The sequence below is a fragment of the Tenrec ecaudatus genome, chromosome 2, assembly GCF_050624435.1.
Source record: "Tenrec ecaudatus isolate mTenEca1 chromosome 2, mTenEca1.hap1, whole genome shotgun sequence".
Classification (NCBI taxonomy): domain Eukaryota; kingdom Metazoa; phylum Chordata; class Mammalia; order Afrosoricida; family Tenrecidae; genus Tenrec; species Tenrec ecaudatus.
The window spans coordinates 132,210,627-132,282,715 of record NC_134531.1 but is presented as its reverse complement, the minus strand read 5'-3'; the positions used below and the strand labels follow the sequence as shown (position 1 = coordinate 132,282,715).

The 72,089-nt window shown below is 41.8% G+C and overlaps 1 pseudogene; it reads left to right on the top strand.

Annotated features, from left to right (window-relative positions):
* Positions 1-48,034: 48,034 nt before the first annotated feature.
* LOC142440968 (phosphoglycerate kinase 1-like) lies at positions 48,035-49,288 on the top strand (annotated as a pseudogene).
* The last annotated feature ends 22,801 nt before the right edge of the window (positions 49,289-72,089 follow it).

The window sequence follows — 72,089 nt, the reverse complement described above, 5'->3', positions numbered from 1 at the left end:
ACTTAACAGGGAGACTATCTGACAGCTAGATTTCAATTCACAGTCCAAAGGTATCCATGCCATTAATACTCATGCAAGAAAGCTGCAAACTTAGAGAAAAATCAGTTTCTTAAAGCCCTCCAATGATACAATGGGTTCGAGTACCTGGGTCTGGTTGAGAAAACACTTGATCCATTTCCTGATGAAATAGTTACAGGTAGTTTCCGGCCTCTTTAGTCCCCATTCTTCCCGATGCAGCTCCGGTAAAGCCGTCCACGGTGGTAGCACTGAGAAGCAGGATAGCACACCCCGATCCAAAGCTATTGTTTCAGGCTTAGAAAGTTCCCATTCAAGCCCCGAGTGAAACGAGCATCCTCTTCCGGAGAGAGGCATCATTAGCAGCCAGGACGGCTGGCTCTTTGAGGCGAGCCATGATTTCAGTTCTGCCTCAGCAACTCTTCAGAGAGTCGTGCTTCAGTGAGTAGAGGCGGTATCCGAGCAGTGTGGCTGAAATCATCTTCAAGACAGCATTAACATTCAAAAGGAGTCCGAGGTGGGGGGAAGCATCACAGGGCATTCCCAAAGCTTTTCAAAATCAAAGCCGTAAATCTAACACCCGCTCTGCTCCTCTCTATTGATTGTTGACACGACTCTGCTTTGGGATGTCCATTAGTGCCTCGCCGCAGCCACCCTCCATATTGATCATGGCTTCTGACCTTCCGGCCAACTCAGTTAATGGAAAGAGTCCTAGGGTAGGCTATCAATTGGACATTCTGGAGATGGTGCAAACACTCCCCCTTCCCTTTCCCTTTCTCTTTGAAGAAAATGAAATTGACCTTTCAGGAAAACAGCATTTATGGGAGGTGAAGAGGAAAGAACCTGTTTTTTAAAATCATGTTTTTACCACCTGTGTGTTCTCACTGCCCAAGGGGTGAATGTGCTAGGCTGTCCTTGCCAGGTCCAGAGCATCCTGTGGCCAGCCGGTGTAATTGTCACCTCGGCAACCCACCCACCCAACCCCCAACCTTCACAGACACACAGGCCACCTGATGAAGAAAGAAGGCAGACCTTGGTTGAGAGATGCTTGTTCTAATTTTCCAAGGTCTTGATACATGGCACAGCACTGAAATTCTTGTCCTTAGCTGCTGCCCCTCATGAAATCTAGCAAAATGCATTAGGATGAAATGTTTCTTTTAAAAGATACTTCACCAAAAGGAATGGCACATGCTCCTGACAGCGGCACTTCCTTGTGTCTTGGCAACTCACAGAGTTAGCAACACACCCACTCACCAAGTGATGGGGTGTGTTGCATTTAAAGCTCCTGCGACCGTGCCTGCCAGCATATGCTGGCTCCTCAGTCCTGCAAGAGACCAGCCATGACTGAGCAGCCCAAGAGGATGGGAATTCAGCCCATTTTCAATAAGAGAACCCTGATGTGCTGGCAACAGATAACGCCCCTCTCTGACCCCCAATCACCTCAGTCCCAAGAAGACTCTTTATATTTTACAATGGTAAATGGAAAGGCAACCTGGAGGCTTCTGCCCTCTCATGGATTTTCCTGATTTTTAATGGCATTTCTTCCCCCACTAGTTCCTGGTGGGCCAGCCAGTGGATTCTGACTCCCCAGAGGACAGTGTAGAACAGCCCCCTAGAGTTTCCAAGGCTGGGATCTTTGGAGAAGCACACTGCCTCGCCCTCTTCCTGTAGTGCTGGGGCTGGTGGCTTCAATCCACTGGCTTTCAGTTAGCAGCTGAGCGCTTCACCACTGCACACAAGGGTCCCTTCACACACACACACACACACACATACACACACACACACACACAATACAGGGACACATAAAACCCAGCAAAGTATTATTAGCAATACTAACTGTTATCATGTATGCCTTTCAGCCTGCCTTGTGTGGGAGAGGGAGTGCCCAATGTGCACAAGGTCAAGGGAGTGTGGTTTAAGGAAGCATCTGGCTCCACCCGCTCTCAGATGCTCTATCACTCCGTGTGGTGAGAAAGTTCTCTAGCAGTGAGACGGGATCACGGCAGGCCCACCCTGCCCCAGAGGCCCCATCTGCTCTGGTTTTCACCGACAAACGCAGAGCGGTGGAACGGAGCTTGAGAGGACTCTGCTTGTTCTCTCGATTTGCCACAGGCTGACACCATCCCAGAGAGATGAGTGCCTGGCCTATGTTTAAAACTCTCTGGAGAAGTAGATTCCATAACCACCTCTGACAGCCTCTGTTTAAACTAACTCTGTTTAAACTAACTCATTTATTTTCGTTCAGGTCTTGTTGGAAAGAAAAGAAAAGAAAAAGCCAGTCATTAACAGTGCACATTTTGTTAGAATTCTTTTTCACCAAGGAAGTTGAACTGGGTGAACCAAAGAATACTTGAGGTAGACAGCTGATAATGCATGGAGTCAAGTAAGTTTACAGATTTCTGCCGTAAGAACATTATAAGTGGAACTATTGGAACCAGCCCTTCCCTGAGTCTTACACGGAGTACCATGAATTCTGAAACAATTAATAAAAAGGATTTACTAACATTCCTGTTCTTAGAAAACGTCACCGTACATGTGTTCTAATTCTTAAACCTTTAAAAAGCATTACGTATCTTTTCTGACTTTTTACCAAAATTTCTGCTCTCTGGCTTATGTTTGAATAGAGACCCAAGGATGCTATGCAAAACTGTCTGAAGCTTTGACCCAGCTTGATTGCAGCAGGGTGAATGCACAGGTGATCGGGGCTATGATGCTATTTAATCATCTGATGCCAGCATTGTTCTTGAGTGCTAACCCAGTCTTTGTAAGTAACAACATCATTAGTTAGTAAAAATTAGAAAGTTATTTTATTCTGAGATCATTTCCTACCATCCTTATTTCAAGTCTACTTTTAAGGTTCTTTCTCACTCTTTCCTAAATATCATTTGCTGCACTTTTCTGTAAAGATATACAATGAACAGGAAAAGGAGTCCAAACCAATTCATAAACACACATATGCATAAAAGAAAGAACTTTATATACAAGAGGAGTTGAATATTGAGAAAACAACCCAGCCTGGTCCAGATCAAGTTCATAAGTCCAATATCAGCCCATATATGTGATACCAGTCTATGAAGCCTGTTTTCAGACTCGCAAAACACATGCAGTGACACCAAATGCAGGAAGATCACAGGCCAGTGGGTGGAAATTCTTGCAGATCCAGTGGTTGTAGAAGCATCTTAGTGCTGGCATGGGTCTCCACGTGGCTCCTCTAACTCCAGGCTCTGGCTGCATCAGCTTAGCTTCATGTGTCTTGCTTGTCAGTAGAGAGTCTCTCAGGGAGTGAGCATGTGTCCCACCTCCAGCAAGCTGTTTATCTCCTTAGCGCCTCCAAATGAGGTCATCAAGCTGAGACCTGATTGACAGGCTAAGCCCTGCCTCTTCACTTTTAAGTCTCATATCAACAACAGATTATGTAACCACCACATATTGCCACCAAGATTTAAGTCCGTATAAGGTCTTTTTATTGCTGTTATTGTGTTTCTTTCAGGCGCTATTTCTCAAAATAAACTTATTGAAACAAATTTCATTTATTTGGCACATTGTATCAAATTTGCTCTGCATTAGGTCATAGTAGTATTTGCTGCTATCAAGCTGGTCAACTTGGGGAGCCCAGGAACAATGGACCAAAGCATTGTCCAGCCCTGTGCCCTTCCCAAGACCAGTTGCTGATCAAACCATTGTGATCCACAGAGTTCACACTAACTTCTGCACCTAGAATAGTAGGCCTTTCTTTTCAGTCCATTGTAGTCTGGAAGCTTTGCTAAAACCTCTTTATAAATTCCATACAAGACTCCACCGAGAGACAGCTAGGGGCTGTGTAGGAGGTGCACTGGCTGGGCATTGAACCCAGGTCTCCAATATGGAAATCAAGAATACTAATGCTCCCATGTGTTAGGCATAACAAAGTGTTAAAGTTACTTAGGTACCAAGACCTTGTTTATACTGTCCCACGTTGTGAACTATAGAACTCTATTAGGTGTTTGGTAAGGTTCCTGAGAGCTTAACTTGTAATGGTTGTTAAGATTTTAAAAGACCAGCTCACCTCTGCCGTTTTCCATGTCCGTATCCCTCTGCACTGTTCCCCAGGAAACATCGAAATACTGCATCCAGCTCTTTACAAGCCCTGGTTTTGCAAGGTTATTCCTAGTTCCCAATTCCTTCAAGACAAACAACCTTTCCCCTTCCTCACTTTGGAAATATTGGGCACCGCTGGTCACTTTCTTTAGGACTAATTCAGATTTAAAAAATCAGAGTAAGATTGTGTGGAGGTAGGTCCCTCTTCCTCACTGCCTTCTCTCTTAATAGTCTTTTTTGTCTTCTGAGACGAAAATCAAGCTTAAGGAAGCAAACATCAACTTGCGGGTCAAAAAAGAGTCAGGCTCAGCTGCATGTTCATACTAAGAGCAGATCACCAAGAAGGACTCAGATGCCCACGTCAGAGGAAGTAGTCACTGAAACCCTTATGCACAGCTTCAAAACGTTGTCACATAGTGAAAGCCTACTGAATGGAAGCAGAACCTTGTTAGAGAGTGTGGGTCCCTTGGTTCAGAGAGCGCTCCACAGGTGACCGCAGAGAGGCTGCTCTCTCAGAGTGGAGACTCAAGGCAAGATGAAAGCTGCGAAATCTGCTTATGATCAAACTTGCAATATGGGAAGTATGAATCTAAGAAAATTGGAAGTCTTCAAAAATGAAAGGTAGCCAGCCCTTCCCACAAGACCCCTGGGGGGAAGAATGAAAAGTAATGCATAAACATTGATATCCAGGGTATCAGTGAGATAAAATAGATTGGCATTGACCATTTTGAAGCAGAAAATCATGTGATTTACTATGTCAGGAATAACACAAGCAAGGGGAATGGCAGGGCATTCCTTGTCAAAGGGGACATTATTGTTTTTATTTGAATAAATCATTTTCTTGGGGGCTCTTACAGCTCTTATAACAATCCATATGGATGTCAACCACATTTGTACATATGTTGCCACCATTCTTTACAAAACATTGTTTTTCTGCTTGAGTCCTTGGTATCAGCTCCTCATTTTTTTCCTCCCAGCCCAGCTCTCCCACCCTCATAATTATAAATTATTTTCATGTCTTACACCATCCACTATCTCCCTTCACCCATGTTTCTGCTGTTCATCATCCTGGATGGGGGAGAGGTTTATACGTCAACCACTGTAATTGGTTCCCCCTTTATCCTCCTACCTTCCCCCTACTCTCATGGTATCGATACTCCCACTGTTGTTCCTGAGGGAATTATATGTCCCGATTCCATGTGTTGAGTGCTCTTATCTGTACCAGTATATATGCTCTGGTCTAGCCAGGTTTGTAAGGTAAAACTGGGGTCATTATAGTGGGAGAGAGGAAGCACTAAAGAACTAGAGTAATGTTTGTTTCGTCAGTGCGGGACTGCACCTTGACTGGTTCATCTCCTCCTTGTGACCCTTCTGTGAAGTGTTGCCCCATGTTTTACAGATAGGCTTTGGGTCTCCACTACAGCCCCCCAGGTTTACATCAAAATGATTGTTTTCGGTCTTCTGATGCCATCAACACTTCGTGATCACACAGGCTGGTGTGCTTCTGCCATGTGGGCTTTGTTGCTTCCCAGCTAGATGGCCAGCTGGGCATCATCAGCTCTCTTCACCGCATTTGCTTATGCATCCACTTTGTCCTCAGTGATCATGTCAGGAAGGCGAGCATCACAGAATGCCAGGTTATCAGAACAAAATGTTCTGGCATTGAGGGAGTACTTGAGTAGAGGTCCAATGTCTATCTGCTACCTTAATGCTTAACATATAAATATATGTACATGGAGCTCTACACTATCGTTATATATAAATATATTTATATGTGTACATGCCTGCATTTATACCTCTAAAAATGTCCTTTGCCACCTAGTTCGTTCCTCTATTTTCAAAATGAACATGTTAAAATCAATCTGGAAGCACAATGCTCTCTGTGATAGGATTATATCTATCAAAATTTAAGGACATCCAATCAATACACCTATTATTTAAATTTATGCACCAACCACAAAAGCTAGTGATGAAGAGATTGAAGAGATGGAATGGCACATGACTGCTAAACTGGGCTCACACATGGGAACAATTGTGAGGATGGCTCACAGGTGTTTAGTCCTGTTGCACATAGAGTATTGCACTGACGCGGTGGCCCTTAACAACACAACAACATGGGTACATGTGATTGACACCACCACATTAATTTTTAAAAAGAATTTTAAAAACCACCAATATTAAATTTCAACAAAATTCCAGATTAATTCTACGAGGGGTACCCAAAACCCAGAATTATTTTTTTCCAAGTTATGTATTTAAATTTTTTTTTACAAAGCAACTTTATCACCTTCAATGTACTCTTCATTACACTTAATACATTTGTCAAATCTGCAATTCCAATCTGGGAAACATTTTTCAAACTCCTCATTTTGGATGCTGACAGCACCTCCTGTCTGCCACAAATCGGACCTCTTTTGTTGCACACTGTTACACAGTCTTTTCAGAACCTCTAACTCAACAGTTCTCAACCTGTGGGTCATGACCCCTTTGAGGGTCAAACGACTCTTTCACAGGGGTTGCCTTATTCACAGCAGTAGCAAAATTACAGTTATGCAGTAGCAATGAAAATAATTTTATGTTCAGGGGGGTCACTACAACATGAGGAACTGTATTAAAGGGTGTCGGTATTACGAACAGTTGACCACTGTTCTAAATAGAAAGAAGCTTGATTAACAGTCTGACCTGGTGGAATGGACTCCAAATGCACTATCCCCCTCCCGTAAAAAAACAATAATAAGAGCACGGTCTTGTCTTGATCATTGATTTCATTGGAGGAGCTGTTTGGGGGCAAGGTAACAATGGTGTCTTCCACAGGCTTAAGTGATGGTTGCTTTCTGAAGTCCTAAGAATAGCACCATGTCCCGTCACCAGTAATGACCTTGGTAAAAATTCTGAATCATTTGGAAGTTGCTCTTTCAAAGATTGGCATGCTTCCACTCTTTTTGCTGGTCCATCAGAATCCGAGGCACACGTTTCACAGTGACCCTTCCTTTATAATTCACTGAACCAAGCTCCAAGATAGTGAGATAACTCCCCCAACTCTTCACCAGTCTTCCAGCATAAGTGCACGAATTTTGTCTACATTTTCATCTGTTTGGGAAATTTACTGATGTCCACAACAAGGTTTGTCAGCAAGCAACATTTCACCTTTTTTGAAATGAGAAAACCACTCACGCACTTAAGCTTTCCCCATAGCGCTGTCCTTGTAAGCTGTGTTCAACATCACAAAGAGAGAAACAAAATCTCACAGCCACTCACTGTTCTCTTAAATCAGCCATCACAAAAATGAGATTTGAGTGAAAAATGCTTTCACGAAAAATATTCACTGTGACCGGAGAGAACTTTTCCAAGGGACACCACTAGGTGCACTAACTCAAAGTGAGTGGCTTGATGCTTGCCTAGCAGGAAAAAACGTGAACTATAAAAATTTCACCCAGTGAAGCTTTTATCTGCTTTTTATTTTTTTCAGGGCTGGGGGTGGAGAGAAATACCCCTTGTATTACTAACATCTCCATGATTTGCCAGCTCTGAATGTATGTTTATTTATTCTCTCAGCTCTCTATACAGGTCAGGAAGCTTTCAAATCACAAAGGAACAGTGGAGCAAAGGTTCAATTATGGTCACACCAAGTCCACAAGTTATGATCTATAATTATTATTGAAAACAAATAGGTTAAAATCAACTGCAAATTGACAACCTTCTGGTTTTTGCTTTTGTTGAATGCATTTCTGTACATATCTGAATACTTAATTAGTAGTTAATGAATCAGGAAGTATTTGAAAAGGATATGAGAAACAAACAAGGTTAAAACCCAGTGGAACTATATTGGAAAGGAAGAAAACACTGATATGTTTTAATATTTGTGAGGATGCAGATTGTCCTATAAAATTATCCTGCTCATTCATTCATAAGCCAATATAATAATGCATTAGCAAGAAAGCACATCATCCTCATAAAATACATCTAAACTCTAACCCTAAGAAGGAATAATTTTATAAGACATGCAATAGTTCCATTAGAGACAATCTTTGCAGTATTCCAGTTATTAATTCTAAATACAATATGTAACTATAAGGACATCACTATGAGATTTTGGCTGTTCAAAGGAAATTCACATAGATAAGTTAATACCCTGGGGGTAAATGTATTCTTTTTAACTGACTTGTACAATGATAATAATTTTCACAATGAGTTGAAATTCTGAATGCCCTTAAAATGTCATAGAAAGTGTCAATGAAGAGTTTTATACAAGGTAACCCTCCCTATTTTATGCTATGTCATTTTGTAACTTCTTTCTTTCTGTTCAATGCTGCATTGCATGGTCAGCTTGACTACTGAACTGCCTGAAACATTAAGATCACTTGGAAAATGAAAGAGAATGGACCTAGGAATTAACTGACCTATTTTCCAGATGTTAATACCTGACAAGATTCTGGAAATGAAAATCTTACCACTGAAAAAAGCAATTGGAAAACATTACAAAGAGAGAAATAGAAAAAGCACTTGAAAAAATACTTGTTTAAAAAAATCCATGAAAAACCAATCTCATTTCTTGATGTTTAAACTCACAGTACTGGTAGAAAAAAGGCTGAGAAAGTGGTAATAAACACAAGTTATAATGTATAGTCATAAAATGCAAATTTCAGCGATCTCAATACTGCATCATATCTTATAGATGATGCAACCAATGATTACTGCTTGCAGAGATCCTTCAAAAAATAAACATTTCGGTATTTCAAGGAGAACACTCCAGATTTTCAGTAATTGTCAGTAATTAAGTATGAAGATAAGTAATGCATTAAGTAGTAAGATAGATTTAAGAGAACATCTTTCTCTTCCAATTCTATGTCCCAGACTATGGGAGGAAGCTTCCCATCTATAATTTTGCCTGTAAATCATATGTTTATATTTTATATTTATGTATAGAAAGTATGCAAGCAGTATTAATCATCTTATTTCTTTACATCTACAATATTAAATTTTCTCAAAAGTTTGTTAAGTATCCACATGTGGGAGAGGGTATGCCCAAATACCTTAATCGACTAATACCAAGAATGTGTTTTGAATAAGAATCTGAGTCAGATGATTAATGTTGTATGGTACACAGAGTTTATACTTTGAAAAATGATGTACTTAGACAATTGGGTTGCTTTTTCTCTTCCTTGGATATTTGGTCATAGTAAACATATTAATTGTGAGGTGAAAGAATCCTAAGCTTAAAATTTTGAATATCACAATTCTCTTTGAAAGACCAAGGAAATTCATGCTCCTGTATCAAGTCATGAAAACGATCCACACTCTGCAGTGAGCACCTCTGCCTGGAATCTCATTCATAATGTGCACATCTTTTCTTCCCATGGGTTCACTCAAGTAGCCTGGAAAACATCACCAGAGTCAAAACCCATGACAGACAATTGATCCCCAAGTTTGGGGCCCATTTCAACTTGAAGTGTGTCTAAAGGCTACAGTCCCAAAATTTCACTAGTCTCACTAAAACTGTTAGGTGGTCTTTTTTGGTTTTGAATTTTGTTCTACATTTCCCCCCCTCCTTCTCTGCCTAGGATTTTCCACCGCTGATCAGAGTTGAACTGAGGAAGCCAAGCAATAGACAGGCCTATAAAATGAAGAATACCGCCAGGGATAAATGCATTCCTCAGGACCATCAACCACAGGAGAACAAAAGGGCAGCCCTTGCTCCCAGCTTAGATGGCACGAAGGGTGGGGGGGGGGGGGAAGGCGAGGAAGGACAAATGGAAACAGAGACATGAGGAAGAAGTATAAAGAGTGCTATTACATCGAGAGGATTGCAGCCAATGTCATGAAGCAAAATACGCAACAACTGTTGAATGGAAAACGAATTTGCCCTTTCAACTTTCATTTCAACTCTTTAAAAAATACATCCAGGACATTGAAATGAATGTGGTGGAATAAAAAGCTGAGAAAAGTTTGTTCTACTTCTAGGGGAGAGGGAGAGAGAGAGGGAGGGAGGGAGAAAGAGAGAGAGAGAGAGAGAGAGTCCTCAGTGATGAAGCAAAGCTCAGAAAACTTGCAGAGGGCTAAGCTGAAGCAGGTAGCCTAGCCTGTCCAGCAAGGATGACTCAGGCCGTAAGTGAGAAGGAAGGCTGAGACTCAGAGGGAGATGCCAACATATGACTAACACTACTGCCTCCTGGGATTGTAAGCAGAAATAGTAAGATGAGACTTGACTTAACATTATCACTTACAATAGAAGGAACACAACAGACAATGCCAGCATTCATAAAAGTGATGCCAATGTCCTAATAAGGAAAAAGCAAGAGAGTAAAAATCACCAACTGTTGGCATTTGTTCTCCCTGGGCTCAGGCCAGAGAGAGGAGGGGAGGGCACAGGCTCGCTACTTTTCATTTTAAGTCCTTCCACGAAATGTAATGATTAACCATGTGCATATTCTTTTTAACTATGTGCAGCGTCAAATTGCCAGTGTAATGTAGGCAAACCACTGATGTATGAATAAAAAGCTTGCCTTCCACACTGGCAATGATTTTCTCCTGGTGGCATCTTCATGTGCTGCTGTGTGCTGCCAATCCATTCCAACTCCTGGTGAACCTGCAGGACAGGGAGACCCTCCCCGACGGTCTCCCAGGCGGTAAGCTTGATGGGAGCAGCTCTCCAGGGCTTTGCTCCCACAGACGCTGCTGGGCTCGGATTGCTAACTTCTGCCAATCACTTAACTGCTGTGTCACCAGGCATCACGAGATCTTAGATACCAGCAGCAAACGTGGATGACAGTTTGTAGGACAGAGGCTTCTAGACCATCTTTAAAACATGGGTCTATTTTGCATGTAAAACCGCCAATCCATGGTCATTCATTGCTTTTCATCTCAGAGTTACCCGATAAAGGGTTTCAGTGATCATGAATCTGTATCAGAGCAGACAGCCTCATTGCTCCCCTTCAAAACAACTGGTGGGCTTGCCCACTGACCTTGAAGTTAGCAGCCCAGACCCTAGCCAGAGCAGATGCATGATGCTAAACCTTCTTTGAACTCTTCAAACTTCCTCTGTGCACTTAAAATGTGCTCTTTTATAATCATGAAAAATGTAATAAAAATGGGAACTATCAAACTGTTTCCCTATTCCCTGCAATATCATCTGTTGTCTACACATTATCTATTTATTCGTGTGCAAAGCTAACATCTATTCAATTATTTATTTTATGGGTATTTATTCCCCATTAAATTTCAGAAATGTTTGAAGAAAGTCAATTATACATCATTATCAGGGGCAGAATATCATATTTATTATGTATTCAGTGAATTTTTCCACTGCTAATCTAAAAATGGCTAGATATATTTATTTTCAAATTGTGATGAATATAATCCTTTTAGGATGTTTGCTTGTCTGAAGCATTGGCTATCATATTTAATTTAAAATCTATATCTTTTACAAACTCAATTTTGCATACTTTTTTCATAAACAAATGCAAAAGCATACAATTCAATATGTGTAGTATGTAGCACTAACATGAAGATGAAATGGTGGGATATTTCTGGCTGACAGTGCATTGTTCATTTATAGCTATATATCTATATATAATTCATATACTGTGATAAATACTCCAAGAACTTTGAGAGAGAAAAAAGAAAGCCTAGCTTAAAGCCGTTGCCAATGAGTCCATTCTGAACTTAGGGACCTCCTAGGACAGAGTAGTACTGCCTCATAGGATTTCCGAGTGTGTAAACTTTATGCATGTTGACTATTACGTCACTGTGGAGTCATTGGTGGGTTTGAACTGTCTAACTTTTGGTTAGCAGCTGAGAACTTATGGTTCCATCAGGGTTCCTTAGAGGGAGCATATTGATTCATTTATTTAATATGTAAGGTACTAACTAAATTATATGTATCTAAAGTTATACCAAAAATATAAAAATACTGGAAGATACAATATGAAGACTACTAAAAATTTTTAATTACTCTAGTCTTAGAGCTACCCTGCTCAACAAACCCTAAAACTGAAAAGTTGGCAGAGCAGAAGTCATTTTCACAAATAACATTATAAGATCAGGCAGTATTTGTCAATATCCTATGGCAAGCTCATTAACATTTAGTCACTAGCAACTGTCTAGAGCACTGCAGAAAAGTCATAGAGATAATGAGAAATCTCATATTCTGAAGTAAGTCGCTGCAAGCACACACACAAATCAAAACATGAAAAAGAGTCCAATTCTTGCCATCTATGTGCTCAAAGTCTGAAGAGCCCAAAAGTTACAAGATGGTTGGGTTTGGTTGCTATGATTGTGAATTTACTCTTTAAAAAGTTGATGGCTTTAGGTATCAGGAAGCTATAAGAAGAACTGCAAACATGTACTCTGTTTTTCTTCTTTGCATATTTAACCACCTCACCTAAGTAGCGGGTCATACTAACGTCAGGCCAATAGACAACTTGGGACTGGATGTGGTTTGGGAAAGATGGGATTATAGAATAAGGAGGGTTAAAAAAAAAAAAAAGAAAGATACAACCACCTGTTCTCAGGTAGATTCCAGTAAGCAAAGATAGACGTTCCATCTCTAGAGGACCACCCAGACAGAGCCCAGCACTCAGCCAGAGCACATCGCACCATGGAGAGCTCTCCTCCATGCCAGGCCAGGCAGGGAAGGGGTTAGCGTTGGATGAGGAAGGCCCACTCTGCTAGTCTGACTTGGCCCAGAAATATGGGCATGTGCAGGCAGCAATGGAAAGATTTTTCTTCATCTTTTTCCCATTTGCAAGCACTGCTTTTCTTGGCTTACACATGAGTAATCCATCGTCCACTGCATATTACTCGACCCAAGCCCTGAGCATATGAGTATTCATGATATGCAACACCAACAGCAGGGCCATCAGCAAAACTTAATGTTCATTTTCTCATTTGACCCAACATCCACTTGGAATTAAGAAAAATGTTGAGACCAGAGGCAAGGGCCCTCCCTGAAAGTGATGCTGAAGGGCATTCTTGCAGGAAATGAAGCTGATGAACATGAGACTTGGTTGGTGGCTGCCCTGTCTCAGGTGGCTGACAAAGTACTATTCTTGAGCAGTACAAATGAAGAGTTGCCGTTTTCACACGTACTTTGGAAATGGTTTCTTAATTACATTGTCCCAATTAATTTATTATTCACTTGACTGACTATGATGATATGAGAAAAGGTAAAAAAAAAACTTCTGCATAGACTTTTACTCTCTGTGACTAATCTTTAAAGTTCAATTTAGGTGACAAACATTCTGAAATAAACAGTCTGATATTTCCCTAGTTGTTTTCTCTTATAACATTATTTTATTTTGCCTGCCATATTAAAATAGGCCTTGCAAGGCATAACCATTCATTACTAGCACTCAGCACATAATATTCATTTGTACCAACAAAGATAGACAAAAACAAAACAAATAACAAGTTGATTGTTTGTTAGATACTCATCCATAGTCAGCTGAAGGCGCTGCTCTTATCTCCCCTAATGAGGGACAGATAGACTTTATGAGAGGGTAAGGCATATCCTGCCTCTTAAGACTTCTACCTAGAAGCTCAAATTGCATTGGGCAAGCAAATCATGTATCCACCTCTGAATTCAATAGTCTTGAAGCATAGGTCTTCCAGAGGAAGGAAGATGTAATGTTGGTAAACCGATACACAACCTGCCATCATCTTGAACTAGACGTTTACACTTTACAGAGACACTCCCATAGTCTGTGTCCCAAGATAACCTTCTACATTCACAGACTCCATCCCTCCCAGCCTTGATCTTCCTCCTGCAGGAATGCTGTCTCCAATCAAGTCTCACTTCTATTTCTGCTTGCTTGGGTTTGACCTCCTTCCCCAGCCTCCTTGTCTCCCCTTTGCTTATAGTTTGTCTTTTAAATCTGTTCATCTGGCTTCTTCAGCTTCTAGTTTACTGGATCCTCTTTGAATTGTGGCTTAGCCCAGTAAACTTGTCTATGTAGCCCTTGCTTCCCTGATGCAGGGCCAAATCTTTTCACAATGCATCATAGCGCAATCTGACATTTCCTGATCCACCTTCAGGTGGCTCCAGCCAGGGGCCAATTGGTTTATTCATTCAAGTTTTCCAGAGAACAGAATCAACAGGATATACAAAGGTAAGTCAGAAAATATTGCTATGAGGATTTCAGTCCAGACACACAGGTGTTTATTCCAAAGAGAGCACATTTAAGTATGTCTTCAGTCAATGAATGGCTGCGGACAAGTTCTCTCAGTAATGCACGTGTCTTAGTTTTCTTAGTGGCTCTTCAAAGAAGGTTCAGTCACATTAAGCTTCAGAAGGGATCTGCTGGGCCAGTTAAACCCAAGGCAGAGAGGTTGAGCTCAGACAGATAACTCTTTGGGCAGGCTCCGAAGGGACTCTTGGAAGAACTTTAGAAGACTTCCTCTAAGGACACATGATGGTTATGAAAGCTTATTATGAAGTTGAAGAAAATCGAAGCAGTATTGGTGAGGAAAAATGCCAGGAAGTTGACCTGAGGAAAATTTTCCCACCATTACGAAGCAGCTGCTGATTCTTTAAAGGTAGAAAGGGCTGTCCTATGAGAATTTCATTGGGAAATCTTGCCCCATCCACTCTACAGTCCTCATCAGGTCTCTTTTCCATTTCTGTTTGCTCCCCAAACTCAATGAACACTTTTAGGAACGTGGTCTGATTCCCTCAAGGATGCCAAAGTGGCCATTTTGATGTGGTGCAAGTCCAACTGTGCAGAATTCTTCAGGGAAGGGCTTGTAGTGATATTCTTACTTGTATTACAAAGAATATTTGCAATGGTGGTTATCATTAGAGTTCCTACTCTCCATATATAAGAGGCTCTCTTGATTCCTAGCCAATGCACCCCAAACTCAACCATCATTTGTCCGTACAGGAAGCATGCCTGTTGCTATTCTGTTGAACAGGTTTCAACAGAGATTCCAGACGAAGATTGACCACACAGAAAGCCCATAAGGTCTACTTCTGGTCCTGCTCTGAGTTGGGAAGTAAGTCTATGGTGGCTGACAAAACAAAGCAAAAACCCCACAGCCGTCAAGGCCTTGCTGACTCATAGCAACCCTGTACGACAGGGTGGAACAACCCCAGTGGGTTTCTAGATTGTCACAACCTGAACTACAAAATGTTAAGGGACTGCAAGATTTCTGATGAATCCACAGCCTTTCGGGGCTTATACATTGTAAGCAGTAGTTAAGGGATCAGCTTCTTTTCTTTCCTCCGAGGACGACACAACAAAGTGTTCCAGGGTACAGAAAAAGAAAGTCCTTCACAGTCGCCTGTGAAGGCTATTCCATGGGGGTTGGGGGTGGGTGAGGAAAATATTTAAATATTTAGGAGGGTTTTTTGATATGGACTGACCCATTCACTTTCCCGCATGATTTGAGAATGTTGCGGTTAATGCATGTCTAGAAGTGGCCACTGTGTGGCAGCACCACTAACCCAACACGTAGGCGGCTGAGGCTCCTTGGGCTTCTGCTCGCCCCTCGCGCAGTCTTTATGCTACTAGGCTGAATTGTTTTGAGCACAATATCGCATTATAGACAACTCCAAGCTGAGTGTATATTTTGTCCAAGACTTGCATATATAACAACGTGTTGTAAGGAAGAAATCATCATCAGTATTTTCCTTATGTCTGTGTTTTTTAATCATGCTAAAATAATTTCTCCAAATAGTACTCTAATTATCATGGAACGAAAAGGGGCTCCACGCCTCAATGATGTTTCACTGTGGGAGGCATCAATAAATAAAGCAATTCGCGTTTTCTGCTATTAAAATAATATTGATTTCTTCATCCCAGGGAGAATTTTTTTGAGTCTCAAGATACATTATACCTAGAATACAAACCAGCTGTTGTTTCAATGGAATCTCCTATAAAACCCACCCAGAGCAATATAATCTACAGTGTGGCAAGAGAGGGACAAGAATTCTGTCAGGACCTGTGGAAAGGAAAGTGGCTTAAGGACCCCAGAGGCCTGCATTTCTGTCCTGGTATTAGGACAAATTTATCTTCAGAAAATCAGCTCCTGGGTCCCACGTTTTCCAGCTATTGAAACAAGGAGGTCCTCCCTGGACCAATATCTCTGCCTCTGCATCTGTCACAGCCAGGCCGGAACCCGAAAACCACCACTCACTCCCCGCTGTGCTGGGCTTTTCACAGCCGTCACTATCTCCTGTGGAAAAAGCCAGGAAGGGCAGCCTGTCAAGAAGTCCATCCTGTCAGTGTCGGAAGGTTTTATCAGCACTTCAGGAGAGAAAACTCATCTAAAGAATGTGATATATTTCTTGAGTCCTCGAGAATTTTCAGGAAAACACTCTATAGCATTGCCTTATATTCTGCTTATCTTAAAGGTAGAGAGAGGAAAGGCTGTTAAAATCCAAGGAGACGCATAATGACACAGCATCTTCTCCTTCCGCAAGGACTTCTACGTAGAAGTAAAAACCAGTTGTTAGGGAGTAAATTCCAAATCGTGGTGACCCGATGTGGGCACAGTAAAACTGCTTTCCATAAAGATGTTAAGGCTATAACTTTTGGAAGTAGAAAAACAAGACTCTTCAAAATGCCTTTAGAGCCTTGAAGTACCAACCTTTCAGTAGTCAAGTATTTAACCATTTGAGACACCTAGGATATTCCAGTTTCTTCACAGGTTGAGCATTCCTGCTCTATACGTTGTGAAACAACTAGACAGAATCCAGTTTGTAAGGAAGACGGGCAATAACATCTTCCATATACAACCCAAACTTTTAAAGAAAACAAAATATCCAGGAACATTCCCCATCATCCATTTGAGTATCAAAGTAATTCAATGTTGCTGTAACCCAATAATAGGCAATTATACTACTATTCTAAATGACCAAAGCTTTCTTCTTAGCAATAAATAATGGGGAAAGGAAAATCAATTCTACAAGCAGGTTTTCATAAACACAAAGGAAACTAATTCAAATACAGGATGATTTGAGTAGGGACTTGATTCCATTCAAATATATTGACTGGTAAGAGCACTGGCTCTTTTCCTTTCAAAGCTCCTGTTTATAAAATGAAAACGAATCGGATGGGTTTCCAACAGAAGCATAACTCTGTAAAGACCTAAATGAAAAGTCATTTCAGAAAATAATTAGAAATCATGTAGCTTTCATTAGCACTTCTTCCAAAAAGACTTACTTGTGAGGCATTACTAGGGAAGTTCTTACCATTAGTATCTCACTGAAAAATGGTTGGCAAGTCCATATCTGCCTAAGTATCTTTACAATTTTGGATTTTGAACATATTCAAACATAATGTAATTTCCAAATTGATTCCGCTGTTGTTGCTGTTGTTTGGTGCCATTGAGTCAGTTCCTACAAATGGTGACTTCACATAAAATAGAACAAAACCCTGCCTGCCCTGTGCCAGTCTCACAATTGCTACATTTGAACACACTGTGGCAGAAATGTGTCAACTCGTCTTGTTCAGGGTCTTCCTCTGCCTCACAGCCCCTCTACCAAGCATGATGTCCTTTTTCAGGGACTGGTCTACCCTGATCACATGTCCAAAAGTACATAGGATGAAGTCGTGCCATCCTTGTTTCTTAGAGCATTCTAGAGGTGCCTATTCCACGAAGAATCGTGTGTTCTGCTGGCGCTCTCCAGTCGTTTCAATATTTTTCACTAGCACCGTAATTCCGATGGCTCAATTCTACTTTGGTCTTTTAACTTTCATGTGAATGTGAGGTTACTGGAAACACCAAGTGAATCTGCATCTTCAAAGTAAAACTCCTGCTTTTCCAGCACTTTAAAAAGGTCATGAGCAGCAGATGGACCCAACTCAACCCATCCCGCTGCTGCCATAGACATTGTTTGTGGAGCCAGGCAATAGTGAACTCTTGACAATTACCACCTTTTCTCCACTTATCCTATGGCACCTATTGATTCAGTTGTGAGAATTTGGGTTACCCTTGCATTCAATTGTCATCCATATCAAAGGCTGCGAATTTGGATCTTCATCAGTAAGTGCTTCCAGACCTCCTAAGCTTCAACAGGCCAGATTGTGCCAAAGCCTCTCTCCCATCCTGATGTCAGGGGTTCCTTCAGGTAATCCAGTTTCTCTGACAAGTGATTCAGCATGAAAAAATGAATACATATACAGAGAGGAGACAACCCTGATATAAATATTTCCTGATCTTAAATCATACAGCATTTCCTTGCTATGTTTGCACAACTGCCTCTTGAACCGTGTACAGGTTTGCTTCCGTTGTTAGCAATTGTCCTTTGTGACGGCCTCTCCAGCTTGCAGAGCCAGCTCTTCACCAGCTCCAGGAACCTCCCACCCCCTGTAGGCCACGCCTTCATCAGCTTGGCTCAGTTCCAAAATACGCCTCCAAAATCAGCAAAATCTTAGGACGACAAATTCACATATGAGACTTTATTTTTTAAATTAAGCATAGAGTATGCAAAAATATATTGATACTGGGGTTCCAATACATATATGCACAGGTTTACTCCAAAATAATGTCTCTGAGATCAGTTCAAACATGTCCATGAGTTGATAGCTTGACAAATTCTCTGAGTCCCACACCTGTCTGGTCCCCTGAGGCTGCCTTCAAAAACAAAGTCCAAACCAAAGAGCGGGTTCTGAAGGGCTCTGTTGGGCCAGTTCAAGTCAAGACAGAGAGATCAGCTCAGAAAGTGGTGGCGATTATTATTTGAGAATTCACATGGGTAATATGGATAAATATCCATAAAGGTCACAGGGCCATCCTGGGGGGTTATTAGGAAGCGGTCTGGAAAACCGCATTGATGAAGAAAGACCAGGGCAATGTCCCTGTTTCGTTGTGGCGTTGTTTTTCTCCATCGGTGAACGCCTCAAGAATTTCACTGAGGAACTTTACCGCATCCGGCCCACAGCTCTGGTCTTTCCCCTTCAGACCTGTGTTTGTTGCTAAAGCTCAAGAACACTTACAAAGAACACGGTTCGAGTGGATCAAGAATGCCAACGCTGCTGTTTGGATGGGGTCTAAGCCGAAGAGCATAGAGTTCTTTGAAGACAAGTTTTAATAGGCAAACAATCCAAAAAAAGCCGCTGCTTTGAAGATGGTTCTTACTTAACAGTGATCCATAGAACAGAGTAGATCTGCCTCTTTGGGTTTCTGGGGAAACTGGTGGCTCAGGCTGCGGACCTTGCCGTTAGCTGCCCAGTGCAGAGGCCACTGGGGCGCCAGGGCTCCTTTTCAGGGAAAGAGCTAGAGAGATGGAAGCCTAACCTTCAGAAGGGCAAAGAGCTAGATGTAGGCCATGCTTGCTAAACCATAGCGTCATGTTTTGATACTTTTCTATGATCTTGTAGCAATACTTTTGGATCCTTCAAGGAAAACTGCTGCTTCCCAGACTCCATGAACGTGGATACTAGATACTACATTAATCTTTCTCAACTCTAGTTTCCTCAGAAGACAAAATGGAGACTCTATACATGCTTTGAATATGTATGTTTATTTATTTATTTAATTCCAAACACTTTAGGAGTTGCGTATGTCTCTAAGCCTCAACTTTAAAGACCAGACATGGTTGAACCCCAAATACCCAAGCAGAGAGGGGGAAGAGCTGACAAGAATTTGAGAGTCTTTGCTAGGGAGTGATTATGTGAAAGAATTTCCTCCTTGCCCAACATGCCTTCCATATATGAAACTCTCAGCCCAGTCTCTCTGTCTCATAAATGTCAAAGTTCCCTTCAGGACAACCGAAAATTTGTTGATTCTATTAGTAATGTGTACATGTTTACATGGAACTTAGGAGAAGATTCCAGTTATAAAGCAATGTGTTCCCCTGCACGGGATTCATTTTCTAACTAAGCCTCATCCATTGGAGGAAGTCATTCCTTCTGACTCATTGGAATTGTGGAGTCGCCTTAGCTTGCATCAGTTATGATTAAAAACTAACAATGGAAAAGAACTGCTCAAGTATAAGATGCCTTCAAAATATTAAGCTTTAATCATTGATTGTGGGAAAACGTTGAAGTGTGGGACTCTAGACAGTTACTCATTTCCCACTAAGGGAAGTACTTTATTTATATCTGTATTTGAAAATTTAATTAATTCTAATTCTGGGGAAGTAGGGTGGCAGCACAAGGTTCCTGTGAAAGGACCAACCCCTAACCAAACTGGTTGTCTTTGAATTAATTCTGACTCACAGCGACACCACGTACTTCGCAGTAGAACTTTGCTCTTTAAGGTTGGGTTTAGTTTTTGTTTTGGTTTGTTGTCTCTTTTCTTTTCTTTTTCTCACTTTATTTATTTGTATGTTTATTTATTAGAAATAATCTTGTAAAAATAGAGGCATAGGTATTTCATTATACCACTTGCTGGTTTTAAACCACCCACCTATTGGTTCGTAGCTGAGAGCAAACTGTTCACATCATCCAGGCACCTTATAAAAGATGAGGCAGTGAATAGTTGCAAGGTTGCATGCTTTGCAAACCACCTGGTCTGATATCTCAGTGTGAAAGCAGCCATAGGCGATGTGGACTAATACTTACATTGTTGCCATTGAGTTGGTCTTGACCCATAGCAACCTCATGCACAACAGAACAAAACACTGCCCAGTTCTGTGCCATCCTACACCGGAACCCAATGTTGCTAACACGTCTCATTTATGGTCTTCCTCTCCTTCATTTCCCCTTGACTTATCCAGACATGAGGCCCTTCTCCGGGGACTTGTCTCTCCTGACAACATGTCCAAACCATATACGATGAGGTCTCACTATCCTTGCCTCTGGACATGCTTCTTCCAGACATATTTGTTTGTCCTGTTAGCAGTCTAGGGGAATTTCAATATCCTTCTCCAGCATCACAATTCAAATGCATCAATTCCTAAAATGGTCTTCCTAATCCAATGGCCAACTTTCACATGTATGTGATGCATTGGTTTGGTCAAGCTGTCTTTAGTCCTCAAAGTAATGTCCTTGCTCTCAAATACTCTAAAGAGGTTTTATGCAGCAGATTTACCTAATGAAATACATCTTTTGATCTCTTGACTGCTGCTTCCATGAGTATCAATTTTGGATCCACTTAAGGCAAAATCCTTGACAACTTCAACTTTTTCTCCATTGATCATGATGTTGCCTATTTGTTAAGCTGTGAGGATTTTGGACTTCCTTACATTGAGTTGTAGACCATACAGAAGGCTACAATCCTTCATCTTCATTAGTAAGTACTTCAAGTCCTCCTCACTTTCAATGAGCAAAATCATGTCATTGGCATACTACAGGTTGTTAATAATCCTTTCTCCAACTCTTCTTCATATAATGCAGCTTTTCTGATGATTTGCTCAGCATATAGTTTGAATAAGTATGATGAGAGGATATAGTCCTGGCACATATATAATTTAAATATATATTTGAATATTATATATGAGAGACCTTCCTTTGACTTTTGTTCTCAATCACTCAATGATGAAAAACCATCTGTAGGTCACAAACCATACCAAAGTGGGGAGGGGGCTGGAGATGGCTCACAGGCCATAGTTTCACTATTGTTTTAATTCATCAAATAAGTCCCTTGTGGACAACAGCCATACTTTCCTTTTCTGGAAAGTACATCCTTCTGAAAGAATGGTAATCAGATTCCTCAATATCAGCAATTAATGTAAATGTTAAGGATCATGGAAAATCGAAAACCAATACAAAGACGGAGAAAGGAAGGGTGAGAAATAGATAAGTGAAATGGCATTTCCTTAGGCGTTGCTGTAATTGAACTGTACTATTTATGAAATATTCACTTGATAAGCTATTTGGAAGCATTGTTTTTTTTTTCCTGTTAAGAATTCAGGTCACTGTTGAATGTGGATTGGGAAGCATTGCTTCAAGAGGCTGCAGGGTCTTTGCCACGATTAGAATCAGTGCTGAAAAGATGGGATTTGAACCGTGGTTGCTAACGGAAGCACGTGCCTGGTCCTGTTAGCGTGCTGTACGGCACACAGAGGAAAAATGAATCCAAATAAAAGACTTGTTTATGCATCTTAAGGTTGGCCTTATTGAAGGACATTTTCAGGGTAATTTAAAGAAGACTCATCTTTCTGAACCTAGGCAAAAGATGAAGAGATTGTTTGAGCTTCGAGTCGCCGCATGGTGCTTTGGGTCCCAGATGAGAATCTTGAAACACACTGAACTCTGTTGGCAACTTCTGGTGCGAGTGTATCTGGTGCCCGGGGGGCGGGGGCAGGGGCAGGGGATGAGCTCCATGCCAGTTCAGAAGTTTCCTACTGACTACTACTCTCATTGCCACAGACACATTTTTTCCCAAATGGAACCAGATCCCTGGGAGAGCTAATGCAAAGCATCCAACCAAACCATCTCACCTCCAGAGCTCGGTACAAAAAAAAAGAAAAGAATGAAAAATCATATGACTTCAGCTAGAAATTATTAATACAAATGAGTATGTATCTGCAAGTCTCAGAGTCTCTAAAACTTGGAAAATACCAAATAGATATAAATGCTAGGTTACTTTTTTATTCCATAAGAAAAAAGACTCTGATTCATTACCTTGGAATAAACGTTGAATTTCCTCCAGTGCACTTCAACATTTATCAGAACATGGCTTTGGTCGTTTCAGATGGGGAGTGGGGGGCACACAGAAATACCCTCCACACATGCCAGCTCTCCCATCTCAGGATTTATGGTCCCCCACTCTAGAGATTATCTTTGTTTCTAATTTATATCCTGGGAGGAAGTTCGTCTGCCAGACACATTTATTTTCCTGGAAACACACTGATGTTTATACTATCCCACAATACCAATAGTTGGAGGAATTTTTTAAAATGAGTTTGTAAAGCCTGCGTAGATCCTGCTCCCTGCCACACACTCCACCTTGCATTGGGGAAAAAATGAGGGGAATGTGCTTCAGCAAAGGCAAGATGCTTTTATAAAGGTAACTCATTAAAAGCAAATCTAACGACTCCGTTCTGGAAGGCCAATTCTAAGCCTAGAATCTGAAGTGAAAAATAAATGTGGAATGTTTTACATCCTTCAGGAGCAAACAATATTGTGTTGCTGTTAGGTGCCATCGAGTCTGTGCCAAATTATAGCAACAGGACGCAGAACTGAATGAAACACTGCATGGTCCTATGCCCATCTCCCAATTATTCCTACGCCTGAGCCCACTGATGCAGCCTCTGTGTCAATTCATCTCATCAAGGCCCTTCCTCTTTTCTGCTGCCCCTCCACTTTACCCAACATGATGTCCTTCTCCATGGACTGGTCTCTCCTGACAACATGTCCACAGTATGTAAGATGAAATCTTGCCATCCTTACCTCCAAGGAGCACTCTGGCCTTACTTCTTCCAGGACAGATAACCTTGTCTTTTCAGCACTCAATGGGACTTTCAACATTCTTCTCCAACTTCACAGTTCAAATCCATTGATTCTTAAATGGCCTCCCTTAGTCAATGGCCAATTTTCTCATGCATTTGAGGGGGTACCAGAAGAAAACAAGCATTTAAAAATTTTATTTAATTAAAAAAAATTTTAAGCACCTTGTATTTTAACTTTTTAAAATAAAACAACCTTATCACATTCAAAGCACTCTCCGTTACACTTAATACATTTGTCAATTCTGTTATTTCATTCTTAGCAACATTTTCTAAACTCATTTGTTAGGATGGCTGACAGCACCTCCCTTGTTTTGTTTTGTTTTTCACTTCTTCCACATCATCAAATCACTGTCCTTTCATGTCCCTTTTCATTCACAGAAACAAAAAGAAATCTCACAGAGTGAGATCAGGTGAGTCAGGTGCATGGGGCAAGAGAGGCATGCTGGTTTTTTTTTCTGAAAACTGGCACAATGAGATGGCTGCTTGAGCAGGTATATTGTCATGGTGGCAAAACCAGTCCCCCATCTGCCACAAATCAGGACTTTTTGTCACACACTGTTATGTAATCTTTTCAGAACCTCTAAATAGAAAGCTTGATTAATAGTCTGCCCTGGTAGAACGAACTCCAAATGCACTACAAGTCAATATTTTCATCTATTTGGGAAGTTGATGGACATCCAGAAAAAGGTTTGTCATCAGTTGAGATTTCACCTTTTTTGAAATGAGAAAACTGCTCATACACTTGAGTTTTTCCTATAGTACTGTCGCTGTAAGCTGTGTTCAACATCACAGCCGTTTCTGCAGCATTTTTCCAGAGCAATAAACAAAATTTCACAGCTGCATGCTCTGCTCTGAAATCAGCCATCACACACACACAACACACACACACACACACACACAGTCCTATAGGACAGAGTAGAATTGTTCCTGTGGGTTTCTGAGTCTGCAACTCTTTATAGGAGTAGAAAGCCTTGAAGCTTTTCTACTGAGGAGGAGCTGATGGTTTCAAACTGCCGACCTTTTGGTCAGCAGCCTCGTGCATAACCCAGAAGGCCAAAACAGCTATTAATGTTTATACATGTCAATTCTTATTTTTTTTAACCCATAGCAAATAGTATATCTATACCTATGGCTAAAAACAGGTTTATAATGAGAAGGCTCTGCTTAGCATAATTATTCATAAACAATGAGAAACCTCCAATTTATATAAAATTTCTTTAAATATTCCTGTCAAATGTGTGAATTTCATCACAGTGGTCATGTATGGAGCTGCATGTGGACTTAGGAGCATTACTAGTAGATTTCAACCCACTCATGCGTCTACTACTAAGCTTAATTTTTTAATGTTATATAAGAGGCACGGTTTTAATTGCATGGAAAAGGAATAGAGAGCTTGCTTCTCAAGCAGCTCTTATTTCATGCAAAATTAGCCTGTTTTTCTCTGTGATCTTTAACAAAGGCATAAGAAAGAGTTTCTTTCAGGTGTACATCAGCTAGAGATAATGTAGTATCAGAGAGAAGTTCTTCAGAAATTTACAGGTTTACTTTTATTACAAGTATACATATTTGAGTATTAACTTAGGTTACTACTGTTAAATTCATAAGAGCCTTTGAAATTCTAATGAAGGTAGAATATTTTGCATTAGGAAAACAATAATTAGCAGTGAAATAGACATTGAAATAGATTTTCATTTATAAATTTGTTTCCTTCGCCCTAGATGTGGGTGACAGCATGAATTTCCTTTTCATTTCCCATTTTCCTTTAGTTAAAGCCTTAAAGATGATTTTTTTCACGTTCCCTAAATTTCATTTTATTAAAAACTTTTTATTGTGATTAGGTAAAAATTTACAAAACAAATTGGTTTTCCATTCAACAATTCACACAGACTTATTTTGTGACACTGATTGTAACCCACAGAAAGTGACAGACCCCTTCCTACTTTTAAAGGAAGGGTTTAGAGATGTGGTAAAAAAAATGGTCCATTACTGTAAATGCATTTCATAAGTGTATATCTAAAGTACTTAGAGAAGGTAGTTCCTCACATTTTTAATTATATTCATTGACTTCACTGATGAGAACAACTATTTCTGCCAGAATTCAGTATTTATTGCTTGCAGTGTCTCATTCATTTCCACGAATTCATTTAGAAGGCAATTATTTTTAGAATCACTCCATGGCTGAAGGCACTAAAACTAAGACGGTGTAATGTCTCTTTCCTGATTCAGGTAAGGAGGTAACGATTTACAGGGGAAAGAAGAAAAATGGGGTCTTTCATGTGACAGTGCTTGCTTGAATTCTGCCAAGAATCACCAATTTGTACTTCACTTTTAAATACATGCATCCATTCAGACCCGTGTACAGTCGGTGGATGTATGGGGAAGCCAATACAAGGTCATGGATATCTGAAAGGAAAAGGAGGCCGTGTTTAGAATGAACATCTACATTCCTGGACCCCCTGCCATGTTGTAGAGCAATAGCCTTGGGGATGGAGCCAGAGCCTACAACTGGCAGCTTGGTGTGGTGCCAGATCCCTGCCAGTTCCCCTGCAATGGGAAGAACAATGGGCCTGGGGCATCCTGCACCCAGGATTAGCTGACATTTCCCTTTGGCAACATGACCTAAATGCTTTTATAAATGCTGAATCTGAAGGGCTCTTCCAAAAGTTCCTGGGAAAATGAGATGGAAAGGCAATGGACTATTTCCAGGGACTTCTTAAAGGCCCCTCACACTGCAGCGTGTAGCTCTATGGGATGAAGGACAACTAATGGCTTGATAGGTCCCTGCTCAACTGCTAACTGAAGAGCTGACACTTTGAACCTTCCCTCTGGCTCTGGGCTTGAAAAACGTTGGCATCTGCTCACGAAGATTGTAGTTTAAGAGACAGACAAAGGAAAGATAAAGCTCTGGGGCAGATCTCCTAGGTCGCATGGGGTTACGAGGAGTTGGAGGTGACGTGATGGCACTTCCCCACAACCACTCGTGCAGGTGCCCGGGAAGGGAGCCGCTGCTCTCTCACTCAGGCCTGGGGTAACTGCATGCACCATTCAGGTCCAAGCCACATCCTTCTGGGAACAGCAAGTACATCTTCAGACTTTTGGTAGCGGGGACGCGATAATGGCCCTTTGAGATGAAGCACTGCTGTATATTTTCGTGGCATGAAAGCAAATGTGTCATCTGGGGAAAGACAGTGTTTCTTTGGAAAGCTTTCAATGGCAATAGGAGGGAGTGGAAAATTCTCGGTCACTGCAAATCATCTCTACTTTGTGTGCTTTTCTTCTCCCTTGGGGGTAACCCGACAAGGGGAGCTCAGAGCGTGAAGCACTGGGGTGTGGGAGGAAGTGTGTCTCCTCTTGACACGGCATTCTGCGCCTAGGTGAGAAGATGAGGCTGCAGCTCCATGGGGGGTGTTCCGCTGTGTCTGAGTGACGGAACACGTGCAAGGTGAGTGCTGTTCAGGCTTTTATCTCCCTTTATCTCTGCCTTCCTTAGCCGGAGCACACACACAGCCGAAAGTAAAGAAATTCGCAAAGACGCATTCACGTTTGTGTAAATTAATACTCAATAAGCTGGGGCTCGAGGAGAGGCGGTGATGGAAAGGGCAAGGGGATTGCCTCAGGAGTCCAAGTCACTGACATTACAACTTGGATCAAAAACACTCTCGGGTGGTGGGTGCCACTGTGTATGTGTGCATGAGATGTGGGAAATCGACAACACTTCATTAGTGGATTCTATAGCACTGCAAAAGGGAGGGGAAAACTAGTCACAGGAATCCCACAAAAGTAGTCCCTGAGAATATATTTCAACTCTCTTTAGTAACAGTTAAAATGCTAGAATAAATATTATTAATTGCTTTATGTGACTGTTTCACATAGGCACACGCACCCTTGAACACATATACTTTTATAATCTTATATACTTTCAAGCATGGTATGAATACAAATAGAAACACTAATATAAGTTGAATGTGCATCTATTATATATGAATATATACCTATAAATGGGCATATTGCAAATCATTCAAATCATCTCATCTTCAAATTGATGAGGACATCCAGTTTACTCAGCACCCCCATTATGACTAAGCTCGACTTCCCAAATGATGGGCAATCAGGTGCTTCAAATATCTTCAATCACCTTACATCATCAGTGATTCCTAATCAGATTCACCATCTATATTACCCAAAATAGCACCTCATCAAATTACCCTCCACACTCCACCTCAGACAGCACTGCTAGCACTGACAGAGTCTTCCATCACGTGGGATGTGTGGCTTGTTGAGTACAAGCACAGAGAGACACAAACACACAGCCTCACACATCAAACAGTGAAATGTTTGATTTTCCACATTGGAAATGAGAATATCTGGACACAATCCTGGGTTTGCTACTAATTAGAAAAAAATGGATTCCACACCTGTAGAACGCGATTGCTCACATTTTCCGGGAATGGAAACATCCCCACTGTATAATTCTGAATGAAAAACCATGTGCATGAAAGGCAGCAAACAGCACTGGCACACGTGCAGGGTCATCATCGCGCTCTCCATGTGTGCTTTGCGCTCCTAAGCCATTTGCTCCCCCACCACAGTCGCAGGAGATGCAGTAGGAGACCTGGAGGCCCACCACCACGTACCCCTTGACTAGGCAAATTACCTGATGGTCTTGAGAGCTGGCTTTACCCACTCGAGTGAGGCCGCTAATTTTCTGGTTCCCTCACATCTGCCACCACAGCTCAAAAACTTCCAGGAAGGTTCCCTCACTGAAAGTGAACACGGAGGGTGTAATTTGGAAACACTACCTGAGCCTTCTTCCTGTGTCCCTTTCCCTGTCTGTTAATGCTAAGTCAGAGGCTTTCATTCCCTCGGGATACATTGAGCTAATCTAGAGAGTATTTAAAAGATGCCCCCAAGTAGAGAAAAGGCAATGGAGTTTCTACACATGGGTGAAGATTCATGCAAATGGGAGTCCTGAAACCCACGATATTTTTTATTTGCAAATGTATATATATATATGTATATGAAAGAAACATTGCTTATATTTCAAAACCTTAGCTTTAAATAGAAAGGGCCCAAAGTTGAGTGACTCACTAGAGAGGATTTAGACACACCTAATACAGAGGAGCACAGATGAGGAGGGCCGTGGGAGCTTGTCTGGCCCTTTCCAAAGGAAAGGAGATGCCGCCTACTGAGGTAGGGGAGAGCTGTGGACCAGACAGCACCAGACCAGGGCTTCTCTCCCTTGCCTATCCCTTTGTCCTACTGTAGTGACTTTCATGTTGCTAAGATGCTGAGAGCCGTACCACTGGTACCTCAAATGGTCATCTTTGACAGACAGCTTTCTGTGGAGTGTCCAGACTAAGAGAGATGAAGAAGAAAGGCCTGATAATCTACCTCTGAAAACTAGTCCCTGGAAACACAGATCCACAGATCACAGGATATTGTTCAATATTTCTGGAAGAGAAGCCCTCTGGCTTTAACGACACTACACAAGACTGGTAAGAAACATACCAGTAGGCATGAAGATGGCATGAACTGGGCAAGGTTTCATTCCGTGTGTTATACTGAAGGTCACCAGGAGTCAGAGCTGGCTAGCAACAGGAACAGCCTGTGAGGCGGTTCAGGTCTCCGAGATCACCTTGTAGCTCGCTCTCGCAGGGGCCTGTGAGAAGAGGCAATGGACGCCAGAGCTGACCCTGGGGCCTCACAACTCCGTGGCTCACAGAGATACCCCGCTTTGCGCGGTCACCAGAGACAACCAGCAGTGACTTCCTGGGGGCCAGGCACAGCCTTCCCATGTAGCTTGTGCTTTTTCTAGTTGTAGTGGTTTTAAATCATTTTAGAAAGGTATTGCATATCGTACAATTTATCCATGCTTAATGTTCTGAATCCTAATGCCAGGTATAAAAGTATGTATTCTAGCTGATGCCTTTTATAGTTTATTCTCCAGAAAAATGTCAATTTTATTGTTTTTGGTAACTTGCAGAAAGATAAGGCTTCCTACTCCTGTAGTTATCTTCTTGAATACCCACAAGGGGCAGTTTCACCTGGTCCTATAGGGTCTCTGAGAGTCTGAATCAACTCCAAGACACTGAGTGAGGTGAGTGAGCGAGTGAGTGAGGTGAGTGAGTGAGTGAGTGAGGTGAGTGAGTGAGTGAGGTGAGTGAGTGAGGTGAGTGAGTGAGGTGAGTGAGTGAGGTGAGTGAGTGAGGTGAGTGAGTGAGGTGAGTGAGTGAGTGAGTGAGGTGAGTGAGTGAGTGAGGTGAGTGAGTGAGTGAGGTGAGTGAGTGAGTGAGTGAGGTGAGTGAGTGAGGTGAGTGAGTGAGTGAGGTGAGTGAGTGAGGTGAGTGAGTGAGTGAGTGAGTGAGTGAGGTGAGTGAGGTGAGTGAGTGAGTGAGTTGCAGCTTTCCAGGGACCCTGTGTTTTGCTGGCGGAGTTGCTGATCCACCACATGACTGCAAAGGTCCACCTAAGCAATTGTAGAATCCTTAGACGTAACAGCCAAGGGACCTCCAAGCAACTTGGGTGAGCATAGGGAAATGAGCCACACGCCTTGCATGGAAACTTGTGGGGGGGGTGGTGTCAGGATAATCAGACATCTCTTCCCCTGATGCCAGAACAAAACATCCATCACCCACCACCCACCACTGAATCCATGGTGAATGAAGGAAGTACTTCAACGAGACTGGCAATCAATCCACGAGTAACGCAGATCATCTGCAGTAAAGGATAAACTCCTCTGCTGTTGGGCACAACAGGAAAGAGAGACTATTCTATCCTAAAGCTGGGTTTTAAAATGAAGAAATTTACATTTAGCTTTGCAAAGGGCAGGTTTAGAACTATAAATTCCAGAATTGACTTGTAATTTTAATTTCATCCACAATAGAAGATGGGGAGGCTAATGTTTAGAAACCACATGAGTCCAAAATAATACTGAAATTAATGTGTGAGACTAACAGAAAGCGTTTTCTTGCATGAAGACACAGCAGGCTGTGTTGAAACCTAACTTTGAGATAGGCCGTAATTCACATACTTGCAAAAGTGGCTGTGTGCTAGCGCCCTAATGGTCTTGTCCTCACTGTTTATTTTCAAGTAAAGAAATGGATTAAGGGATACACTTTCTAGACAAACCAAAGAGACTATGCACCATCAGCTATGACAAATGACATTTTTCTGGAGAATAAACTATAAAAGGCATAAGCTAGAATACATATTTTTATACCTGGCATTAGGATTTGGAACATTAAGCATAAACACAGAAAGTACTTTGTCATAAGGGGAGATGCCCGTTCTCTCTACCTAAACAATTAATTCAGACAAAAAGAAACTGAATTTTTAAAACTATTTCTCAGTCACCTGAAAGGAAATATAAAAATTATTCCCCTAATAACATAAAAATTGAATTTGAACTTAATTACCAACCTTTAGAAATAGAAGTAAATGAAATAGTTTTGTTTTAATAATTTCCATTAGTTATCATCATTTTATGTCATATCCTAATTTTTAAAAAACTATATCTGAAAAATGTCAGTAAACTGAAACAATGACTTTTACCATAATATACAACTTGTCTGAGAGGTAGCATACATCCAAATTAATAAAGATGAGCACATAAATCTCTTTTGGAATTTTAATGAGTTATGTCATACCTCTAGCTTAAAGTGTCACATGATTTTTAATAAATCGAGCATGACTTATTTTTCTAAAAGAGACTGTCAATTTTCTTATTATAGGTGTATAATAGGAATTTTTTTCAAAGCTATATATTTACTTTTTTAATGAAACCATCTGATCTCATTTAAAGTACTCTCTGTTACACTTATCTGCAATTGTGTTCTTGGAAACATTTTCCAAACTCATCTGTTTGGCTGGCTGACAGCACCTCCCTTGCTCTTGTCCTTCACCTCTTCCACATCGTCAAACCACTGTCCGTTCATGTCCCTCTTCATTCACAGAAACAAAAAGAAGTCTCACAGAGCGAGGTCAGGTGTGGGGGGCAAGAAAGGGATGCTGGATTTTTGCTTTTTTTTTTTCTCTGAAAACTGGCACACGGAGATGGCTGCTTGAGCAGTTGCCTTGTCGTGGTGGCAAAACCAGTCCCGTCTGCCACAAATCAGGCCTTTTTTGTTGCACACTGTTATGCAATCTTTTCAGAAGCTCTAAGTAGAAAATTTGATTAACAGTCTGACCTGATGCAATGATCTCCCAATATACTTCCAGTGGGCATTTTCATCTGTTTAGGAAGTTGTCAGACTTCTATAAAGAGGTTTGTCACCAATTGACATTTCACCTTTTTTGAAATGCGAAAATCACTCATACACTTGAGATTTTCCAATAGCACTGTTGTACGCTGTGTTCAACATCACAATAGTTTCTGCAGCATTTTTCCAGAGCAGGAAACAAAATATCACAGCCATGTGTTGTTCTCTTAAATCAGCCCCCACCAAAAAGGGAGGAGGTTTGAGCAAAACTGCTTTTACGGGGAAAAAGATGCACTGTGATCAGAGAGAACCTTCCCAGGTGACATCACAGGATGCACTGACTCAGAGAAAGTTGCTTGATGCTCGCCTAGCAGGAAAAAAAATGCGTACCAAGAAAGCTCGCCTCCACCCAACACAATTCTGTTATATGCATAGCCCCCTTGTTATGCATATATATAAAACATGTATGTTTCAGGAATGTTGATTATATTCAGGCTGTACAATTATGAGAATTTCAATACCCTCTAAACTAAGACCAGTGCTTTCTTCTTTCCTTCTGCCCATGAAGGCATGTTATCAGGAGAGACCCGTCTGGAGAAGGTTATCATCCTTGTTAAAGGAGCAGGTCATTGAAACAAAGGATGGCCCGCATTGAAATAGACCAACACAGTGGCTGCAATAATGGGCTCCCACATCACACTGAGAGGGGAGCACAGCACCGCCGTCCCTGGCAGTGTTTCCTTGCACTGTCACAAGTTCTCCTTGAATGGAGGTGACTCAATAGCACCCCGTAACAAAAGTATGATAACTACTAAGAAGTTCTGGTCTCTACACATTTGTCTATTTTTATATAAGTAAATTCATAGTGTGTTTTTCCTTTTGCTTATTGATCCATTTTGGCTTGAAGGTACAACCATGTTATAGCATTTATCAGGACTTCATTTCTCTTTATGGTAGAGGGATCTTCCATGCCAGAGTTCTTGGATGATGCAAACGATGGAGCACTCAACTACCAGCCAAACAATTGGTGACAGAAATCCACTCAGAGATGCCAAGAAAGCTGGCCTAGCAATCTGCTTGAAAATCACATGGAGCAGTGCAACTCTATGTACACTGTCTGTATGTATCCCGTTTTGTTCATCCATTCATCTACTAATGTGCATGCAGATGGTTTCTGTCCCTTAGTGACAATTGGGAGCAGTGCTGCGAAGAGCATCGGTGTGCAGTGGCTGTCTGTCTGTGCTCCTTCTCTCAGTTCTGTAGGGCATGCACATGAAACTGGGATCACTGGGTCATATGGTTGTCTTAGGGAGCCCTGGTGGCAGTTACTCAGGGGGACGCTGACCATAAGGTCGGAAATTCAAAACCACCAGCTGCTCTGTGGGAGAAAGACAAAGTTGTCTACTCCCTTAAAGAATTACAGTCTCAGAAGCCCCCAAGGGCAGTCAGCCCTGTCTTATAGGGTCACTCGATGAGTGAGAATCGAGTTGATGGCAGTGAGGGTTGTTTTGTTTTTGGTTTTAGCTTGGAGTATTTTTATGTTTGCACATGTGGAGGAACCATCCAAGTGTTTTCAACACTGCTCTCAGCATTTGCACTCCCACCAGGAATGAAAACCCAAACCCAATCCAACTCACTGCCATCAAGCCAATACTAACTCATAGCAAGCCCCCTGTGGGTTTCCCGTCACTTATACGGGAGTAGAAAGCTGTCCTTCTCAGGAGGGGTTGCTGGTGGTTTCAAACTGCTGAACACGCAGGATGCGGCCCAGCGTGCAACCACTGTACCACCAGAGCCCCTTGAGTCATAACTGCAGGTTCTAATTTCTTAATTTCCTTGATAACATATGCTATTTCCACTAGGAAGCTCTTGAAATATCCCTTTGATACCAGTTCTAAAATTTCACAATGATGTGCCTATTTTATTTATTCTTTAGACCCTTTTATGGAACTTTTAATATAGGAACTAATGCAATTTAGTTAGGGAAAAAATTAATTTATTATTTTTCCTTTCTTTTATTTTCTCTGTACTTGAATGTCTGCTATGGGTTGTTAGATGTTTCTGACTTGCTTGAGAAATGTTTTTAAATCTCTTCTGTACTTCTTTTTGGTTTTGCTTTGAGCTATTTCTCTGACTTAACTATCTGAAGCTTTCACTGCACTTGAATATTTTGCAGTGCGGGGAAGAAACCAGATGGAGCTCAGCTATCTGAAGGAACAGTGTCTGGGGGGTGTTAATGGCTTACCTTAAAACAACCATCTAAGTAAGATGAAAACTAATTTTATATGGAAGAAACACATCAGCTCGTATTGCAAATAATAAAACCCAAATCCAAAGGAGGGAATGGTATCGGAGTTTAAATTGTGAACACCTGGTTGCAGAGGGCTATGAATGACAGTGGAAGCCCAGAACCTATTTGCAGGTGGTCACGTGGAATAAGTCTGGGGAATCCCCTCTGGCCATACCCATAGTCCAGAGATGTGAATAGCCTTGTTATCGGACAAACAGCATTATGAAGCACATTATGGCAGACGTAGTTAGGTAAAAATGTAATGTCTTATCACTTGACCTCCCTTTTACACATTTTAAAGTTGCTTCAGTTTTAATATTTTCTGCTTTCCCCTTGACTGAGGTTTTTCAATGGGTTTGTCTAGTCTTTTTTGTTGTTGTTGTTGTTGTTGTTGTTTGGGATTTTTACTTGTTCCTTGATTTGCTTCCTCTTTGTGTTTTGTATGTTTTCTGTATATGGAAATTCAGGACACAGACAGTAACTAGCTAGGGGCATGACAGGGGAGGATGTGGGATATGGAGAGCTAACAAAATAAGTATAAGAAGAAAATGTCCTGAAACATTATAGTGACAATTGCATAAATCTTAACCCAATTGAAGGGTTACATTTTATGATATGTGAAGTATATGCTAAAAACTATTTGGCATATTTGCAGCCATCTTTTAAAATCCTATACAACCTATGTTGTTCTTTGAATAGCTTTGGGGTTTTTTTGCCACCCAGCATCTCATTCTCAGTTCATGTGCACAGATGCACTCTCTCCTCTATTTGAGGATACTCATGAGAGATTTTAGAATATTGCTTCTCTCCAAAAAGTTTCTTTGGCTGCCACATTGTATTCTGTCTGTTCTGCTTCGCATCTTCCATCTTGATTGGAATTTCTGAGAATGTGTGTGAAGCGGAATGACTGTGAACTTCACTATTGTATGATTTGAATGGGACATTCTTTGGACAACTATATCAATAACTTCAGATCTTTTCTCTTCAGCTGCTCAGGTTCCCCAGAGGGAAACTTGTCAATCTTTTGGCCTGTGCACTAGAAACCAAGTGGAATATTCCAGAATTCAGCATTCAACATGAGTACAGTTTTTGAATGGTTAGTTTCTTCTTCCCCTGTGTCTGAAGTCTCCTCACGGCTCCTTTCCTGGTATCCTCATTTGAAACTCTTGAAATGTTAAATGTGAGATCTTCCATGTTGTTTGCCAGATGCAAGTAATGACTCCTTTGTGCTCTGATATGAAAGATTCATAGTGCGAAGTAGAGAGAGGTATCTACAGATGAGTAAGTTAAGTGATGTTACAAGGTTTTCTCAAAAGAAGGTCCCTTATAAACCTACTAACCTTCATAATCAACTATCTATGTGTCACCCTTTTTCAAGTTTTGTGTCTAGGATGAGAGCTGCCAGCAAGTTGAGATTAAATTATTGCTTGTAAACAGTCACAACATAAGGTTCATAGTGAGTATTTAAGGTCCCTAAGCTAAACATTCCATTGCTGTTTATAAATATATATATATATATATATATATATATATACTTTTTATTTTAAAGAAATTAGTGAAGAAATTTATTATAAAAATGAGTGATAACAGTAAAAAGAAATTCTCAAATAGTATGTAAGTCCTTTATGAACTAAATTTTCATATCAATCACTTATTTTCCTTATGTCTTGTCCTATTCTCTATATTTTTATGATTTGTGATTTTTCTCTTCTACTTGCTAGTGATGCTAGTGTTTTTGACTTTCTCTTTTTTGGCTACTTCGCCTTTTCCATAACAATTTATCTCCTTCATTTGCTAAGTAAACTCCTCATTAGTACCATCTTTAAGTCAACTGAGTTACCAATAAACAAACCAGTTAATTAACTTGATAATATTTTAAGTAAGTTGTGTGTGTGCACATGTGCACATGTGTGCTTGCAAGAGAGAGAGAGAGAGAGAGAGAGAGAGAGAGAGAGAGAGAGAGAGAGAGAGAGAGAGAGAAGGAAGGAAGAAGGAAGGAATATAAAAAAACAGGGGAAATAAAGCTTAGGAAATATAAGAAACCACCTTCATGAACATTCCATAGTTGAAAGTTTTTCAATGCAAGCCAATTACCTACACTCTAAACCAAAACTGAACCCATGCACCCAGGTCAATTTTGACACACAGCGACCATAAGGAGTATTGCAGAGGCTGTAATCTTTATGAAATAGCGAGCCGTTCCTGGGGAACAGCTGATGGGTTTGAACTGCTGACTTTGGCATTAGCAGTCTGATGCTTCCCCCACAGCAAAAATAAGAATTTCGTGGGAGGAGATACTCGATTAAATTTCTTCACCTGGCATTTCCCACTGACATAGACATGGTTAAAGACAATTACTATTCCATGATGCCTAAGTTTACAGCATTATGATTGGTTTGGGGGATTAGAAAGTCATCTTAGTCCTGTTAATACCTTTAACAACTAACATACCAGCAAGGACTGAGTTTGAAAGTCCATCCTTTATTGCCAGATTGCCATTTTCAATATAATCAAAACAGACACATTTTAAATACTTGAAGCAGCTTGATAGTAGCCCGCATTTATTGAACGTTCACTTTAAGTCATGTAGGGTACAGAGAAAATATATTATGAGGTTTCATCTCTGAAAATCTCAGTGGGGTTTTGTGACTACTCTTCAGATTTTCCAAGTAGGAAGACCAAGTCTGAGATGCATAATGCACTCGGGGTCACATAGGTGGCAAATTGCAGCATCTAGGATTTAGTGGCACCAGTGTTCGTGCCTGTAACTGTGACACTTTACTATCACACTTTACCTACTAACCTTCATCAGCCACGTATTGGTCAGTGTGTCACCCTTTTACACCCTTTTATGTTCTGTCCAGGGTCAGAGCTGCCGGCAAGTTGAAATTAAACTAATGCTCGCAGACAGTAAATATCCAATCCTATAAATGCAGAAACATCTTCAGCAACAGACTAAGAGCAAGCAATCAGAACCAATGCCGCGATTAAGGGTGGTTTAAGGTACAGCACATTGCAGAAATCACTCCAAAGCATAATGGCTTAAAATAGCACTAGTTATTATCTCTACCATTTCTGCGAACTCCTCTGGAAGGGCTAAGCTGGGTGGTTCTCTAATGAGCTGCTGTCCAATATCAGGCACAGCTTCAGTCATGTGGACGTTTGTCGGAAACTAGAGGACTTGCTTTCAAGACACCGACCTCTTTCACATGGTTTGCAATGTGAGCAATAGCTGACACGAGGCCGCAGTTCCATACTCCATGAATCCTCCATAAACTTCTGGAATACTCTCAAGGCAGCTGGTTTCCCAGACTGACAGAGGTAGATGCTGCAATGCCTTCTATGGCTTAGTTCTTGATGTCGTCTTTACTGCTACCATATTCTACTAGTTAAAGCGGCCAGCTCTGCTACACTGTGGAGGGAGATTGGACAAGAGTTTGATGACCAAGAGGCAAGAATTCTTGGGGCCATCGCGAAGCTGGCTATCACAGGAAAACTAAAATCAAACCTTGGATATTGATCCTTGGAGAAGCTACTGTGTCTATCAAAACAAGGAGCCCTGGTGGCCCAGTGGTTGTGTACGTAACTGTGACTGCTAACTAAGAGTTGCTGTTCAGACTGTCAGCCACTCCATGGTAGAGAGCTGCAGTCTGCCCCATAAAACTGCAGCTTTGGAAACTCTGGGAGCTGCTCCCTAATCTCCTACAGGTCTCCCATGAGTCCTAATTCACTGGAGAGTGTTGCCCGGAGGATTTTTCTTTGTTTATCTGTCTTACACCTGGGTAAGGGCCAAGCGGCTTCCTTGCTTAATGATAGTCACTAGTAGAGCAGTTTTTCAAAGAATGTAGAGTGCATTCCCTCCAGGACTGGGGTATTCTAGCTGGCCGGAGAAGAGAGCGGTATTATGCCAGAGCATGGAGTTGATTGTGAGGATGAGGGGAGTAGAAAGATGAAACATTTAAGAGGAAATTATATCAAAGTTCAGGAACATTTAATGGGGAATTTTATAAATTATAGTCTTGAAAAAAAATTTTTTAAAGTGGGGTGACAGCAAGTGACTTCTTATTTCCCTTCAAAATCTTTCTGAACAATGATCTTAATGGACTGTGGAATTCGATTGGCTCTTTGGAATGCAAAGAAATCACTGAATTTGAACAATCCTATGAGTATAGACATGAATATATGAGCATATGAACAGAGACTGACAAAAGAAAGCCCAGAAGGATGCCATCACATCGGGGCGGGGGTGGGGAGGGAGGTAGAAACCTATCATGCTCCCTCTAAAACTGGAAAGAAGTTCAGGCTTATGGATATTGGACTTTACGCACAATGCCTACTTACCCTGCAGTGTGATGTGGATTTTTCATCACTGGGACAATGGACCCCTCTTCACTCACAACAAATTCTTCATCATAATCACATTCCCTTGCAGCTTTGCAGCAGCTTTTAAACCACTGAGAAGACTCCCAGCCTTTTCTTGCAGTAATGTAAGCACAAGAACCTATTCTGACTTATGTACAAAGGCTTAAAGACACAGGTAGGAAGGGATCTCATTCATGGCCTGTGGACTGCCCGCACGTTTTCCCGAAGGAACTATCTTACAATACATTTTAAAAGAATGATATGCTCGTTGTTTTCACCATGTAATCAGGAGACACTAATAAAGCATAAGAGCGAGAGAAAAGCCTGGTCAGTAGGGTAATTGAAGGTCATCTCTCTCACTGGAATTCTTTAACAATGAGCTAAAACATGATCTAAACAAATGCTCATTTCTCCATCCCTGCTCCTCCCTCCTACCCTCTCTCTATTAAATAATAAATTCAAATTTCCACTACTCTGCACTCTGAAAGAAGAGCTTGGATTGGGTCACCTTGAAGTCTGTGTCAGCTTTACATCCCTGCACTTTTCTAGGTAATAACAATGAGAAAGCTATAAAACAGAGTACAGGAATGCGGCATGAGGATCATAAAAATATCTCCTTGGGATGAAAAATGCATTTAAATTCATATGTATGTGTGTGTATCCTAGACCTGGAATGTTTTTGTCCGTTAATATCTTGTTGCAGGTTTCCCAATGGCCCCAGCAGATTTTGTAAATTACATTCAGATACAATTTTCCCTTTTTTTCCTTTTTCTCCACACCCCCCATTTTTTTACAATTTTTAGTGATGCTTTAAATCCTTTAAAAATAAGATTATCCTCCTTCGACTGTACATTAAGCTCCATCCATTGCTTTGCCTGTGCTTGTAAACCACAGGTGAGGTCTGAGACTCCCATCACAGCAATCTTGGCAGTGAATCTGTCTGTAATACCTAGATGTATTGTCTCTCATTGACCCATGACCCCAGACCCTTGGCTAGTGTGCCTGATTGATTTAGAAACTTTTAATTAACCAAACATCTATTACAGGATGTGGTCACCAAAATGAGTTTTCAACATAAGATATTAATATGGGCGTTAAGACACCTGCCTCTTGAAATGAATTTGGGGAAACTTCAAGTCTACCATGTTTAAGGTTGTCTCAGAAAGCGCTGCTGCTACAGTTCTAGCTCATGCTTGCATGGGTTTATTCCAAACAGAACTGTCATTTTGAGTTCATGCTAATGAAAAAAAAATCTCAGAAAAGAAGAGTGGGAATGTTTGCACAATCAGACGAATGTAACTCCTACCCATTAGACTGTACATGTGGAAACTTTTGGATTGGGGTGTTTTTGCTTTGTTTATTTTAAACAGCAGCAGTGACCCAGCAAGGTGCATGGGCCTGATGGACACGTTTAGCAAGCCAGCCAGTCCTCTCAGTGGGCCACAAGTGCTTCCCATCTGCGCTGTTCTGACCAGAATGTGGTGAGAGCTTCAAACCGATAGCTGGAATGTCCATATTAGCAACGCAGAGCACTGCAATGTCCCACATGTTTCCTGATCTTCCCGCGTCCTGATTTGCTAAATTTAGGAAGCATACCTGAAGATTTTGAGGATCATTTATTTTTTTCTGCCCCAGGTCTAATGGTCGTGAAGTGATGAGTACAGGAGTACAGAGTCCTATTGCTCTGTACGATAACATATAGCTTGCAGAAGAGATCAACAAAATGCCGTCTGCTGGCTAACAACGTACATGGATGAAAATGGCTGAATTAATAGAGTCTGGAAAGTTTCTGTTCACATCCGCGCCTGTGCATCTCACTCAAGAGTCATGGGAGCCACTCTAAGCTCTGAGGACTAGCCACAAACCCCGTCCCTTCCTCGCTCAGTCAACTCAGACATGAGCCCTCCTCTCGCTGCAGTGTTGTCTTCTGGAACGATCGATTGCAATCCTTACCACGTGAGCTTAGTGAGGAAAGCAAAGTAAAATGAAACCTGTAAGAGTAGTTGACGCAGAGCAGGCAGCCAATAAGGCAGCCAGAAAGGTTTGCCTTTCTGTTCTGCATGCATGCCCAGACTGAGATTCCAGACCCCTGAGAGAAGGAATACTATTGCTCTCCAACTCCTTAAAGTGCCTGGCCTGCTCTAAATTATAGGAATGAAAGGAGCCATCTTTCTGAACAGGCTGTGTCTGAGGTAATCCGGGGATAGCTCTCTATAAAGGAACAGCCAACAGCCTCTGCAAACCCTCCGCCATGTATAGATGAAGTGACATGAATGAGCACGGCGCCTGCACTGTGAGTCTGCACGGTGTGCTGTGGTTTCCCACAGGTTTTTAAGGGCAAGGGTTTTCTTTCTAACTGGTTTGTTGATTCCTTGAAAGAATTCCCCAGATTTGCTTTTGGAGTCACAAACAAATAGCTTGATAGAGCGCTTTGCAGCATTTGCTATTATAAATATGAAGCTTGATACAATTATACAAATTTCATTAATTGTCCAGCTAGTGGAGTGCCTCAATTTTTTAAAAAAGCATACTGAAGAATTAGACTATCCCATAACACATAGTGTGTTGCTGTGTCCCTCACAGTCCCCGGTACAGTCTCAGGTCACTCCCACTAACCTGATTTTATGTCGAAATAAAAACATCATAACCCTGAAAAGGGATTTCACATTTGGCAGCTATGAAGCACATACCTCTCAGCAGATGGAAAATTGTGACCATTTCATCAAATGCTTATAATCCCAACTCAAAGTACAATCAAGTAATAACTAATCACTTCTCCCCAACCCCGCTTAATCCAATCTCATCTAGGAATGGCACAAGGAGCAAATCGGAAAAAGGTACTCCGAACTTTGAAACGTTTACTTATTATACCACTAAACAGTATTAAGAATATAAAAGGCAGGCTAAAATTAATAATAAAAATGAAAATTATACCCAAAGTCTATACAGGTTTGATCACTATCTAATCAATGGTCCTAAATGTTGCAACACAAATCAATGAGCAATGGACAGCATGGAAACAGAGGGCAAAATATAGCTCTTGGGGCCACATTATTCCAGGAAGAACACTGCTGCTTTTAGAGTGCTTTGCCTGGAGGATACTTTGGATTGCAGTTGTAATGATTTGTATTCGTGTTCTAGGACAGCAGAAATGAGTGATCATAAACTTGGTGGCTTCAAGCAACAGAGAAATAATCTCTCCTATTTCTGAAGGCCAAAAGTCTTGAACAAAGAAGCCAGCAGGGCTATGCTTCCTCTGAAAACCCTAGGAAAGATTCCTTCCTTGCTTTTTGCAGCTCTGGAGCCTCTTCGCCTTCTTGGTGTGTGCCTTGCCACTCCATTCTTCACTCCCTGGGGAGGCGGCCCAGCTCCTCGAGCTTCCCAAGGGGCAGAGACAAGCACCAGCATCAGCATCAGCGCCCAAGGCTCATTCTTAGGAAGCTACAATCAGACAGGCCTCCACACCTTCTAATGCTCCTTACCAACCTGAGGCCAGTAGTCTCTGCAAAAATATTCTCAGCTACCCAGATGGGTTCCAAACGCTAGTGCAGTGGTCACAAAAATCTCATCATATTTGCAAGTGAATTATGCTTTAGTAAGACTATTGGGCTGTGTTGTCTAGAGCAGGGATCAACAAACCGTGGCTCACAGACATATGTGCCTCTTTGGGTCCATACACGTGACTCTGAAGTAAAATTGCAAATGTTGAAGGATATTACTCAGACAATGGTGACTTTCATTTTTTTGTAAAAATATATTTATAGATCTCAAATAATTTTTAAATTGTTGTGAAGAACAGCATTGGCTCTTCCATCTCATGCTTGCCAACCCCTGGTCTAGAGAAACAAAGTCAGTGGAAGTCATATATACATATGAAAGAGTTTTATATCGAGAAGTAATCTTATATCAAAAAGGCGTCCCAGTCAAGACCAACTCAAATTGGTCAGTACGTTGCAAGCAACGGCTCTCTTCAGACTCAAGGAGCTGCGGCCAATGACACAGAAAGCAGCAGCAGAATGCTGGAAGATCACAGGCTAGTAGAGGCAGAGTTGAGTGGATCCAAGGTCCATGGAAACATGGCAGAGAGCTGACATGACAGCTCTCAGGTTGAGCAGCCCACATGTGGACACCCCAGAGACAGACACAGCGTTCCAGCAAGCAGGGAGTTGGAAGGGGCAGAGAGCCGGAGAAGATGCCAGTTCTTCCCTTATTAAAAAGGCCACACCCACACAGAGGCATCATCAGTCTGGGACCTGAATGACAGGGTAGATTCCACTCGTACAATTTTATACAAATCCTAGTTGTCATAAAATCTAACCACCACAATATGGCAAATGATAATGCAGCAAAACAAACACTTAAGCCATTATTTCCTTGGTTCAAACAATCCCTTTCCACCTTTGCCAATAAGCAGGCCTCTCTCTGGTCATTGCCTTGTCAACTACAAATATTTTGGCCTCTGCACTGCTTGGGCAAGTGTTACCAAGCTCCATTACTGCTGTGAGTAAATGCTCAAAGAGCAGTTGACTCCTCTATAAGCCTTGGTCAGAAGGTACTCACCTCTAGCTTTTGGGTCAGCAAACCTAGCTGTCCTAATAGAGGAGCTGGAGGTGCCTGATTCTGTGAGAGAGCCCCCCGCCCAGAGGCATGCAGCTTTACTCCGGCCTTGGTCTAGAAAACCTAGCGCTCTGTTTAAGGCCCCGGCTATGGATTCGGCTGCTATTACTCCTAGCGCTTCCCTGAGACCATAGCTTCCTGTCCCTGAATGTGCAGGAATCTCAGGGTTAGAGGACATGTTTACTCCTGGAGTATATTTTGTAATGGTAGGACCACCCATGTCCCCTTGTGCAGCGGAGACAGCTCATTTTAAACACAACAGGACGGCAAAATTGTTCAATCCTCATGCAAGAATTCCATGATTCACAATCACAGCAAATTCAGTAAACAATCAAAACTGATTCTTATAATCCTACCAGCACCTTGCCCATCATTTCTTACCTAGACCTGTTAGGTAGTTTGGCTTAGGGGTTGGGGCGTCTGAGCTACCGGAACAAGGAGTGGCACACTGCACATGCTCAGAGGTTCAGGTTTCCCACCAGGAAGGGGAGGTACACCTGGGTGGGTGCTGTATTGGCCACCTGTATTGGCCACCTGGCCAGGTGAATTCAATTCCACCAATGGGGTCAACCAGGGTCATCCACCACGCCTCCCCTCGGAATAATTGAAAAGGCCTGGAGCCGACCGCGTGACTTTACGAGCAGTTTCCAGGCAGGCTACATGTTCGAGGCAGGCTGCACAATCGTGGTGAGCCTGCGGGCACCTGTGTAAACCTGAAACTTCTTCTAACTCTCATAAAACTCACTTGGCTCACAAACCAGGCTTCGGTGTGAATTCTTTCTCGCATGGAGGCAAGGACCAAGGTATATCTCTCCCTGAGAGACCTAATAGACCCTTCAGGATAAACTCATTTGATGGAAGTAGCAAAGACTGTGTCTGAAACAGTCCTATCAGAGTAATCACTGTGTCAGACTCATTTATCTGAGTCTCAAATCTCCAACTGCCTTTCTCTTAAAAGGATGGTTGTCATTGAAATTATGACTCAGCCAGAGAAAGCAGAAAAATCTCATCTTTAAAACCTTAACATCTACACAGACCTTGTCCCCAAAATACAGTGACATTCACAAGTTCCTGAGGTGTGAATATGGACCATTTTAAGGGCTACCACTAAATTCTCATCTACATAAGATTATATATGTAACATTCTGTTCTCCTCTTTGACTCCCGATGCCCTCCTGATTCCAATGCCAACTTGCCTTCTAATATTTGGATAATAGGTTATTTGGTGTGGTAGCCACCAGAAAATTGTAATATTCACAAACACCTATATGAATAATCACATCAGTTTAATAAAACCAATAAATGTTAGATATTTGAGGGGAAAATGATAACTCTAACACCATACCAGGATAGTTTAACATCACTTTCTTGGAAACTGTATAATCAAGTAATTAAAAAATATTGTGGCTTATAATAAAAGATTTGAATGCGTGTTTTAATCTAAGAAACAGAGAATGTATATTACTTTCAAGACCTATAACAATTTTGCGAAAGTTGGCCTATGGGCCTATGGACATTGGCCTCCATTCAAGTACTCCTTCAATGCAAGAACACTTTGTTCTATTAAACTGGCATTCCATGATGCTCATCTTCCTGACATGATCACTGAAGACAAATGGGTGCATAAGCAAATGTGGTGAAGAGAAGTGATGGTGCCAGCTATCAAAAGATATAGCGTCTGGGGTCTTAAAAGGCTTGAAGGTAAACAAGCGGCCATCTAGCTCAGAAGCAACAAAGCCCACATGGAAGAAGCAACCAGCCTGTGTGATCACAAGGTGTTAAAGAGATCAGGTATCAGTCATCAAAGAGCAAAAACCCGTATCATTGTGAATAAGGGGATTGCAGATTGGGGACCCAACGCCCATATGTAGGCAACTGGACATCCCCTTACGGAAGGGCTGCAGAGAGGAGACGAGCCAGGCAGGGTGCAGTGTAGCCACGATGAAACATACAACTTCCCTCTAGGTCTTAAATGCTCCCCCCACCCCATCCCCACACGATCATGATCCCAATTCTACCTTACAAATCTGGCTAGACCAGAGGCTGTACACTGGTACAGTTAGGAACTGGAAACACAGGGAATCCAGTACAGATGATTCCTTCAGAACCAGTGGTGAGAGTGGCGATACCAGGAGAGTGGAGTGAAGATGGGGTAGAAAGGGGGAACCGATCACAAGGTTCTACATATAACCTCTTCCCTGGGGGACAGACAACAGAATAGTGGGGGAAGGGAGACGTCGGACAGTGTAAGGTATGCCAAAATAAAAATAATTTATAAATTATCAAGGGTTCATGAGGGAGGGATGAGTAGGGAGGGAGGGGAAAAATGAGGAGCTGATATCAAGGGGTCAAGTAGAAAGCAAATGTTTAGAGAATGATGAGGGCAACAAATGTGCTTGACACACAATTGATGTGTGTATGGATTGTGATAAGAGTTGTATGAGCCCCCAATAAAATGATTTTTTAAGAAGTTGGCCTATGTCAGACCAAAAGAAATTCACAATAAACTTTTCTAAAAAACTGGAAACTGTACAGACGATGTTTTCTTATGACAGTGCAATAACTGCCTAAAATAGCTAAGAAAAAATGTAAAGTGCTCCCGAAAACAGAACTCAAAGAATGCTTTTCTCAAGTTACAGAAAGAAATCAAAATTGAAGATAGAAATGGAGAAGATATTGCCTTGAAAATAAGACGTGACGTGGATCCCAAATGAGAAGAGTTGATTGTGGGGAAAAGTCCAAAACACACACAGGTCTGTATTGAAATGCAGTATCTCTTAAACGAATAAAACAACGCTCTCCTGCCATCTGATGGACTCCGACTCACAGTGACCCCCATCTCAGGTTTCTGAAATTGTGACCTTTGAGGGGCAGAGGGCGCCATCGATCTCCTGAGGATGGGCTGGCCGGTCCAGCCTCAGACCCCGAGTGCCTGATGAGAGGCAGCAACGGAGCATACTGATTGGCCATCAGTCTGGAAAATAAAGCCACAGCCCATTTCCATATGAGACATAAAAAATACGTTATGTGGGTTACAAGGCTATATTTTGAAGTAGGGAAACATTAAAAAGAAATATATTGAGATATATTCTGTTATCTTTCTTTTAAAGAAGTCCAACTTAATAAAACGACACATTCATTAAGTCAAAAAGAAAAAAAATTAACGATGTAAACATCTAAAAACTCCAGTATAAACTAACTTAATCTGTGAGCAACTGCCGTCTGCCATATGCAGCAAAGGATGGAACCATGTTCAGGGCATATATAGGGTCTTTAAATCGGTGATTTGTGGGGACTCTATTAGTAAATTCAAAAATGCTTCAAAGCCATGCGTAAGGTTCTCAGCGGTTTCTTCTTCCAATGTGGGGGCTGAGCCTTCTTTGTTGGCTGCTCTTATTCTGGAAGGCCTGCTGGAACCACGTGGTGGGTGACCCTGCTGGCACTTTAAATAGCAGTGACATGGCTTCCAGCATCGCAGCAAGGATGTGATGTTACTGACTACACGAAGGCATCCAGTTCTGGGGACCATAATAAACCGTGGATCACCCTGAGAAGAATGGGGATTCTGCAACACTTCTTTGTGCACATGTGTAACTTGTATGTGGATCAAGAGTCAGTTGTGCAAATAGAACAAGGGAATAGTCCATGGTTTAAAATCAGGAAAGGTGTGTGTCAGGTACTATCCTCTCCCCACATGTGTTCAATACATATGCTGAGCAAATCATCACAGAAGCTGGGTCATATGAAGAAGAGTGTGGTGTCAGGATTAGAAGCCGGCTTTTAAACAATCTGTGGTATGCAGATGCACAACCATGCTTGCTGAATATGAGGATGTCCTGAAGCACTTGTCGATGAAGATCAAGGATTATACCCTTCAGTAACAATCATAACTCAATGGAAGGAAGACCCCCAAATCCTCCCAACTCTCCCAATGGGTAACATCATGATAAATGGAGAAAAGGTTGAAGTTACAAGGATTTTGTCTTCCTTGGATCCACAATCAATGTTCATGAAGCAGCAATGAAAAGATCAAAAGACGTATTGCTTTAGGTAAATTTGCTGCCCAAGTCCCCTTTAGAGCCCTGAAGAGCAAGGATGTCACTATGAGCAATAAAGTGTGTTTGTCACTATGAGCAATAAAGTGTGTTTGACCCAAACCACTGCATCACATGCATGTGAAGCTGGACATGGAGTAAGGAAGACCATTTTAAGAATTGATACATTTGAATTGTGTTGCTGAAAAAGAACAAAAGAAGTCCCATGGACTGCTAAAAGACAAAGAGGTGTGTCTTGGAAAAAGTAAGGACAGAGTGTTCCTTAGAAGCAAGGATGGCAAGATGTTGTCTTACATACTTGGGGCATATTGTCAGGAGAGACCCGTCCTTGGAGAAGGACATCACACTGGGGAAAGTGGAGGAGGGGCAGCACAAAAGAGGAAGGCCTGACCCCATGACACCTCAATGAGCTCAAGTCTTGGAATAATTGTGCGGATGGCGCAGACTGTGTGGTGCTTCACGACACCACAGGCTGCCCGTGGGGTTCATTTGCTGGCAGTCAAAGCTGTCTCCTGCGTTTAAGGAGAGAAGTCTCCCACCAAGGTCTCCCACCAATAACACTCGCTAACACTCACACGAACCATAGTATTCACTTCTCTTGCTTTTTCACACTCTCTAAAGTAGTCGATAAGATGAGACAGCTGAGACAAGCTGAGATTTTTAAAATCATGGTAATGGAGGAACTTCCAACCACCGCAGAGTTCTGGGGAGTTTTCGAAGTGTCCAAGATTATCATCCTCATGGAAAGAGAGCAGGCATGGTATGAGACAAAACCAACTGAGGTCAAAAATCTTGAATGACACTCAAGATACAATGATGGGAAGAAGCACAGACAAGGTCTCACGACTTCGTGGAACAAGAGATACTGAAGCCAGGGGATACCTGACACCTCCTAAAGGCATTTTGTTTGATGGGTTGTGTTACACATTGGGCTGCTAACTATAGAAGTTAAAACCCACCAGCCATCGTGCTGGAAAAAGATGAGGCTTTCAGCTCCCATAAAGATTTATAGTCTCTGCTTGTCCTGCTTCCGGGCGCTGCCGCTGTCTAGCTCCCAGCCACTTGCCACTGCTGTATTGCCAAGATGTCTCTTTTTAACAAGCTTACGCTGGACAAGCTGGACATGAAAAGGAAGCACGTGGTCATGAGGACGGACTTTAATGTTCCTATGAAGAATAACCAGAAAACAAACAACCAGAGGATCAAGGCTGCCATCCCAAGCATCAAGTTCTGCTTGGACAATGGAGCCAAGTCAGTTGTTCTTATGAGCCACCTGGGCCGCCCCGATGGCATCCCCATGCCTGACAAATACTCCTTAGAGCCTGTTGCTGTTGCTGATCTTTGCTGGGCAAGGATGTCCTTTTCTTGAAGGACTGCGTGGGCCCAGAGGTGGAGAAAGCCTATGCTGACCCAGTGGCTGGGTCTGTCATCCTGCTGGAGAACCTCCGCTTCCATGTAGAGGAGGAAAGGAAGGGAAAAGATGCTTCTGGAAGGGGAAAGGGGAAAGCCAAGCCAGCCAACATGGAAGCCTTCCAGGCTTCCCTTTGTGAGCTCAGGGATAACTATGTGAACGATGCTTTTGGCCCTGCTCACCGAGCTCACAGTTCCATGGTGGGAGTGAATCTGCCACAAAAGGCTGGTGGTTTCTTGGTGAAGAAGGAGCTGAATTATTTTGCCAAGGCCTTGGAGAGCCCAGCGAAACCCTTCCTGGCTATCCTGGGCAGAGCTAAAGTTGCAGATAAGATCCAACTGATCAATAATATGCTGGATAAAATTAATGAGATGATTATTGGCGGTGGAATGGCTTTTACCTTCCTTAAAGTGCTCAATAACATGGAGATTGGCACGTCTCTGTTTGATGAAGAGGGAGCGAAGATGGTCAAGGACCTAATGTCCAAAGCGGAGAAGAATGGCGTGAAGATTACCTTACTTGTTGACTTTGTCACTGCTGACAAGTTGGATGAGAATGCCGAGACTGGCCAAGCCACTGTGGCCTTGGCGTACCTGCTGGATGGATGGGCTTGGACTGTGCTCCTGAGAGCAGCAAGAAGTCTGCCGAGGCTGTTGGTTGGGCTAAGCAGATTGTGTGGAATGGACCGGTGGGGGCATTTGAATGGGAAGCTTTTGCCCGGGGAACAAAACCTCTCATGGATGAGGTGGTCAAAGCCACTTCCAGGGGCTGCATCGCCATCATAGGTGGTGGAGACACTGCCACTTGCTGTGCCAAATGGAACACTGAGGACAGAGTCAGCCATGTGAGCACTGGGGGTGGTGCTAGTCTGGAGCTCCTGGAAGGTAAAGTCCTTCCTGGGGTGGATGCTCTCAGCCGTGTTTAGTGTTTGCCACCCCTTGGTTCCTGTGAAGTCCTGGCAACTGAGTGCTTTCTTTCATATCTCCATTTGGTATTAGCGAAAATCATCTCCCATGTCAAGATTCAGCCAGTGGCTGAGAGATGAAGCACCAGGAACCCATATTTGATGCACAGAACCTCAGCTCATCTTTACCACACCTTGGCTTTTCCCACATTGTTCAAGTTCCATTTAAATTTGTAGTGGCTAACCCGTTGTGCTTTCTAGGTGTATATTTATGTTTTGCTGCTTAAAGTAGGCTGTGTTAGTCCTCTTGAAGCAGCTTACTCCAGTTAGCTTTGCTGCTGTTTCATTACTGGCATGGAAGGATGATGAAGCTCCAGTGTTAGGTAGGGGAACAAGTCGATGATCTGTTAAAAGAACAATAAGGTTGCCCATTTAAAAAAAAGATTTCTAGTCCCAGAATTCCACGGGGGAAGTTCTAGTTTGTCCATAAGGTCATTGTGAGTCAGAACTGACTCAATGGCAGTGCATTTTGTGTGTGTGTACGTAGTACAATGAGCCCACAGGATGATCAAATTAATACTATTTTCTTGTGGTATTTTCAAGCATTCGGTATTTACAAGAATTCCAGAAAGGCCAACGTGTCCTAAGGGCCTTACATTTCTTGGTTAAGATTCCATTGTTCGTTTCTTATTGAAACCAGTACACGCAAAACTCATTCCCTTCAAGTTGATGCTGACTCAGGGCTCCCCCAAAGGACATGACCGAACTGTCCTGTGGGTTTCTGAGTCTGTAACTCTTACGGGAGTAGAAACTCCATCTTTCTCCCACAGACTGGCTGGTGGTTTCGAACTGCTGACCTTGCATTAGCAGCCTCATAGGTAACCACTATGCCACTAGGGATCTGCATTGAAACCAATACCTCCTCTTATATTGCCGTTGGTTATAAATATGGTTTAAATTGTATTCCCCTTCTCCCCTGCTCTGAACACGTATTCAAATTCCAACCACTATACCTATAGATCTAATCTGAGGGTTTTCTTTGTTAGCTGAGCGGGATGGATTTTAAATCTACTCACTTTTGAATTATAAAAACATCAGATAAGATACATAGACAAACTCACACACACAAGACAGATGCCAGGAAAGCATTGTTGATAAGCCAAGGAATCAAGGAACGCGCAAGGTGCATGGCAGGGGAGGAGGGCAGAGACAGGGAGCTGACAGTAATAGGGACAGGAAGAAAATGTTGTGAAATGGATTGTGGTGATGATTGCACATTTCCTTAATATGTTTGAAAAATTAAATTGTATGCTACATGAAATATCTGAGGGGGGTAGCTCCCAAAAATAATAGAAAAACTTCACTGAATGATCTATCTAGCCTGGATTTCATTTTAAAAATCATGCAAAACACAGAGAGGAAGTAAACAAACAAACAATAACACAACAAAGCAACAACCACTAGACAAAACAGAAAACCTCAATGAAAGAGAAAGCAGAAAATACTAAAATCTAAAACAACCTTAAAATGGATCAAAAAGGAGATCAAATAATAAGCTGTCGTAAGTTAACCTAACTACATCTGCAGTAATCAACTTTACAGTGCTCTCCGCCTGATAGCTGGGCTGTGTGCATCCCTCAACTCTGGTCAGAAGGGGCTCACTGGGGGTCCCCAGGTAGGACCCTGACAGTGGCATTTGCATCAGAACTTACTTTTGTTGGCACAGAGCATCATCTTAAGTCTGGGACCATCTGAACAACTTACTGGGAGATAATGTTGGTGAAAAAAGCCTCGGTCCAAAGGTAGAGACAGGACAAAGACTTCCAGAGTTTAAAAAGCCACTCCGTTAAAGGCAACGCCGGACGTTTGATTACATTTAGGAGTTATTTCTTTTCAACATCTTGCAAGGATGGATTTTCTTTCACCAGGTACTGGTGAAATGAAAATGCACATTTCTATGATTTTTCTAGTTTAATCTGACAGTGCCCATGCTTTCTTCTGTCCATTGTCCACCACTAATTCCACCTTCTAGGCTCTCCTTCTCCAAACACCCTGCTGTCACGTTCCTAAGCAAAGGGAGTCAACAGAAATGCTCCGCATCACGTGCCTTCCCATTTTTCACTGTAAAATATTCTGTTAAAATAGCACAGTGAACATCCAGGTTCCTTCTAATTCGTTGCAACCTAACCTCATCAGACAAATTTTATTGAGCTCAGATTATTTAGTCCAAGTAGTAAAGATTTAAGATATGCATTCCAATTTCACCCTCCGAAAAAAATGGTCACAGATGTCAGTGACACAAGGTGGCAGGAAAGTAATATAAATGCTTGAAAGTCAAATCCAAAGCAATTTGTTTCCCATAAGATCCCTATGCGTTTCAGCCGGTAATTTATGAAGATGTTTTCCTGCACCAGGACACTGTCGTTTAATAAAAAATAACCACATAGCAAATATTGCTCACCGCACTGAAAACAGATTACAAAATAGTGCAGAAAGGAATCTTTAAGTGCTTCCAAGTAAAGATAGCTTGAGGAAGTTTCAGAATGATTCCAGAGGAGAAAGTCAATTTCATGTTTCTCCTTATAATGTACTTACATGCATGCAGATATTTGAATATAAACAATCACAATCATTTATCTGTATTGACATTCGATTTCCATATAGAACTAGAGACAAATCCTAGCTTCTCTTTAGGTATGTTGTTGCTACCAGGTTGGCAAAAATTCATGGGCCCCCACATACAACAGAAAAAACATTCACCCGTTTGTATCTCATTTTAGGTTAAATAAACTCCAAACAAAGAGTAAGTGTTAACTCCTAAGACTAAATGCAATAACTTTTATACCTTAAGAAAGTCCTTGGTATTTCAAACTTCAGCTCCTCATTTCCCTAAAAACACATAGGTAGTGTCATGAAAAGAGGATAGGACCTGGATTCTTGATCTGGTTCTATAACTTAAGTTTTAATCAGTTTGTGTAGGGAACACTAACTGTCAAAAGTTAGGACCTATGTATTGCCGGTTTCCAGATTAAATTAAAACGAACTACGGAGTGACAGATTAGCCACTGAAAGCCTCGTGAACGGCACTCACGTTTTCTGATGTAGGGCCAGAAGTTGAATCCCTCTGGTTGGAAGGCAATCAACCTAAGACTGAGTAGGAGCAGTCTCCTCAAAGTAGCCAAAACTTATAACTTTCCGCCATCAATTCAATTTCAACTCTGGATGGTAGCAAAGTAAAGTTAGTCTTAATAACGTGGCTGGAGTAAATGTTTCAGATCTTCATTTGCTGGTGTGACACTGCTCAAAACGAGAAGAAACAGGTGCAAGCTGAAAGTTTTCAAACGTGAAGTGGGAAACATCCTAGGCATTTGGGGAGTTGAAATAGACTGATCCTGGCCATCGAATGGGACAATCAAATGATTTACTAGACTGAGAACGAAAGATTAAAAATTAATGGCTTCACATTCATTGTCAAAATGAACATTTCAAGATCTATTTTGAAGCACAGTGCGGTCAGTGATAAGATAATATCTGCATGCCTACAAGGAAGACCCGTTAACATGATTAGTCATATTCATGCACCAACCACTAAAAGCAACGGCGACGAAGGAAGGAAAGAGTGCTATAGATTCCTTAAATCTGAAATTGGTCAAACATGCCATTGGGGTGCACTGGTGATTGAAATGCGAAAGTTGGAAACAAAAGGAAGGAATGGACACCAGAAAATGACTTCAAAGCTGGAACTCGTATGATAGACTTTTTGCAAGGCCAACAACTTATTCGATACAGACACTTTCCTTTGAATTACATAAATGGCTCCAGGAAAGGGTTTGATAGCAATTAAAAGCTTCCAACAAACTGATGCAGCACTTAAGCACTCACGATTCAATGCCAAGAAATTTGGAAGAAGACTACCTGGCCAACAAACCAGAAGAGATTCAGATTTATGTCAGTGCCCAAGAAAGATGACCCAACGAAATGTGGAAATTGTCCAACAATATCATTAATCTCACCTGTAAGTAAAATCTTGCTAAAAATAATTTTAAATGGTTACAGTAGGTCATCAACAGGGGCTGCCATAACTTAAACCTAGATTCAGAAGATGATGTGGAACAAGACGTATCATTGCTGTTATCAGATGGATCTTAACTGAAGGTGGAGAGTACCAGAAAGATGTTTACTTGTGTCTTAATGAGTATAAAAATTCATTCAACTGTGTGGATCATAACAAACAATGAATGACATTGAGAGAAATGGGAAGTACAGCACTTCATTTGGCTCATGGGAAACCTATACATAGGCTAAGAGATATTTCTTTAAAACATGGGCTAAATGAAAAACATGGAGACCAGCTGGGAAGAAGGTTCATATAAAATCTGTGATCTGCAGATGGCACAAGCTTGGTTGCTGATACTGAAGAGGACTGGAAGCATTTCCTGATGAAGATCAGAACTACAGCCTTGAATATGTATTAAAACTCAATGTAATGAAAACAAAAACTCACTACTGGATCAATAAGTAACATTGTCATCAAGGTTAAAATACTGAAGTCATCAGTATGTGCATGTGGGTCCACAAGGTGTGCGCATGGAAGGAGCAGTCAAGAAATCAAATGACGAATTGCATGGGGAAAATTGCTACACAAGAGCTTTAAATTTTTCATCAGACAAGATCTCTGACTCAAGTCATGGTATTCTCAATAGCCTCATAGGCATGTGAAAACTAGACAGTTGAGTTAGGCGGGCTTATTTAGAAAAGCCAAACCAATAGATATGTCAAGAAATGACACACCAGGTTGTAGAAGCAGACAAGTTGAAGTTCAGGCAGGTCCCGAGTCAATGGGTCAGATGTCAGACAGGAGACTTTGCTTGACTTGGGTATCTGGGGTGCTGATAATTAGCAAGAAGATAAAAAAAAGAAACATTGCCAATTCCTGTGCCATCCCTTCAATTGTTATTAAGTTAGAGTCCATTGTTGCGGCAAATGTGTCCATCTGTCTTGTTCGGGAACTTCCCCTTTTTCACCGCCCTTCTACCTTAACAAGCATGATGTCCTTATCCGGGGACTGCTCTCTCCTGAGAGCACGAGCAGAGGATGTGAAACAAAGTCTTGCCATCCTTGCCACTAAACAGCACTCTGGCCTTACTTCTGTTGAGACCGATGTGCTTGTTCTGTTGACAGTCTGTGGCAGTTCAGTCTTCTCCAGCACCACAATTCAAACTCAGGGATTCTTCTTTGGTCTTCCTTATTCAATGTCCAACTTCCATATGCATATAAGGCAATTGAAAATACTATTGCTCGGGCCCAGCACACCTTAGTCCTCAAAGTATGGTCTTTGTTTTTGTTTTTTAACACTTTAAGAGGTCTTGTGCAGACTATTAGTCCAATGCATTGTGTCCTTTGATCTCGTGACTGCTGCTTCCTTGAGCATTGATTGTGGGCCAATGCAAGATAAAATCCTTGACACCTTTAATCTTTTCTCCATTGATCATGAAGAAGGCCCGAGTCCAGAGCTGAGGAAGGGGATGTGCATATTGAGCCTAGAACATACGGCGATGTCAATTACTAAATAATCTCTCAAAATCATGGGAAGTGCCCCGAAGGGGTCAAATCTGGGATAATTTTGGCATCCAAATAATTAGGTACTATGTCAGATTATCCCTTGTTTAAACGAGGATTATTGAGTCCAAGCCAATAACAAAAGTCTCTATATAAATAAATAAATATAAAAACACATGACGGAGAATGGCAGTTCTTGCTTGGAGGATACTGGCAAAGACCAACCAGGAAATGTGGGAGGAATGCTGACGTTAGAAAATTGTTTTTTAAAAAAAAAGAAAATTGTTTTGCGAGCATCCTAATAAAGGTTGGAACAGGTAACAGTCATCAGTGGCTGTTAAATCCAGGGGAAGTTTTCATGAGCAGTGGCCAAAGCATGTGAGACAGTCTCCTAAATCCTTGCTTCTAGGAGCACTGTGACTCTATTTCTTCCTGGATGGATTTATTTGTTCCTCTGGTAGTCCACAGTCCTTTTAATATTGTTCAACAGCACCATAATTTAAATGCATCCATGTTGTCCAGTCCTCTGCATTCACTGTTCAGCTTTCATACATTTGAGGTTATTGAAAATAACACATGACTTGGATCAATAGCGCCTTAGCCCTCCAAGTGATGTCTTTACTTTTCAACACATAAGAGAGGTCTGTTCAGCAGATTTATCCACTGCAATAGATCGTCTTGACTTTTGACTACTGCTTGCATGCATGTACATTGAAAGTCAAGTCAAATGGATAGATAGCAATGACAAAGTAAATGAAGTAAGATTTCAATAATCTGTGAATCTGAAGGATAGCAGGAGTTCTGTGTGTTCTTTTTAGTTTTACAATATTTCATATTTGAAAAGAAAAACTCAAAAGAAAAAGATTCTACACTACAGAAGGCTGTAACCTGGAAGGCCCCCCTGCAGGTTGTTTTCCCACGGAAGTCAGAGGATTGGTGTTAAAGTGGAGTTGGATCCAGCTGCTCTTCCCACAGCCAGTTACTGAAACCTGGATGACATGTCCCCCTCACCATCTCGTCCACCTTATTTCACGGACCTCATCTCACCCGGTTCCCGCACTGCTTCCACCTCAGGGGGTCACACACCTTTCCTGGGCTCTTACCCTTAATCTGTCTTAGGCTTCTAACCCAAAGTTGAGACCCCAATTCATAACAGCCACATACGTATACAGTGGTACAAAATACTACCAATCACTGCCTGATATCCAGGATTAGTTATTGATTTGATCATTGTGGCCAATAGGGGATTTTTTTAAATCATTTTATTGGGACTCATAAAACTCTTATCACAATCCATACATACATCAATTGTATCAGCACATTTGTACATTTGTTACCCTCATCATTCTCAAAACATTTGCTCTCCACATAAGCCCCTGGCATTAGCTTCTCATTTCCCCCTGCCTCCCCACTTCCTGCTCCCTCATGAACCCTTGATAATTTATAAATTATTATTTTGTCATATCTTACACTGTCTGATATCTCCCTTCAACCACTTTTCTGTCGTCCGTCCCCCAGGGAGGACACAACACAGAGCAAAACCAAGCAACAAAAGAAAACAAAACAACAACAACAAAAAGCCAATGACAAAAGCACAACAAAAAAGAAAAGCATGTAGTTAGTTCAAGAACTGGTTGTTGGCCTTTAGGAGTGTTTTCTAGTCGGGTTTGATGGGGTGCCAAGCCCTGGCCCCAAAGTCTATTTTTGGTATTCCCTGGGGACTTCATTGCTCTGTTTCCCTTGCTGTTGTGTTGCACACGCTTAGTGTTTTGCCTCGGAATCAGATTGGGCGGAATTCCCACACTGTTTCTCCAGTGTTGTCCCCTGTAGGGCTATGGGTCCGTGAGGGACGTCGTGTCTCATAGTGAGGCCAGCCTTATGGTCTTCTCTGTGCATTGGCTGCTCTGAGTGGGAATATCGTCCTCAAGGCTTGGTCGGCCAGGATGTGCTCTCTTCCTCCCCCTTCATCTGCTCCTGTGTGCTCTGATCAGACATGTCCCTCTCCCTGAGCTACAGCTTCGGTGCTGTCCTCTGAAATAAATTCTCCTGGGGGGAGGGGCTAGTGTCCACGTAGTTTGGATTGGGGCTGGCCCCTCAGACCTCTCCACTGGTTCCCCGTTCCACGCCGGCATGCTGCATTCACATGCACCTGGTTGAAGTCTGGCTCCCCTTTCCCTGTGGAGATATAAAGAATAGCCTCCCCTTGGGTGGGTTAGTGTCCTGTTTGATAGGGGATTTTTTTTTTGCTTGAGTTTTAAAAGTAGGTAACTTTTTTGGATCAGCTTACCTCTGGAAGGCCAGCTGGAACTGATTCATGATCATAGGAACACATAGGTCGCCCCTGGCAAACAGGTGGTGGCCATACATAATGCACATTGGCCAAGAGGAAAACCCCAGACCTTCTTGGAAGCTGAGATTTCTTTCATTAAACCACTAATCAATCTCTCTCTCTCTCTCTCTCTCTCTCTCTCTCTCTCTCTCTCTCTCTCTCTCTCTCTCTCTCTCACACACACACACACACACACACACACACACACTCACTCACACTCACACTCACATTTTTGCTTGGTTTTGTGTGGGTGCATCTTTTCTTTGTTTCTTCCTGTCCCCCACAAAAGCCTGTCAAGTCTTCGAAACTAAATATTTTGTTTAATTCCTCTCCGTGATGGTAGGATGGACAGGAGTGCAGGGCATACAATACGTGCTCAAAACCATTGGCTGAAGGAAGGGATGGCATTGCTGTGCCAACTAAATGAGTGCGTGTACAAAGCCCCAGATCATAACACACGTTACTTTCTGTTCCCTTCTCACCTGTCTTTGCTGTATGAACTCGCTTTTTAAAGACTAGAACCTAAACACTAAAGGTGCGAAATTTGCCAAAAGTATGCAGAGTAATGCTCTCTGCCTCTATCGCCGGTGACTACTCAGCTCTGCCTTACGGGCCTTCAGGAGTTCTTTTCCTGCCAGCTAGTGCTCTTCCATTTAAAGTGACAATTCCAGGTGTCCTGGTTTTATTTCTTCCCATAAGAGGATGTGAAGGTCACCTCCTTAGCGAACCTTTAAGCTCATGAGAAATGCACAGAGATGCAGCAAAAAAAGGCAATGTAAAAGCGAAGATGAATTGGACTTATTTATATTCAGTAAGAAAGTGTTGGAGGAGTAAGGTAAGAAAAATGTGTTTCCCTAGAAGAAATGCTCTAAGCATGGCTAAGGAATACCCATAGGTCCCCAAAGCATCAACCAGGCTTACAACCTCACTTAGTCTCAAAACGGCCTTGGCCAGGAAGAGACAGAGAGCGGATAATAGGCCTGTGTCGGAGGAACTCACGAAAGAGTAGAACCCAAAGCTGGAGGAAACGGGGAACAAGGTGAGATCATAGGCCACTCAAAGGGATAGCCAAAGGAAACCACCTAAGAATCAATTAATTAAGTAAAAATAAGAATTTAGGTTTAATTAAGCCTTTCATCTTTTATGGACTTTTGGTTCCTAAGGAGTCCCTGGATGGTGCAGTTAAAGTTAATTGAAAGCTTGACAGTTGGCGTTTACCCAGAAATGCCTTTGAGTGAAAGTTGCTGATTTGCTTCTGAAAAACTATCGAAAAACCTGGAGAGTGTGGTTCTCCTCTAACACACAGAGATAGAGTTGCCAGGATGCAGACTGGATGGCAATTAGATTTTGTCAGACTTCTAAAGACAGCTGTGGTAGTTACACCATCTGGTGTCAATTTGAGGATTCAGAGTGTAGGGGTGGAGTCTAGGCTGTCAATCAGTATAGAGCCAATGAGGCCTCTGTGGCTTGGTCTTCTGAGGATTCTGGGAACTCTAGTATTCCTCCTTGCATATGGGAGACACTCTTTCTGGGCTCACTCCCTGCAAGACATCCCTGTGGAGAAGACACATGGAGAGAGGCTGATAGAGCAGACCTCTGGAGCCAGAGAAGCCAGCAGAGACCCCAACCAGCGCTGAAATGCTCACAACACCACTGGATCCACAAGACTCCCCCCACACACACGCTGGCCTGTGATCTACCTGCATTCAGTGTCATTGCATGTGTTTCGTGAGTCTGAAGAGAACTTTATAGATTGATATCAGATATATGGGCTAATAGGGGACCTAAGGACTTGATCTGGACTGAGCTGGGATGTTTTCCCAATATTCAACTGCTCTTGTATATAAAGCTCTTTCTTATGCATATATAAGTGTTTATGAATTTTTTCTCTTGTATATAAAGCTCTTTCTTATGCATATATAAATGTTTATGAATTTGTTGCCCAAACGCAACAGCCACTTGACCTTGTTCTTGAGAACCATCCAGTTTACCTGCAAATGCAAACTCTGCTCCTCACTGATCAAAACCTATCCTTTCCCAGTCATGTCTTTTCCTTGGAACCATTTTAGTAACCCCAGAATTTCTTGGCATTTCATGTAGCAGAAGATAATCTCAATATTATTTTTAAAATATTAAAGTTAAAATATTCAACCCTGACAACTTTTAACCTGCGCAAAGCAGAAGGGGAGGGGGAGGGGAGTCACCGACAGTAAAGAAAAAATGCCAGCATCTGATTTCTCTCGATAAATGCACTTATCTTTTGTTGGCACTCCTGATGTACTTCTCTCTGTGCTGAAATGTAGCCACCAGTGTTTATAAGCAGCACAGTATACTCCGTTGGAATGACATCAACAGTTTAGGGCTGAACCACTTCAGTATCTTTCAGAGAACATTATTCAGATGGGTAGTTCAGGTTACTCAATATCACTTCAAAGATCATTTCAAAGTCATTAAAATGTAACAGCAATAAGTTTAACAAAAAATTGAGCCACTAATCTTCGGGATTCAAAGGTTTTAACTTTTAATCTCTTTATAATGGAATATGTTAATGCAATTAATTTGGATTGACCGTGGTCTTGCTTTCCCTTTCCAAGTGAAAACGGCCTGGGCTCTCAAAATAACACAGTGGCTTTCCACCCTGCTGGTCATGAACTTAATTTGATGGGTCATACATAGCAAGTCTCTTCTCATTTTAATAGAAAAATAGGAACTAGGAAATATTAGAATATAGCTATAGGGTAGAAAACTTTCATGAAACGTTTGTGTCATACATATAGAAAGATATGTGCAATATATTCGTGTATTCTATGATAAGACACACATCTTACTCTGGGTTGTAATAAGAAAGGATGAAAGCCTTATGAACTTTCATAAGCAATTAGCAGAGACCCTTCATAACAGATATGATTTAGTCCTGAGAATAACTGAAAGATACCACTATCTCTGTGAACTAATTTCAAGCTAGGCATTCAGATATTTTAAGGTTCCTCACAAGAAATGTAGTTTTCTAGAAAAAAAATATTCCTCAGAATCAAATCTTGAAGCCATGTTTTAAACTCAATTCTACTATCCAAGGCCTTTTAAACCAGTGCTCATGATGGCTAAGCTTTTTAGCATTTTGAAGCATAATTTGGAGCCCTTTTATTAAAATGAAATGTAAGCCTATTTACTGGGACTTTATCATCTAAAAGGGGCCTTTGTAGGACTTGTTCCATTGTGACCACAATCATTATGAACCACCAGTGAACGAGAAGACATCTTTGCCACCTTAACGGGTGAAGTAGAAGTTGGTACTTGGCAGAGGTCACCCTTATGCACAGCCTCACTCTGGAACCTTCTGCTGTGGCCTGTGTTGTCATGTCACAGAATTGGGGTGGTGGAAGAAGAGCAACTCAGCTATCCTATGGAAGTCCACACTATCCCCAAAGGAGAGTCTAACTTAGAGACCTTTGGGGACTGGCGTGAACCCTAGACACTGCTGGTATAGATCTACCCTAGGGACAGTGATGGCTAGGGCAGTTTCTGGAGCTCCATGGTGATGACCCCAGACTTTGGAAACAACTCTTTGATTTGGGGATCATCACTCGGGCAATTCTGAGACATCTGGTGACCTGAATGCACTATTCATCCTCTTCCACCTGGTGAACTAGCGACTATGAATTGCTTTTAACCAGAGTTTTGTGACTGGTAAATCTGTCCCCATCTGACACTAAGAAACCTTTTTGTTGAATGACCCCCTTTTTAAAAAAATCTTTTTATTGGGGCTCATAAGGCTCTTATCACAGTCTGTACATACATCAATTGAGCAAAGCACCCTTATACATTCGTTGCACTCATCATTCTCATAATTCACCTTCCACTTGGGTTCCTGGAATCAGCTCGGTTTCCCTTTTTTTCCCCTGTCCCCCTCCCTCCCGATCCCACCCCTGGTCCCTTAATAGTTTATAAATAATTATTATATCTTATCTTACACTCCCCGGCATCTCCCCTCACCCGCCTCCCCATTGCCCATCTCCCAGAGAGGAGGCTACACATAGATCTCCGAGATCAGTTCTCCCTTTCTACACCCCCTTCCCTCCTGGTGTCACCACTCCCACCGCTGGTGTTGAGGGGTTCGTCTGTCCTAGATTCCCTGTGCCTCCAGATCCCCACTGCACCACTGTACATCCTCTGGTATAACCAGGTCCGCAAGGCAAGGTAGAATTGGGGTCATGATGATTGGGAGGGAAGGAAGCGTTCAGGAACTAGAGGAAGGTTTTTAGTTTCATTGTTGCTACACTGAACCCTGAGTGGCCCATCTCTTCCACACTACCCCTCTGGAAGGGGTGTCCAGCTGTCTACAGATGGGCATTGGGTCCCCATCATGTACTCCCCCTCTTTCACGGTGATATGATTCTCACCACCACCCCACCTTTGTTGTTGGAGACCTGGTCTCCTCTGCCCTTCACGATCACCTATGTTGGTGTGCTGCTTCCGTGTGGGCTTGGTGAATGACCCCTTTTTGTATAGAACATTGACAAAGAATATGGCATCTGCATAAGAACTGACGGGTGATCGGAGCCTCTGAGTTTTTATTTAATGCTGTGGAGGGGAAAGGTCCTTATGTAAAAATCTAGTCCATCAACCAGAATATTTGAAATTCATTGACCAGCTTCTAGAAACCTTGACAAGTAATTTTCAAATGGCACAGGCTATAAATGTAAAATGGAAAGTGTTTTTGCTGGGAGGAAGTCCAAAACAGTAAAGCACTCCTCAAATTTATATCACAGCATCTAGATTTTTCTGTTTTTGTGCTTACAAATAGTGGTGTAAGGTTAAAAGCTAAGCTCTAAGTCCAAATTCCATAAATAAACCTCCCATACAGAAACTCATTATGAGAAAAGAAGGTATAATTATTAGAATATAACAGTGTCTCCAGATGAAGCTTCTCGCTCTCCTTTAAGCCCCATTCTTTAATATAAGTATTTAAACTCAACTATACTCATTGCTACTGAGTCAATTCTGACTGATGATGACCTCATGTATTCCAAAGGAGAACTACTTGATAGGTTTCCCTTAGCTTTTTTTTTTTACAAGAGCAAAATGACATGTATTTTTTTCATAGTGTTGTTGGGTGGAGTTGAACTGCCAACCTTCAAGTTAGTATATGACTTCAAACTGTTTGCACTATCCAAGGACCTAGTAGAGGATCCAAGGGCCCATCAAGTAAATTCTGACTCATAGAGACCTTATAGGACAAAATCCCACTAGTCCCTATGGTTTCCCAGGCTACATCTTTATGGGAATAGACAGGCTTGACTTTCTCTGACTAAGGGGTTCAAACCACTGATATTTTGGTTAGCACTCCAACACTTAACTCACAGTCTCACCAGAGATGTTAGATATAAGAATAAAGTGTCCCGTACTGCCCTTCCAACTGTTATGTTTGAGCTCGCTGTTCCAGCCACGGTGTCATTCCATTCTCCGTAAGGGCATTCCTCTTCTCTGCTGAACTTCCTTACCAAGTATGAAGTCTGTGTTAGGTTGGGTTCTCTAGAGAAGTAAACCAGGGATCTAGGTATGTCTTTGACTAGCAAGAGACTTATATTGAAAAAAAATGGCTTTAAAAGTTGTTGAAGTAGGCGAACCTAGTCCAGTTCAAGTCAGCCTTCACCTGACTCATAGAAGCTGACAAACAGAAAGCAGTATGATGATGCGGTGGTCGGGGGTAGGGAGTAGAGATGGGAGTAGGGGTGGGGGCACAGGCTGGTAGATGCAGAAGTAAATGAATCTGAAGTCAGCTGAATGAATTCACCACTGGTAGCTGGCTGAGGCTCCTGGGATTGGTAGGTGACTCAACAGGAAATCAAGAACCAGAAGCAAGATCCAGCTCCAGCAGAAGGCGAAGGACCAAAGAGGATTTGACTCTTCTCGGTCTCTTTCTTATACAAAAGTCCACATCCCCAAGGAGGTATCATCAGGCTTTGACCTGATTGATAGATTGGGCTCTGCCCCAACCCTAACCAGGAGTGTCTAGGTGACATACTTCTTAACTAACACAGTGAGCCTAAAGGGCAGGAAACAGGCTGTGTCACCTGTGTATTGCCTGTTGTTAATGAGCCTTTCTCTAATCCCTATTCCATGTTCTTCTTCATATAGTTGGCTTCTCAGATTATTTTCTCAATACACAGATTAAATAAGTATGGTGACAGGATACAACCCCCAACGCACAACTTTCCTAATTTTCAACCATGCAATACCCCTTTGTTCTCCACTGCCTCTTGGTCTGTGTACAGGTTCCAAGTGAGAACAATTGGTGTTCTGGAATTCTCATTCTTTGCCAGGGTATCCCTAGGTTGTTAGGATTCCTACAACCAAATGCCTTTGCATCGCCAACACAGCACAAGTAAACAAGTCTCTGGTATACTTTGCTTTCAGCCGTGGTATACCAGCCCTGGTAGTTCTAGCACCACGTCCTCTTCTGAATCTGGCTTGGTTTTCTGGCAGCTCCCTGTCAATGCATTGCCACAATTGTGTTTTAATTACCTTCAGCACAATTTTACTCCCATGTGAGATGAATGATGTTCTTCAATCATTTCCACATTTTGTTAGACCTCCTTCAGGGTCCCAACTAAAAACTCATCCTTTCTCATCATGTTCATCAATAGCTACGCATCTTCCAGAAAGAAACGGTAACTGATGCATTTCTTTACACACACACCCCCAAAAACCTGAATGTTTTCATGATCGATAATGTTTGATATAACCTCTAAGAAAAGACAACTTTAGAGAGGTAAAAATATATGTCTGTGTATTTAGATAAGCTCAGATATTACTAGTATAGATACTGAACATATGTATGTTTTTGAGATTTTATTAATAAACCAGGTATCCTGGAATGCTATGTTAACTTCCAAGATTCTCATATTCTTCTCTACATACTTTGGTTTGTGTAACTTATACAACAGATATAGAGTTATTTAGCTTCTCTTAATCATATTTATCAATCCACTCTTTTATCAGATTATTTTCCATGCTGAATATGACATTTTATTCTGGGATAGATCAGATTATTCAATTTAAGTTCAAATCAACTACAGTTCAACAAATGAAGAAATTTGGCTAGTTTAAATCTTAACTTCATAAAATAACTTTACTCGCTCCTTAAATGACTCTTTCTAAATGTCTGAGTGCTAGTGGTCCAGTGGTTAAGTGCCTGGATGCCAACCCAAAGGTCAACAGTTCTAACCCAGCAACCACTTCATTGGAGAAAATTGTAACAGCTCTGCTTCTGCTAAGAGGTATAGCCTGGGACATTGCCTTGGGGCAGTTCTACCCTGCTCCGTAGACTTGCTGTGAGTCAAAACAGATTCATCAAGAAAAGGGGTTGATCTCTTAATGTCGACAATATCTGTACCAGTAGATATGTTACATGACTCTTATTATTTATGCAGGACTGTCATGTCTCACCTACACAAAAGAATCATATTAAGGAGAAAAGTGAAGTTCCTATTTTCTAGAATTTGATATTTCTGAAGTAACATCAAAGCAGCAGACATATTTCCTCAAGTTCAGTAGTGTGTTTAACACACATATATATGAGGAATCTTGAAAAAAATATCTAATTTGCAAAATATTATGGAAGTCAGAACCATAGAATTTAAGAACTGGATGTAGGACTCTGGAGATTTTTAAAAATCTTATTCTGGCTGTCTATTCTACAATGGGGACTTGGCCCCAAAGAAAGATACAGTGTGAGGTTCAGAAAGTTCACACAAGGCAGTATTTGTCCTAAAAACTTATAAATAAAAATGTACCCGAGAGATAGCTGCCAGTAAAGTGAGAAGTACCCTCCCGAGAAAGGTCAAGACATGATCTGAAGCGAAGAAATTTCAGGGAACTGCTGAAAGCGAAATGACCAAGGTGACATTTTTCAGTCTGAGGAGAACAAAGAGGAAATAACAGAGAACCTCCTCTTCTTTTGAAAGAATATTCAAGGTCGTTTCCCAGAAATCTTTTAGGAGTTCTTACCTAAAGAAAAAAAAATAGGAGAAATCCCGGCCCCAGGTTATTGTTAACTGAAAGGGGGAGACTCTTAACAGAAGATGACGTTGATGGGATGAGTCAGAACTGTTCTCTGAGCTGACAACTTATGACCCTAGCCTTATTTATGGGTCCCTGAGGGACTTTTTCTTCAGAATTAAAAATAAGAAAGCATCCAAATGCCATATAATCTTGTCTCAAAAAATTCTCCTGTGCCGCCTGTGTGATCATGAGGTGTCAATAGGATCAGGTATCAGACATCAAAGACCTAGAGCAATAAAATCATAATGTGAATGAGGGGCAAGTACAGAGTGGAGGCCCAAAGCCAAAACCTTAAGCCTTACAGAAGGGTTGTGGGGAGAAGATGGGCCAGTCACAGTGCAGTGTCACACCGATGAAACATACAGTTTTCCTCTGGTTCTTTAATGCTTCCTCCCCAACACTATCATGACCCTAATTCTACCTCACAAATCTGGCTAGACCAGAGCATGTACATGGGTACAGATAAGAGCTGGAAACACAGGGAATACAGGACAGATAAACTCCTCGGGACCAATATTGGTAATCATACCAGGAGGGGAAAGGGAAGGTGGGGGGAGAAAGGGGGAACTGATCACAATCTATAACCACTCCCAGGGGGATGGATAACAGACAAGGGGGTAAAGGGAGACATCAGACAGTGCAAGACATGAAAAGTAATAATAATTTACAAATTATCAAGGGTTTATGAGGGAGGGAGGGAGGAAGGGAGAGTGAGGGAGGGCAAGGAAAGAGAAAAATGAGGAGCTGATACCAAGGGCTCAAGTAGAAAGAAAATGCTTTGAAACAATGATTGCAACATATGTACAAATGTGCTTGATACAATGGATGCATGTATGGATTGTGATAAGAGTTTTTCGAGCCTCCAATAAAATGATTTTTTTAAATTCTCCTGTGCGATAATGACCAAGTTTAAATTCATATAGTCCTCGAACAGGCACACACACACACACACACACACACGCACACTAAGTAAAACATTATTAATATAATTTGGCATTTCCCAATTGCTGGCCGTTGTCACATGTGCTTATAAGGATATTTAACTCTTCCTAAGCCCATGGACTATGATAATCTTCACTCTGAGGACACAGCTGTGTCCAGGGCTTGCAATGTGTCGTGCTGTCTACTTCAGCCCTGACAATAGAAAGATGTGAATCATATGTTAATATAAATGTTTTAATCAATATTAAAATGTATTTTCCTTATCACGATTCAATTAAAACAATTATAATTCGAGCAGGTAAGCAAAATAAAAATCATTGAGATATTATACATTCATATTATATCTTTATAATTTCATGTGTATTTTACACTTATTCCACTCCTTAATTTGGCAAGACATATTTCAAATGTTTAAAAATTACCTGTGCTTTCTCTGCTCTTCATTCCCATTGAGTTGATGTCAATGCATGGAGACTCCGTGTGGTTAGGTTAGCACTGCTCCGTAGGGGTTCTGAGGCTGTGATGGGACAGATTGACCTGACCTTGGAGTAGTTCAAATCACCAGCCTTTTTGCTAGTCAGCCACACTCAAGCACCTGCACCACCTTGGGGTTCCCATGGCTGCTATGTGGGATGAATGAAGCATCACTGACTGGTGTGGAGGGGAAGGGGCGGTTGTCAGTGTTCCTTTAGATGAGCACCGATGTGACCACAAGCAACGATGACGGAGCAAGAGTGGATTCAAAAGAAAAACTTGAAGCACTGTGATTCTCCCTGTGAGAGCTGTGAAAAGCACTCAACTTTTGGATTATCTGGAAGTAACAGTTTAGAGTGTGTCATGTTTCCCAGATTTGGTGACTATGGTAACAATGCAATTAATTGAGCCAGGAGGTAAGGTTTGGTATGTAGTAAGGAACAAGGGATACTTTGTTTTCAGGCCTGTTGACTTTGGGTTGTGTGTCTCCTGAGATGGCGTGTCCAGCACACTTTCTGGTATAGGGGTCTGAGGTTCTAAAGCTATCGGCATAGATTTGGAAGTCCTCCTTCAACATCATGTGCACTGGTGAAATGTCCAACAGAGCCATGAGCCAAAGTGTGGAGGGAGAGAAGAACAATCGATGAAAGAGACTAGTAGGGTCCCTTAAAAGTAGCTCTTTTTGTTGGAATTTTTTTAAAGCTACCTAGGAAGACTAATTCAATGGAAATAAAACTTTACATTGCTTACAACTCAATGTAAAGAAAACCAAAATGCTCACAACTGGACCAATAAGTATCAGGATAAATGGAGAAAAGATTGAAGTTGTTAAGGATTTCATCTTGCTGAGATTCAGAATTGATGCACATAGAAGCACAGTCAGGCAATCAAATGACTCACTGCATTGGGCAAATCTGCTCTACAAGATCTCTCTACTGTGTTGAAAAGCAACAATGTTGCTTTGAGGAAGAATAAGGTGGGTGTGACCCATGACAAAGTATTTTCAAATTTTGATATTTATGTAAAAGTTGGAGACTGCATAAAGAAGACTGAAGAAGAATCGATGCATTTGATTTATAGTACTGGTGAGAATATTGGAAGTTCTATGATCTACCGAAAGAAGAGAACACTCTCTCTTGGAAGAAGTACAACCGGGTTGAGGCTAGGATGGTGAGACTTGGTCTCCCATACTTCAGACTTTTCATCAGGAGAGACCAACCCCTGGTCAAGGACAGCACCCTTGGTAAAGGAGAGGGGCAATGAAAAAGAGGGCCGCCTTCACCACAATGGACGGACACAGTGGCGGCAACAATGGGCTCAGACATAAGGAACAATTGTGAGGACGGACAGGTCTGGGAGGAGGAGCTTCATTCATTCATATATAGGGTCGCTGTGAGTTGGAACCAACCTGATGGCACTGAACAAAAATAAAAGCATGAAGACCAAGATAACCACCACACTGATAGCACTCGTGCGCGGCCAGCCACTGACCGCAGACATACACTTAAGCAGGTTTGTGTGCAATGTCCGTGCAAGTATGAACTGGTAGCAAGACTTAGTGGCAATATCTTCTCGCTTACTCTTATATTTATAAATCAAGAGGTTCTAGCCAATAAATGTTGGCTCAGGTGAGAATAGCAAGAGAAAAAAGAGCCAGTTTGGGAGATAAATGCTGGAGGAGAGAAGAGCAGAGCAGATTAGGAATTCTGGGAAAGGGCTCTAAGCCATGCACTGGGGCCACAAGGTTTTAAAAGGTAGGTCATCTAACACCCTCAAAGATGGCCCAATTCACAAAATCAGAAAGCAACCAGTGTTGGAGGAACTCTCGTCCACTGCTGGTGGACCTGTTGGTATGTACAGCCACTATGAAAATCGATTTGGTGATTTCTAAAACAGATGGAAATTGAGCTACCATCTGACCCAGCAATCCCCCTACTGAGCATATATGCAGAAGAGGCAAGAAACAAACCACAGCCAGACATCTGTGCTCCAATGTTCATTGTAGCACAATTCACAATCGCAAGGAGTTCAAAACAACTCAAATTTCCATCAACAGATGAATAGATTAAAAACTCTGGTACATACATACAACGGAGTATTATGCATCCCTAAAAAGCAGTGATGGTCGCATGAAGTATATCACCACATGGGAAGAAGTGAAGGAAATTATGCTAAATGAAGTAAGCCAAGCACAAAAGGACAAGTACAACATGAGTCCACTGAGGTAAGTTTATAAAAAAAGAAAAGAAAAATGAAAAGGGGGCACAGGGAAAAAGCTACTGTATACAAACACTCCAGGGGTGAGGTCCAGGTAGGATGGCAGGGGCCAGCCCCAATCCAGGGATACATATGGTAGCCAACTAAAAAGAAGCAGGGGCGGGGGAGGAAAGGGAAGAAGAAGAAAAAAAGACATATGTGGCAGGGAAATAGGGGACTGACCCACCAAAGGGGAGGGTATTGTTCGTGTCTCCACAGGGAAAGAGGGACCAGATTTAAATCCAGTGTTCTGGTATGCGAATAAAGCGTGCCCGCCTGGAGAGGGGAGCCAGTGGAGGGGCCTGAGGTCTTGGCCCCCATACCAGCTACATAGACAATTGCCGCTCCCCCCAGAAGAATTTACTTTAGAGGATGGCACTGAAGCTGCAGCTAGGGGAGAGGGACATGTCTGATCAGAGCACATGGGAGAAAATGAATGGGGAGGAAGAGAGAGTGGAGCTCATCCTGGTCCACCAGGCCTGGAGAATGATATCCCCAACTCCGAACAACCAATGCACAGAGTGGACCATATGGCTGATGCCACTATGAGACACAACGTCCCTCACTGACCCATGGCCCTACTGGAGACAACACTGGAGACTCAGTGTTGGGATTGGCCTGGACTGACCCCGTGACACCGAAGCAAAACACTAAAGGCATGCGGCGGAGCAACCTGGGGAGCAGAGCAGGGAGCTCCGGAGGGAGTGCAAAGGATAGACTCAGGGATCACAGCGGGGCACCCCATCTGACCTGACAGGAGAACAAGCCTAGAGGTCAAAATTCAGACCTTGATATATTTACAGGTCTTTCTTTCTGTTTTAAATTTTTTTCTTTTTCTTTTTAAAAATATTAATTTATCCTTTTATGGGTCATTGGTTTTCTTTTTTGTTGTCATTGTTTAGTTCTCTTTCGTCACTTTGTTGTGCTATGCCTTGTTTTTTTGGTGCATATTATTATCTCTGAAAATCTTCCTAGATAAAATAGGCTGGATGAACACTCTGGAGGAGAAAACAATAGAACCGATGGTTCCCAGGAGACGTGGGAGGGGGGGAAGCAGGGATAAGGAGGGGGTGTTGACCAACCCAGGGACAAAGGAGCAACAAGTGATCCAACATTAGTGGCAAGGAGGGTGTAAGAGGCCTGGTAGGGATTCAGCGAGGGCAATGTAACTCACAAATTACTGAGACCCAAATGAAGGCTGAGCATGATAGTGGGACAAGAGGAAAGTAAAAGGACATAGAGGAAAGAACTAGGAGATCAAGGGCATTTATAGAGATCTAATATGGGCATGTACATATGTAAATATATTTATATAGGATAGTGGGGAAATAGATCTATATGCATATATTTATAGGTTTAGTATTAAGGCAGCAGATGGACATCAGACCTCCACTCAAGTACTTATTCAATGCAAGAACACTTTGTTCTATTAAATTGGAATTCCATGATGCACACCTTCCAACACAATAGCTGAAGATAAATGTGTGCATAAGCAAATGTGGTGAAGAAAGCTGATGGTGCCTGGCTATCAAAAGATGTAGCATCTGGGGTCTTAAAGGCTTAAAGATAAACCAGCAGCCATCTAGCTCAGAAGCAACAAAGTCCACATGGAAGAAGCACACCAGCCTGTATGACCACGAGTTGTCAAAGGGATCAAGTATCAGGCATCAAAGAACAAAAAATCATATCATTATAAATGAGGGTGAGTGCAGAGTAGAGACTCAAAACTCATCTGTAGGCAACTAGACACCCCCTTACTGAAGGGTCACGGGGAGGAGAAGAGCCGGTCAGGGTGCAGGGTAGCAATGATGAAACATACAACTTTCCTCTAATTCTTAAATGCTTCTTTCCCCAAGTATCATGATCCCAATTCTACCTTAAAAATCTGGCTAACCCAGAGGATGTACATTTGTACAGAAAGGAACTGGAAACACAGGTAATCCAGGACAGATGATTCCTGCAGGACCAGTGGTGAGTGGTGATACCAGAAGGGTGGAGGGAAGGTGGGGTAGAAAGGGGGAACCTATATAAGGATCTACATATAACCTCCTCCCTGGGGGACGGACAACAGAAAAGTAGGTGAAGGGAGATGTCAGACAGTGTAAGATATGACAAAATAATAATAATTTATAAATTATCAAGGGTTCATGAGGGATGGGGGAATGGGGAGGGAGGGGAAATGAGGAGCTGATATTAAGGGCTCAAGTAGAAAGCAAATGTTTTGAGAATGATGATGGCAACAAATGTACAAATGTGCTTGACACAATGGGTGCATATATGGATTGTGATAAGAATTGTAAGAGTCCCCAATAAAATGATTTTTTTAAAGGTAGGTCATATGTGAGGAGGGAGATCAGCAAAAAGTGATTAAGGTGAAGGGAGACACGGTAAGGGATAAGCGTTAAAGATAACTGAGATAAACACTATGATTTACACAATTCTGCAACAACAATTATCAATGAGCACTTGCATTGAAAACATACCAGCTGAACAGGTGTGGGAAAGAGACCGAAATCATATACAGGAAAATATACAAGGTTCAGAAATGACATTTCTACATATGCATTTCCCTGTGCTGTACATATATTCATGACTTCTGTGGAGCCCACTGCTTGCAGAAGTCGGAAAATTTCTTAGACATAACCCCTTGCGAGAATGAGTCTCAGGCCCGTAGGGTTCAGGACCATAGACTCAGGGGGACACCAAAGTTAACTGGTCTAACGTTAGCTACAAAGATAATGTTTTATATCCTATTTTGGTGATTAGAGATTGGGGTCTTAAAAGTTTGTGAGCAGACAACCATCCCCAGAAGAAAGAAGAGTGACAACATTTGAAAATATATGGCAACAATTAGCCCAATGGGCTGGGGGATCCTGAGAGCAGGAGAACTAGAGGGTGTCTGGCCAGCCCAACCAAGGGTTCTGAAAAGGTTAATACTAGAATGTCCTGAATAGAATGAGAGAAAAGATATGGAACAAATGCAAATCATAAAGGAAAAAAATGCCTACTGGTCAGATGGAGATTGTTCGAACTCCTGAGATGATGGCCCTTACTCATCCTTCTGGCTCAAACTGAACCCTCCCCCATGGCTCCATTTCAGTTTATAACAGTCTTAGAGTATGTATGGTAACACCAGAAAGGTACCATGCCTTAGAATAATCAACCACTTGAAATCTCAGGGACAGCATTTTCCCCAAAAT